Source organism: Salvia splendens, chromosome 21 (assembly GCF_004379255.2).
Source record: "Salvia splendens isolate huo1 chromosome 21, SspV2, whole genome shotgun sequence".
Taxonomy (NCBI): domain Eukaryota; kingdom Viridiplantae; phylum Streptophyta; class Magnoliopsida; order Lamiales; family Lamiaceae; genus Salvia; species Salvia splendens.
This window is the reverse complement of record NC_056052.1, coordinates 5,743,841-5,814,465: the sequence shown is the minus strand read 5'-3', so window position 1 is coordinate 5,814,465 and position 70,625 is coordinate 5,743,841. Positions and strand designations below refer to the sequence as shown.

Here is a 70,625-nt window from a genome sequence, read left to right as displayed (position 1 = left end):
TTTTCTCTTTGTTCTCCATTAGTGGCATATTTAAATTCGTGATGTTCACTAATATAACTATTTTTCAGAAGAAGTATGATGTATTGGATAAAATCTATTACTGAGCAAGTTATGTGATGGGGTGCGTACTAAACAAGCCCAACAGCAACGACGGCCCATCAGCCCAAAGCCCAAGGAAGAGTATGAGTTCGGCATTACCAAAGAGTTCGGCCTCAGCCTACAGCTCGGTAAAAGCCAACCAATCAAGCTCTGCTCTCAGGTCGGCATCAAGCTCTACTCTCAGATCGGCAACCAAAGCAGTTCGGTCTCAGTATTCGACCGAACAAGGAGTTAGTGGACCCATACAGGATTTCCACAACTTCCAACACACCCACTGCCACGTGGTGTCAACTCAGGCCACGATCGTAGGCCATGACCTACGCTACATCCACGATCTTAGGCCATGACCTACACGACATCCACGACTTAGGGTGGTGATGCAAGCCACGATCTTCGTTCAATATATAAATAGAACTTAGATCTGATAGAAAAAGGTTAAGCTCTCTAGAGATAAGAGATCATATAGCAAGTCTGTGTTGTAAGCTGTAATCCCAGATCAAGCAATACAATCTTGCCCTCCCTTCTTCCCGTGGACGTAGATTTACTTCAGTAAATCGAACCACGTAAATTCTTTGTGTCGTAGTCTTTATTCTCTACCAGCATTTACTAACATCAGAAATTCGCGGATCCATCACTGGCGCCGTCTGTGGGAATCAGAGAACAAAATTTGTGATAAAGCGAATTTTTGACCCTTTTCCACCCCAAAAATGCGTACCAGATCACGTAACACCCGTAACACCGTTCGCGATAACCAGGAGGAAGCTAGTCCAGCCCGCAGCTCTGGGAAACAGCCTCGGGAGACTACCTCCTGTTCTCACGGTGAAGGAACTAGCCGCTCCAAAAGCCGTCACACCGAGTCTTCCCAGCAGCCCGATTTGAACGAGGCTGTCAAGCTGTTTTTGGCTGAAAAGCAGGAGGAATTCTTAACCTTCCTGCAAAAAAGCCAAAAGCAGCCGGAGACGAAAACGGCGGATTCTCCCTCTCCCTCCATACGAGACAGTCACTACCGCAGTAGTGTCATGTCTTCCAGGAGAAAGAATCCTCGGTACCGGAATCACAGGAGAACTCCATCTCCTCCATACCGAAGAAATGTCGGGTTCGCCATGTACGGAGCATTGAGGACTCCGTTCTCGGACGATATTACCCGAACTCCCCTACCACAGAACTACCGAACTCCGTCGATAACCTATGACGGACTCGTGGATCCTCATGATTTCTTGGGACGCTATCAATATAACACGGCGAACCAGGGTCTCAACGAGGTCCACATGTGCAAGCTGTTTCCCGAGCTGCTCATCGGGAACGCAAGAAGGTGGTTCGATAGCCTCCCCCAAGGCAGCATTAGATCTTACCGAGATCTAATGGATGCATTCCATAGGAGGTTCTTTCAGAAAGCGGAAGTCCGAATCACTTCGGCTCAGCTGCTTTCCATTCGTCAAGGTCGCGACGAAAAAATCAGCGACTTTATGACAAGATTCCACAAGGAATGCCTGCAAGTAGACGATCTCAACGATCTGCTTGTCATCTCGGCATTCCAAAATGGAATCCTGCCCGGAGCTCTCTACAGGAAGCTCGTTGAGTGCGGTCCGCAGACAGCTCAGGAAATGTGGGACATTGCGGACCAGTACTCCCGGGCCGATGAGGCAGACCGTCGCAAACGGTCGTTAGACAGCTCATCGTCCCGAGGAGACAGAAGGAAGCCCGATCATAGCGATCAGGGGCATCCTCGCCGGACTCCATTTGAAAGAATTCAAAGGGCTCCGGTGCAAGACAGATTGGGACCCCGTCTCAATCCCGAGAAGCCGCCCGCTCAGTTCGTACCGCTGAACAAGCCGAGAGCGGAAATTTTCGAACTGCACTCTGACCTGTTCGAAAAGCCAAAGCGGATGACGAAATCAGCCGCGCGCCGACCCCAGGATAACTACTGCTCCTACCATCAAGACCACGGTCACGATACCGAGGAGTGCAGAAACTTGGCTGCAGGTATCGATGTTCTTGTGAAGGCAGGGACATTGAAAAAATACCAAAGCAAGCAGTCAAAGAAGAATAAGAAGCAGAGAGGTGCGAACTGCGCTCCTCAGGATCCGAAAAGGCAGCCGGATCCCGAAGACGATGACGAGCCGCAATATGATGGAGTAATCCAGACTATTGACGCTCTCCCTGCCGGGAAGACCAAGTCGTCCCTGAAGTCAGAGCGCAGAGGCTCCAATCGAGAGGAGCCAACGCATAAAAGGCTGAAGCAGGACGAAGTGATTACGTTCTCGGATGCTGATCCCGTCCCGGCCATCTCTCCTCACCAAGACGCCATTGTCATCCAAGCCGGAGTGGCAAACAAACTGATCCACAGGGTGTTTGTGGATACAGGAGCGTCAGTCAGCATTCTTTTTAAAGAGTGCTTCAACAAACTAGAAGTGGACCCAGCTCGGCTCAGTCCGGCTCCGCTTCCCCTGAAGAGCTTCGCCCAGGAGGACACCCGCCCTGAAGGTATTATCAGCCTTCCGATCACGGTGGGGAAAGCGCCTACTAGCTCCAGTACGATGATTGAGTTTTTCGTGGTGAAAGCTCGGTCCCCGTACAACGTCATCCTGGGAAGAGACTGGCTCAACACAGTTCGGGCCATTTGCTCCACTTATCACCTCACCATCAAGATCCCTACTAAAGGAGGGATAGCGGTCATCCGAGGTGACCAAAAGAGAGCAAAGGAATGTCTGCAAATTGCGCTTAGAAGTGCCGAGCAGTCAGATCGGCACCACCAAGCATAGCAATCACAGCAACCGGAGTCAGAGGCAATGACCGAAGTCATACCGGAGCCGAACTCGATGACAGTTCAGCTGTACGAAGACGATCCATCCAGAACGGTTAAGATCGGCTTCGCGGGAACGCCCCTACTTCGGGAAAAAACCATCCAGCTCCTCAAGGAGTACAAAGACGTCTTTGCATGGTCTCCGTTGGACATGACCGGAGTGCCCCCCGAGGTAATCACTCATCGTTTAAATATTGATCCTTCGGTCCGGCCGATAAAACAGAAGCAAAGACTCTTTGCGGCAGAACGAAGTCAAGTCATCCATGACGAAGTCCGTCAATTATTGAAGGCGGATGTGTTATTCGAAGTGAAGTATCCTTCGTGGGTGGCCAATCCTGTCATGATCAAGAAAAAGGAAGGAGGATGGCGGATGTGCATAGATTTCACCGATCTAAATAAGCACTGTCCCAAAGATTGCTATCCCCTTCCGAACATAGATAAAAAAGTAGAAGCTTTGATAGGCTTTGAAATTTTTTGTTTTCTTGATCTATACAAAGGATACCATCAAGTTTTAATGGATGAGATTGACGCTTCAAAAACGGCCTTCATTACTGATTTCGGCATTTTCGCTTATAAAAAGATGCCATTCGGTTTAAAGAATGCCGGAGCCACTTATCAAAGGATGGTAGACAAGCTTTTTCGGCACCTGATTGGAAAGGAGGTCGAAGTGTATGTTGACGATATAGTCGTCAAAAGCAAAAGCACTTCGGAGTACGAGCACAACCTCAAGTCCACTCTCAACGTGCTCAAGAAAGCCAACCTCAAACTTAATCCCCAAAAGTGTACCTTTTTGGTAGATTCGGGAAAGTTTCTGGGTTGTTGGGTTTCAAAGGACGGACTCAAGGCAAACCCCTCAAAAGTTCAAGTCGTTCAGAACATGGCAATGCCGAAGTCCATACATGACGTGCAAAGGCTAACCGGATGTCTAGCCGCACTGAATCGATTCCTTTCCCAAGCAGCCGAAAAGCAACTGCCGTTCTTCAAGGTGTTGAAAAAGGCACCAAAGTTCGAGTGGGGAGCCGAGCAGAAAAAGGCCTTTGACGAGCTCAAAAGTTATCTAGCCGAGCTTCCTATTCTCTCTGCTCCAACCGAAGCCGAAGTAATATTCTTATACTTAGCGGCATCGGATCAAACCATCAGCGCGGTGCTTGTACGAGAAGAAGGCCTAAAGCAGCTTCCCATCTATTTTACAAGCCGAGCATTAAGAGGTCCAGAAACCAGGTATCAACCTCTGGAAAAGATTGCTCTAGCATTAGTAAATGCAGCAAGGAGACTGCGGCCATACTTCTATGCTCACAAGGTATGCGTCTTAACTGATCTGCCACTTCGGCAAGTGTTGACCAAACCAGAAGCATCAGGCAGAATCGCCAAGTGGGCTATAGAGTTGGGAGAGCACACAATTGAATATCTACCTCGGAAAGCCATCAAGGGACAAGCCTTGGCAGATTTTCTTGCAGAAGCAAAGTTCGATCAAGCAATTCCTGTTATTGCCGAACAGAAGAATTCTGCCAATGCCGAACTAGCACAGCCCTTGGAATCCGAAGTAGAGCCGCCGGACTGCTGGAGCGGATTCGTAGATGGAGCTTCAAACAAGATGGGAAGTGGAGCTGGTATTTTACTTGTCGCTCCCGACGGACACGAGGTAACCTACTCACTTCGGTTCCTATTCCCCACTACTAATAATGAAGCCGAGTACGAAGCCCTCCTGGCCGGACTCCAGTTAGCGCAAAGTCTGCTCGTCAAATCTCTCAAAGTCCATTGTGATTCACAAGTCATAGTAAATCACATGTTGGGTACAAGTGAAGCTCGTGACGAGAGAATGAAGAAGTATTTGGACAAAGCGCAAAGCATCAGCCGAAGTTTCTCCTATTTTCGGATAATCCGCATTCCCAGAGCGGAAAATAGCCGAGCAGATACCTTAAGTAAGTTGGCCTCAGATCCGAGCTCGAAGGCGGAAGAATTAATGCATCGAAGCATTGATGAAGCCGAGGTACATTCAGTATCCAGCTCGCCGAACTGGATGACGCCGATCTTGCAGTATCTGGATCAAGGACAATTGCCCGAGGATAAGAGAGAAGCTCGGAAGATCACGTGCCGAGCACTTCGGTACGAACTTCATGAAGGAGTCCTCTTTAGAAAGTCTTACCTCCAGCCGTTATTGCGGTGCGTAGGACCAGAAGAGACGGACTACATCCTCAGAGAAGTTCATGAAGGATCGTGCGGTAGCCACATCGGAGCCAGAGCTTTAGCTAAAAAAGTTCTGAGATGGGGATATTATTGGCCAACCATGGTACAAGAGGCAGTGCAGCTCGTCAAGAAGTGTACTAAGTGCCAAATTCATGCAAATGTCCCAAGGATGCCGCAGACCGATCTATACACTATGCAAAGCCCTTGGCCTTTCATGCAATGGGGCATAGACATAGTGGGACCACTTCCTCAAGCTCCTCGGCAAATGAAATTCCTTATCGTTGCCGTGGACTACTTCACGAAGTGGGTGGAGGCTGAACCATTAGCTACGATAACGAGCTCAAAGGCATTGGACTTCGTCTGGAAGAACATAGTGTGCCGATTTGGCATACCCCACATCCTCATCTCGGATAATGGGACTCAGTTCACCGACAAGACGTTCAAGAATTGGTGCCAAGAGCTGAACATTCAACAGCGGTTCACTTCGGTCTCCCATCCCCAAGCAAACGGACAAACGGAAGTAACGAACCGGATTCTGGTGAAAGGGTTAAAAGCTCGGTTAGAACAAGCCAAAGGACAATGGGTAGAAAATCTCCCTCAAGTCCTATGGTCCTACCGAACTACACCCAAAACCTCCAACGGTGAAACTCCGTATAGTCTGGTGTACGGCACTGAAGCCGTAATTCCGGTGGAGATCGGCGTACCCAGTCCCCGAACTCTAAATTTCTCCTCAGAAATGAATGACGACGGACTGAGAGCAGAACTAGATCTCGCCGAAGAAAGAAGAGAATTGGCGTGCATAAAAGCAGCCAAGTATAAGGAGCAAGTAGCCCGGTATTATAACCAAAGGGTGAAAAAGCTTCAATTTCAAGTGGGAGATCTCGTCTTGAGAAACAACGAAGTAAGCCGAGCAGAAAAGCTGGGCAAACTCGAACCCACATGGGAGGGTCCATATCGGGTGTCAGAAGTCCTCGGCAAAGGGTCTTATAAATTGACTCACATGTCAGGAGAACAAGTACCCCGAACATGGCACGTCTCCAACCTCAAGAAGTTCCACTTGTAAGAGACAAAAGTCCGGTCAGTCCGTCTCGTGTCTAGTTCGGTCATAGGGGTATATGTTTTTATTTGTTTGTTTCTTACTTGTACCTTTTACTTGTCGTTTTTAAAAAAAAAAAAAGTTTAAAGTTTTTTTTTTTTTTTTTCTTTCATCTTTTTCATTTTTTCTCTATGTGTTTTGTCTCTATGTGCTTGTCGTCTCTTACAAATGGTACCAAGGTATATCGTTCTTTAAAGACTGATCCCCTTTTTAGATCGATTATTAAAGACTATTGTGAGTCCAAGCTTCTAAGGAGGATACAAGACCACAATTCAGCTTAACAAGCAGTCCGTCTGAAACGAACTGCAACAAGCCAACGACTGTGAGTCCAAGCTTCCAAGGAGGATACAAGACCACAATTCAGCTTAACAAGCACTTCGTCTGAAACGAACTGCAATAAGGGAAAGTCCGATCCACGCGATAAACCTCGCCGAATTAGGACGACCAAGTTCGGTCAAAGAAGTTTACCTCATAAGACCGAGGACGACCATGTCTAGTCAAAGAGGTTTACTGCATAAGACCACTTCGGTTAACTGGGAAAGTCCGATCCACGCGATAAAACTCGCCGAATTAGGACAAGGGAAAGTTCGATCCCGGCGACAAAAATCGCCAAATTAGAACACAAACCAAGTCCGGTCAAAGAAGTTTCCTTCATAAGATCAAAGACGAGTCCGGTCAAAGAAGCTTACTTCAAAGTCCAAATACGAGTCCGATCAAAGAAGCTCACTTCATAAGACCGATGACGAGCACGATGAAATTGTTTCGCAGAGCTGTAAGTAAGCAGTGATAAAAGCGAAAGGAAAAAATTTCATTTATTAAATCTCGTTCGGCAGACAATTCAGCTCCCCTACGAGAAGGCATTACGCCATTACAAAGGACTATTCTACTGTCCTCGGTTGCTAAAGTTAAGCCACCTATCTGCAAAATCCTCTGGAAGCCGAGTTCGGTTGTTCCGAGCAGATGAAGAATAAGCAGGTCGACGAGATGCTATCCTCGACCCAACACCTCTTCCGCGAGCCCCAGAAGCTCTAACCCCTCGGCGATGAAGAGTCTCTGCAATAAGCATCTGCTGATCTTGCTCGCTCATAGTCACAACTCCTTGGCGAATTTCAGTCCGTCCCTGTCTTGACGATTCCGGTTGCTCCTGAGCCCGTTCTCGTCTTGACGTTTCCGGCTGTTCCGGAGTTCGTTGTTGACTTGGAGTAGGATTTTGAACAAGGGAACCAGAGGCTTGATCTGGAGTGCGAGCATCTGTTGGCGGGAAATGCCTAAGGAATCTCTCGATTGAGGGACGCCGGGAAAGAATGATGTCGTACCGAGAAGCCCAGCGCCGTAATGATTTCACAACTTGTTGGCAAGCCGAGCTCTCCAGCGCATTGTTCCTCCGGAGTACATGATATTCCTCCCACAGTTCGTCAACTCGACTCTGAACATCTGATATGGTCACTCCCCCGCGCACACGGATGTAATCCTCGTACGCAGTCCTCTCAGCAATGGTCGTATTCAGCTCGGCCTCCAGATCCTTCTTATCGGACTCTAAGTCCTTATTATCGGCCTCCAGCTTCACTAAACGAGCCAAAAGCTCGTCATTCTTCGTCTGATCGGCTATAGCTCTTTTCTCAGCTTCGTCTAAAGCCGAAGAGTACAGCCGTTTCCAGTGAAGTATCTCCATCTCCTTGAGTACAAATCAGCTATATTAGTTCGGCAGCTGTACCGAGCAGATAGTAAAATACAACAGGAATAAAGGCGAGTACGAAAAGCTATACGAAGACAAGTGTAGAGAATTTTTCATTCACAAGGAAAATTTTTTACACTAGGAGGGCTTCAAGGCCATTTTACAAGGAAGAAACTAGACTAAGAGAAGGGAGACGAAATCATACTCCGCCAGCTTCGTCTCCGGCTCCTCGGCCTGGTTCAGCTTCTTTCTCCTGAGCTACCTCAGCCTCGGCCTCGCATCCTGCCGGCCTCGCCTCCGCCTCCTGATCGGCTTCCTTCTCCGGATGCCCGGCCCGCTCGACTTCGGCCTCCTGCTCCAGCGGCTCGGCCTCACCCTCTCCGTTGTAAGTCGAAGCGGGTGAAACGGGTCCCACGGAGGCAAAGATAGCCTCCAGGTTCTCGTCCCGATCAGCTCGACAACTCCAGACTCGGTCTGCAGAAAGCAGGACCGAGGATGAAGCGAGCTCCTCAAGGAGCGGCAGATTCTGAAGCCGAGCTGCTATCTCTCGGCTGTACAGAGGCAGCACGACGTCGGCCCCCTGCTCGCCCTTATCGGTAATTAGCCTTACCAGACTACCGACAAAGGCCGAGAACTGGCCGCTCAAAAAGAGTTTCTCCGTGTAAACACGGAGAGCCTCCCCCTGGGCAGCAACGGCGGCAGCCTCCTTCTGAGCCTCCCGGTGCTTCGTCTGCTCTTGCAGGATGATGAGCTGGTTTTTGGCTGACCGGGCTTCATCCTGAGCCGAGATCCTAGCAGCTCGGGCCCTCTCAAATTTGGCCTCAGCCTGTTCGGCCAGACTACGAGCAAGATGCAACTTCTTCTGCATCTCCTCGTAGTCGTGGGATGCTTTGGAGAGCTCCACGGCGACGAGCTTGGCTCTCTGAAGATGAACAAGGAAAAAACTCAACAGAATGGCCATCAAAAAAATGGGGAAAAGAAGCCAAGTCAGAAAGCTTACCTCCACAAAATTCGTCGGCCATTGAAAAGGCTCAGGGACGTGTTCCGGGATGTCTGCAACCACCTCGGAGATGACCAGGTCTTTCCCCGGCACTCTTGGGGACTCATGAAATTTCCCCTTCCCTTTAGCCGAACACGGCTCCGGCTCTTTCGGATCCGAAGAAGAGGTTTTTTGCCTCTTCGGATTCTTCTCGGCTTCAGACGCCGAGCGAGGGGCTCTCTGCCTCTCCGGCTCCACAAGCTCGGAGGACTTTCGGATAGCCTTATTCAGCAAGTTCACTGTCAAAAAACAAAAAAAAACAACAAAGTCAGATTTTCTTCGTTAAAGCAGTAGAGCATAAAGATAAAGAGAAATCCTCACCCTCGGCCTCTTCGTCCGAAGACGAGATGTCGAACACGACGTCGCCCTTGACGAGCTCAGACTCCGTGTATTGTTTCCTAACTATGGGAATCTTGTTGAGCTCGCCATCGAGCTCGTCCAACGGTTCAGGCCGAGGATGACGGATAACGGACTTCGGCCCTCTCCAGGGAAAACTAGGAGCCGCGGTCCTATCATAGTAGAAGAAGCGGTTTTGCCACTTCGGCCACTTCGTTTTACAAAAGGCCCTAAAGGGCTGTACAGGGATCAAGTAAAACCAAGACCCCTTCCTCTTAAATTGAAAGAATTTAAGGATCGCCTTCAAAGACAAATCCCTTCCTAACTTACGGAGTTCGGCAGCGAAGGCCGACAAGTGCCTCCAAGAGTTCGGAGTCACCTGGCCTAAAGGAAGCTGAAAAAAATCTAGTAAATCTATAAAGGCAGAAGGGAGGGGGAAACGAAGCCCGCATTCTAAGCAGGCCTCGTACACGGTGGCGTAACCCTCCGGCGGGGAGTCAGCCCTATGATCACCGTCAGGTACCACCGCCTTCCCCCCAGGAAAAAAGTATTTTTCGGGTAGGGATATCACAGTATCCTTACTCAAAATACTATGGAAATACTCTACGGTCTTCTCCCCGGACTCTTTCCGGCCAGAAGACCCCTTACCGCCTCTCCTACCGCTACCCGACTCCGAAGAAGAAGAAGAAGACATTTTTCTTACTTTTTGAAGGTGAAGAAAGTCTGAAGAAATTCTTGAAAGCGGAGAGAGAATTTTCGCAAAAAAGAGAGAGTGCAGAAGAAGCAGTCGCAAAAGTGCTTCAATGATGAAGAAAGAAGGTATTTATCAGATTCGGCGAAGATTTCAAAATCGTCGCACCGTTTCGAATCCCACCTTTTCAGGATTCAACGGCCGGATTTTACTGTCGCATTTAATGCAGTCACTTGCAAGGCACGTCCCCTGACATCAGCCTCCCCCTTGCCTTTATCCAGAATGCCGAAGTGACTCACTTCGCCGAAGTGATTCACTTCGCCCTTCGGGGGGGGTAGTGATGGGGTGCGTACTAAACAAGCCCAACAGCAACGACGGCCCATCAGCCCAAAGCCCAAGGAAGAGTATGAGTTCGGCATTACCAAAGAGTTCGGCCTCAGCCTACAGCTCGGTAAAAGCCAACCAATCAAGCTCTGCTCTCAGGTCGGCATCAAGCTCTACTCTCAGATCGGCAACCAAAGCAGTTCGGTCTCAGTATTCGACCGAACAAGGAGTTAGTGGACCCATACAGGATTTCCACAACTTCCAACACACCCACTGCCACGTGGTGTCAACTCAGGCCACGATCGTAGGCCATGACCTACGCTACATCCACGATCTTAGGCCATGACCTACACGACATCCACGACTTAGGGTGGTGATGCAAGCCACGATCTTCGTTCAATGTATAAATAGAACTTAGATCTGATAGAAAAAGGTTAAGCTCTCTAGAGATAAGAGATCATATAGCAAGTCTGTGTTGTAAGCTGTAATCCCAGATCAAGCAATACAATCTTGCCCTCCCTTCTTCCCGTGGACGTAGATTTACTTCAGTAAATCGAACCACGTAAATTCTTTGTGTCGTAGTCTTTATTCTCTACCAGCATTTACTAACATCAGAAATTCGCGGATCCATCATTATGTATTACTGAGCTGGTTGGTTGTAAATTGTAATTTGAGATGCGGCGGGGGAAAGAGCCGGAGCTGAGTTGATAAATATTGGAATATAGGGGACTGCATTGAGAATTATGTGAAATTGTGGGTGTTCCTTACAAATGAGAGGATAATTGGGGAGGGGTCGAGCCATCTGCTGCTATTTTATGTGAATCAAAATTTTCACCCTTCATCGCTGACGAACCGCATTCGACCGACCTACGTTTTCACCGAATCGGGACCTGAAAGGAGAGGAGGGGCTGTTCGCGGCGGCGGCGAAGGCGATAGACTATATGTTTCCAATGTTATTGCAAAATTATTCTAGAGAATTTAATCACGAATCTAGCGGACGGTTAATAGAGTTCTGGAGAGACAACGTCAATGCATACTCAGCAAATCACTAATTTCGTGCGCGAACTAGTGGACCGCCGATGTGGTTTGGAGTGCGTTTTTCTCTCCTCTATTCTTATGATATGAGCACTGTTTATTCTTAATTTGCATTGTCGTGCAACGACAGAAATGGTAGAATGAATAAATTAAGTATCAGAATATCCAACACTTAACTTGAGAGAAGTGTTAGAATAATGAAATCGGTTGAAGAGAAATCAAGGTAATGATCAAGGAGATATTGAAGAAGGATCATGTCAATAACGAAAAGTGTCGAATACTATTAAATAAGATTGATTGAGTGATTATATACCAGAAATTATATACACAGTGTAACTTCCCTCTTATCGTTGACGTGAGATGGGTTTGTACACTGCCATTAGTATAGCTTCAGTAGTAGAAATGTTATTTATAAATAAAAAAATTAATTTCTGATGACTTTCATTTTTTTTGTTTTTCACATTATTTCGATTATGATATCTAATATTCTTGACTGAATTAGTTTGATGTCAAACATTTGACATCTAGCTAATGATAAAATTGAAAAGTTTTAGGAACTCTTATTGGTAGGGGTGAGCAAAAAACCGAAAACCGAATATCCGAACCGAACCAAACCGAAATTTTGAAATTCGGTTCGGTTTTTCGGTTTTTCGGTTCGGTTTGGTTTTAAAAATAAAAAAAATTCGGTTTTTCGGTTCGGTTCGGGCAAAGAAAAAAACCGAAAAACCGAATTATTATAAGACTTGACCCCAACCCAATAATGTGGAAGTCATCAGAAATTAATTTTAAGCATTAATATATATATTCTATTAATTTAATATATTATATTATATATAATATATACCCCCTCCGTCCCGCACTACTCGCACCTTTCCTTTTGGGCACGGAGATTAAGGAATGAGTGATAGACAAAGTCAACAATTACGGCTGTAGGTATAAATTGTTACTAAAAATGGAAAGAGTGCAAATAACTTGGGACGTCCAGAAAGGAAATAAGTGCAAGTAGTGCGGGACGGAGGGAGTATATTCTTTTAATATATTCTACTATATAATATATATTATATAGTAATATTAATTTTATATTATATATAAATATTCTATTAGTATATATAAAATAAAATAAAATACACATATATAAATATATATTTATATTATATTTATTTTTTTAGGTTTTTCGGGTTTTTTTCGGGTTTTTTTGTTTAGTTCGGGTTTTTTGGTTTTTTAAGTTCGGTTTTCGGTTTTTCGGTTTCGGTTTTTCAATTTTTCGGGTTCGGTTTGGATTTTGAACTAAATTCAGTTTTTCGATTTTGGCAAAAAACCGAACCGAAACCCGAATGCACACCCCTACTTATTGGCCAAAATAGCTTTAAACAAATTTGGAAGTTTAAGGGCATCCGCAATGAGCTGGATGATAGGCCGTCCGATGCCTCGGGCGCGCCATCGTCCGCCCACTGTGGGTGCGCGGACGATGCATCCCTTTGGAAGTTTAAGAGCATCCGCAATGGGGCGGATGATAGGCCGCCCGATGCCTCGGGCGCGCCATCGTCTGCCCACTGTGGGGGCGCGGAAGATGCAACGCGTTTTTGTTTTTTTTTTAAATTTTTTCATTCCGAAAAATTTATTTATATAAATACCCCCTACCCCACCTTCATTTGTACCCTTTCCATTCACTTTTCCACACTCAAATTACACTATAAAATGGATTTCGGTGAATACCTAAGTCTGAATAGTCTGATGTTTGGGGGTGGTGCACGTTGGCCGGGTACAGACCCTGACGAATATCTATCGTTCGACTCCAACACGCAGTACGATCCCGAATTCAGTATGGATTCGTAAGATCTGTCTAACATGGAGCCGTCTCCAACTCGCCCCGCCTCGCCTTCCGCCGCCCCCGCTAGAAAGAAGCGGAACCGGCACCGGGCGTACAAGGTGCCACCTCCAGAAACGAATGAAGAGTACGCCCCCTGGAGGGCTGATAAACTCATATTTTAACTGTTTTATTGGGCATTAAACGTGATGATAATTGGTGTTTAAATGCATATTACTTGAGTTTACGTCCATATTTCACTATAAAGGTGCTTTGATGAGTTTATCCAGTGTTTGAAGTTAAAATAGGTAAAAAGAGTCAAAATAAGCCAAGCCGTGACTGGGGTCTGCTTCAAACGTTAATCTGCCTATCAATATGGGGTCCAAATCCTATTTTGAGAGTATCATTGTCTTCATCATCGAAAGAGCTTCGCGTAGGTACCTCACACGCCCCAATCGGAGTTCGGATGAGAGAGATATGGCCGATCTACGAAAGCCGCGCGGACTGCAGGGAGCTACCCTGCCGGGTGAATTTTATGTGCAATAATTCCACCCGGCCGGGTGGCCAATTTTGTTCATAAAGAGTCCAGAGACTTCTGCCCGACCGGGTGGATTTTATGTGCAATAAATCCACCCGGCCGGGTCCGCCTGACTGACGATTTTTAGCCCAGACGTGATTTTTTTGAAGGGAAATAAAAAGAGAAAAGCTAGGGCAACGAAAGGGTATTAGGAACCAGCCGCAAAACACACTCTCTCTCTTGGAAGAAGATTGAAGATTCAAGCTTCAATTCATCCTCCATTTGTAATCCGTATCATGAATTCCGTTGTTTGCCTTAGTTTTTATTTGTTTTCTACTTTGAACATGAGTAACTAAACACTTTATGTAGAATTCTTGGTGAAGATGCATTGATTCATAGTTTTAATCCAATTAATTTCGTTTTTATCTTGCTCTTGTAATTGTTTGAATTATTCTTGTGCTTTTTCCTATCAATTGCTTGATCACCAATTGGGAGTGTAGGGTTTCTTAGAGTAATCGAGAGATGAAATAATTAATCTTGAAAGAAGAATAATTCACACATTTATTTAATAAAACTCGGGAGAGTTGAGATTCTGAGTGGGATCATTAATCTAATCAAACTTTTGGAAGTTAGGTCTAAGATTTAGAAGGGGACTTCACTTATTACACCTAATCTACAGATTTCTCACCTCGGGAGGGGGTTTAATCTACGATTGTGATTGATTCAACAATTCTGGAGACTTTAAATGGTATATCGGTTTTAATTGGGTTAGGCAATGAGTTGTGCATCGGATCCTTGAATTCTGCATATTTCTCCATCATCTTACACAACTTGCTTAATTGCTTTCTTGTTTAAGTGTTCTATTTTAATCTCTACATTTACATGTTTTCAGTAGTTGTTAGTTTTAAAACCAAAATTCCTGATCGTCTGGATAGTAGTTGAAATTTGTTCGTGGTACTTAGGTTTACACTTAATTGTCTCTGTGGGATACGATATACTCTTGCTTGCTATTTGCTACGATAACTCCGTACACTTGCGGGTATTATTTGGGTAAAATAAGTTGAGTCAAGTTTTTGGCGCCGTTGCCGGGGACAATTTTGTGTTATGTAGCTTGATATCGTGATAACAATCAAGATTACTACTTCAGATTTTACTGCTTTATTTTTCGTTTAATTTCTATTTTTTTTAGTTCTCACATTTGTGTTTCTTGTTCAGGTGTATGCACACAAGTTCTAAAGGCTTGCCTCTAGAACCTTTCGACTCTGAGATCGAAGCATCGAACCGGAACAGGAACGCATATAGGAGGCTCACGCAGAAAATTCACACCTCTTCGCCTACCCGCGCAGGAGCATCTTCAGATCAGAGGGATCTTTCACCCATCCGATCACCAGTTCAGGATCATATTCAGTTTGATCCCGTTTCTCCTAGTCTGATGGAGAACGAAGAGGTTAACAACGGTCCACCACCTCCTCCTCCTAATTATGCTGAGCTTCTACGACAGCTGGAGGAGTTGCGTCAACAGGTCAACCGTGGACCACCTGTGCCTGTGCAGAATCAATATGTATACCAAGGCCAGGCAAATCCAACCGTCCATAGCAACATCGCGGCCAATACTTTTGAGCTGAAAAGATGACTGATTCAGATGGCGGAGAACATTGATTTTAGGGGCAAATCCACAGATGACCCTAACAAGCATATCACCAAGTTCATTCAGATTTGCAACACAACAAAGATGAATGGAGTGACAGATGAGCAGGTTCGACTAAGGCTGTTTCCTTTCTCTTTAGAGGATTCAGCAAAGGATTGGTTGGAGAGTTTGGAGCCAGGATCAATTAGAACATGGGATGCTATGGTGGAAAAAGTTTTGGAGAAATTCTACCCCCCTAGTGAAGCTATAAAGAGACAACACGAGATCATTGCCTTTCAGATGACTCCTACAGAGAATATCAGAGACGCATGGGGGAGGTTTAAATCTTTGATGAAACGGTATCCCAACCATGGGTTAACCCCGACAGTCCAAGTTATTACATTTTTCAAGGGATGTGTGCCTGAAGCACAAAGGGAATTGAACTTGAGCTCAGGCGGTAATTTTCTCAAGAAAGGAGTGAATGAAGCCATGGAAGTAATAGAGGAGCTTGCATCTAATGACGAAGGATGGAGCAACGAAAGGAGTAAGGTGCATAGGGTAGCGTCTACTACAGATCATGATCCTATGAGTGCCCTATCCGACAAGTTGGATGCGCTGACTATGAAATTTGACTGCATTGCAATGGGGGACGTGAACTATGTGAATCAAGGGGACAACAACCGGCACTTCAATAATCACCGCCCCAACTTTCAGGGTGGAGGATATAATCAGTTCGGGAATAAATGGCATCCCAATCTCTCTTATGGAAACCCAAATAATGCTCTGCAACCACCCCCGGGGTTCACAGTTACTGATGGAGTGGTTAATGATCCGAAGAAGATGACCACGGAAGACATACTCAAGTCTTTCATGCTACAGTCCAACAAGCTCATGGAGCAGAACAATCAAAGGATGGAGAAGGTTGAGACAAATGTGCAAAGCATGGCCACTCATCTGAAGAACATCGACACACAGATCAGCCAGATTTCCCAGCAAGTGAGTACTATTACTCAATCGGGAAAATTCCCTTCGAACACCATCATAAATCCCAAAGAATCCAAAGCTGTGCATCTAAGGAGTGGCACTGTTTATGAAGCTCCCTCACTGCCTGCGACCACATCTGATACCGTTCTTGAGCCCAAGGCTGCCGTGGCAGAGAAGGAAAAGGAGGCTGAAAAGGAGAATACTGGCACCACTTCTGGAGTAAAGGTGCCATTCCCGCAGGTACTGAATCAGAAGAAGAAGAAAGATGAGCAGTTCACTCGATTTCTGGACATCTTCAGAAAGGTGCATGTGAACATTCCTTTGATCGAGGCACTGCAGCAGATGCCTAAGTACGCTAAGTTTCTGAATGAGGTGATAGCCCAGAAGACCAGTTGGGGGCAGATTGACACTATTAATCTAACTGAAAATTGCAGTGCTCTGCTGCAAAGGAAACTGCCTGCCAAGCTGAAGGATCCTGGAAGTTTCACTGTCGACTGCCTCATTGGGGGCTATAAGGTGGAGAATGCTCTCTGCGATCTAGACGCGAGCATTAATCTAATGCCACTATTGGTGTTCAAGCAAATGAACATTGGTACTTAGAAGCCCACCTCAGCCACACTACAGATGGCAGACAGATCTGTCGTGTATCCAGAGGGCATCGTGGAAGACCTACTGATTAAGGTTAGGGAATTTATTTTTCCCATCGACTTTATGGTCTTGGACATGGAAGAAGACAGTGGAGTCCCCCTACTGCTAGGACGTCCCTTCCTTGCCACTGCTGAGGCAAATATAAACGTGAAAAAGGGAGAGTTGACAATCTTCATGGGAGAAGAAAGTCAAACGTTTTTCCACAAACCGAGAAGCATGGATGGAAGAACTGAGGAGTGCAAGGTGGTGCGTCTGAAGCACCAAGAGACTACTGAAGAAGTAGGATCGAGTGCAGTCAGAAAAGTGAAGCAGAATGACTTTTATGAGCTTCACATGGAGATGATGGCTTCCACTGACTCGGAGCCAATAGCATGTATCGATGCAGACCATAGTCGCCCTTCACCGGTGCACGCGGTGATCACTACTGAACCCCCTAGGATGGGGGGTAAAATACCAACTGATGTCAAGGGAAGAAAGATAACTGCTCCAACACTGAAGGAGCCTATCCCGAGAGAGCCTGAAAAGTGGTGGCTCACCAAGACGTGGAACGATCTATTTCCTCATGGAGGAGGAGCCAAGCGATCACCTGGAGGCAACTCTGGGATGAAAGGGGATCTCGGTTGATATTTGAAGACGTCGGGCACACGACGATAAAAAGGTGCGCTGCATGGGAGGCAACCCATGGAAGGTATCTTGTATTGTTTTATGTATTTCTTTTAGTGTGTTTGCTCAGTAGGCATCACCTCTCCACCAACGTTTCAAACTTATTTCTTTGGTGGATGGTGAACCTATGAGCATGTTTATTGTTTTCATGTTATTTTTGGGTAGTTTTAAAATTTTTGCTTAGGATTTTAGTTTAGGATTAATAAACTCCCTTGGATGAAATTGAATGGGGTCAGAGCAATTTGAATTGAATTCAAGAATGTTTGTTGGGTGAGTTGCTAATGATGCTATATGTTAAAATGTTTGTGAAAACTTGTTGATATGACCAAGCATGCTTGTATGTCGTTATTGTGATTTGCCTAAAGTGAATTGTTCGTTGTATTGTCCTTTGCCATAATCCTGTGAGACTTGAGCCTATATATTTCTAAATGTGTGATTATCGTCATTGTGTTATATGTTTCTAGAACTTGCTCGCGATCTTCCTTGAGTCTGCATAGTGAGTATAGATTTAGGAAGTGACGTTAGACCATCCCTTCTAGCCTTGTCTTTACTTTCACCCTAAAATAAAAATCATAATCCTTTGTTAGCCATATTTGAGCCTAATATCCTATTATTTGATAACTTGGGGTTGTATATATGCTTGAAAATAAGTTTGGGGGAAAAGAACACTTTTGGATGATAAGAAGAGTTTAAAGGTGAAGTATTGACTTGAATATCTTTGGGAAAGTGGATGTATGCTTTTAGTTGAGAAAAAAAGAGTTGTAAAAAAAAAGAATAATTTGGTGGTATAAGCTAGGCGAAGCCTAGAGGGGGTATAAGCTAGACGAAGTCTAGAAATGCGTAAGAAACCAAGTTTGGGGGAGAATTGGTAGATGAGAAGAGTCTATAAAGACTACTGAGGAGTTGAGTTCTTTTAAGAACGAAGTTATTATAGTTTCGAAAGGGATTATAAGTCACTTTGGCCAAATTTTCCTCACCTAACCAAAAAGTCTACATTACAACCTACAAATAAGACCTTTCAGATCTTTGATTTATAGTCACAAAATAGTAAAGGAGAGGTTAGATTTCGAGCAAGCCTATGGTAAACTTTGCATGATTGATTGATTTGAGAGCTTGTATTTTACCTATACACTTTGAGAGTGGGAGAATTACACTACATATCTATCTTGTGAGGGCAAATTGACAAGGTTGCATACGTGTTAGTAACTTGAAGCAATGATCAATTGGTTTACATGTGTGAAGTTATTGATGCATGCTATTGTTTATTAACTGAGGCAATGATGAGATCCAACTTATGTGTACGAGTTTATATTTGATTGTTGTCTGCTTCTTGTTTGAGGACAAACAAGTGATTAAGTTTGGGGGAGTTGATAAACTCGTATTTTAACTGTTTTATTGGGCGTTAAACATGATGATAATTGGTGTTTAAATGCATATTACTTGAGTTTACGTCCATATTTCACTATAAAGGTGCTTTCATGAGTTTATCCAGTGTTTGAAGTTAAAATAGGTAAAAAATGGTCAAAATGAGCCAAGTCGTGATTAGGGTCTGCTTCAAACGTTAATCTGCCTATCAATATGGGGTTCAAATCCTATTTTGAGAGGACCATTGTCTTCATCATCGAAAGAGATTCGCGTGGGTACCTCACACGCCCCAATCGGAGTTCGGATGAGAGAGATATGACCGATCTACGAAAGCCGCGCGGACTGCCGGGAGCTACCCGGCCGGGTGAATTTTATGTGCAATAATTCCACCCGGCCGGGTGGCCAATTTTGTTCATAAAGAGTCCAGAGACTTCTGCCCGACCGGGTGGATTTTATGTGCAATAAATCCACCCGGCCGGGTCCGCCTGACTGACGATTTTTAGCCCAGACGTGATTTTTCTGAAGAGAAATAAAAAGAGAAAAGCTAGGGCAACGAAAGGGTATTAAGAACCAGCCGCAAAACACACTCTCTCTCTTGGAAGAAGATTGATGATTCAAGCTTCAATTCCTCCTCCATTTGTAATCCGTATCATGAATTCCGTCGTTTGCCTTAGTTTTTATTTGTTTTCTACTTTGAACATGAGTAACTAAACACTTTATGTAGAATTCTTGGTGAAGATGCATTGATTCATAGTTTTAATCCAATTAATTTCATTTTCATCTTGCTCTTGTAATTGTTTGAATTATTCTTGTGCTTTTTCCTATCAATTGCTTGATCACCAATTGGGAATGTAGGGTTTCTTAGAGTAATCGGGAGATGAAATAATTAATCTTGAAAGAGGAATAATTAACACATTTATTTAATAAAACTCGGGAGAGTTGAGATTCTGAGTGGGATCATTAATCTAATCAAACTTTTAGAAGTTAGGTCTAAGATTTAGAAGGGGACTTCACTTATTACACCTAATCTACAGATTTCTCACCTCGGGAGGGGGTTTAATCTACAATTGTGATTGATTCAACAATTCTGGAGACTTTAAATGGTAAATCGGTTTTAATTGGGTTAGGCAATGAGTTGTGCATCGGATCCTTGAATTCTGCATATTTCTCAATCATCTTACACAACTTGCTTAATTGCTTTATTGTTTAAGTGTTCTATTTTAATCTCTACATTTACATGTTTTCAGTAGTTGTTAGTTTTAAAACCAAAATTCATGATCGTCTGGTAGTAGTTGAAATTTGTTCGTGGTACTTAGGTTTACACTTAATTGTCTCTGTGGGATACGATATACTCTTGCTTGCTATTTGCTACGATAACCCCGTACACTTGCGGGTATTATTTGGGTAAAATAAAGTTGTGTCAAGGACGAACTACCAACCGGATGAAACCATCATCTTGGCGAGGTGTTGGGTGGATATTTCGGAGGACCTGGTATTCGCGAACAACCAAAAGCAGATTGCGTACTGGGAGCGCATCGCCGAGCGCTACAATGAGGCGAAGCCGCCGAGCGCGTACAAGCGCCATAGGGAGCAGTTCCGCAAGCACTGGGATCAGGTGAAGAAGCAAGTCAACCTGTTCTCGGCGGAGTACGAGAAGTGCTCGAGGGAGCAGGGAAGCGGCGAGAGCTTGAGCGATGTGCACGATAGAGCGCCGTTGTCGTACCAGTCAATGTACGGCAGCTTCAAGCATTTCAACATCTGGGTGCTCTTGAAGGACAAGCAGAAGTTCCAGGGCGGGATTCTGCCATCGGATGCGCCAAAGAGGACGAGGACCACCGAAGCCGGTGCTTACACAAGCAGAGAAAGCGGCGCATATCGGGTGGACCTCAACCGGACGATGTACGGGGAAGAGGAGAGTTCCGGCACACCGGTGTCTTCCCGACGTCCCATTGGCGTCAAGGCTGTGAAGAACAAGGGGAAGGCGAAGGCGACATCCTCCTCGCAAGCCGCGGCCGCCCCCCATCGCAGATCCTGATCCCGACGGCACTTGCCTACGCGGAGTTGGCAGCGGCCGCCAACCGGAGGACGTTGTTGGAAATGCACAACGCCCTCATGCAATGTCAGGACCCGGCCAAAGCCGAATACCTACAGGGGATGATCGATGAGCTGCGTCGCAAGTTGGAACTTTTGTAGAGTAGTCAACTTTTTTTTCATTTCTAACTCGTGTAAAACTTTTTTTTTAATCAATGTAGGATTTGCCGTTTTTAATTAATCGTCGTATTTTTTAATTATTTTGCATTGACATATTTGAAAACATTTAAATTAATTAACAAAACAATAATGAAACCTATAGGGCGGCCTTTAGGGCGGCTTATAGGGCACCCCACTGCAGGTGGAATGGTAGAGGATAAAATGCTGACGTGGCGGTGCATAGGGCGGGCTTTAGGGCGTCCCTTAGGATGCCCCAGTGCTAATGCTCTAAGGGCACCCACAGTGGGGGGACAATAGGCCTCCCGATGACTCTGGTGCGCCATCGTCTGCCACTGTGGGTGCGCGGACGATGGACGATGCGTCGTCCTCCCCCGACAGATAGTACGCGGAGGAAGCCCGGATGATATGGCATCGTCCGCGCCATCGCCCGCCCACTGTAGGCAATACGGACGATGGCGCGGACGAAGCAACGCGTTTTTATTTTTTTTCAAATTTTGTCTATTTATTAAACCTCGTTTCTCATTCTATTTTTCATACAAACATTTCTCGCATCTCTCACATTTCTCCATCTCTCACAAACCAAAATGAACCACGACGACGACCGGAGTTCCTCGGAGGGCGGTAGTCCGACCTTGACTCAAGCCTTAATGCAGTCGTTCAAGACGCAATGGCGGAATGCTTAGCCGAAATGCAGCGCGATGAGGCGGAGGCGGCGGCGGAGCAGCTCCCCAGGCCAATTCGACGTCGGATGTTTGTCCTCCGAGAACACGTCTTAGTTCACGAACGTCTAGTTGCAGACTATTTTACCAAGCAACCACAGTGGGGCCCGACTGTTTTCCGCCGCCAGTTTAGAATGCCTCGTTACCTTTTTCTCAGCATTGTCCAGATGTTGGAGTCACGTGATGAATACTTCCAGTATCGGGAAGATGGCATCGGCTGACCCGGACTTACGCCGTTGCAGAAGTGCACGGTTGCACTCCGTCAGTTGACCTACGGCACCACGACGGACATGTTCGACGAGTACCTCCACGTCGGAGAGACAACAGGCCGCGAGTGCCTGAAGAGATTTTGTAGGGGAGTTGTGGAGGCTTACAGTGACACATATTTGCGAAAGCCGACTGCTGTAGATTGCCAGGGCCTGATGAAGATGCACGAGACGGCGCACAACTTTCCTGGGATGCTAGGGAGCATCGACGATATGCACTGGGAGTGGAAGAATTGTCCGACGGCGTGGAGAGGCCAATTTACTAGTGGATACAAGGGTAGCCACCCGACGATGATCCTCGAAGCCGTCGCTGACCATCGGTTCTGGATCTGGCATGCATACTTCGGTGTAGCCGGGTCGAACAACGACATCAACGTCCTCAACTCATCCACCCTCTTCACCTAGCAATGCAATGGCAACGGCCCGACCATTGAGTTCACTGCCAACAGGCGCCAATACCACATGGGGTACTACTTGGCCGATGACATATACCCAAGGTGGCCTGTTTTCCTGAAGACGATCAGCTGCCCAATCGGTGAGAAGAGAGTTTTATTTGCGCAAAAGCAGGAGGCGGCGCAGAAGGATGTGGAGCGGGCATTTGGTGTGCTCCGATCACGGTGGGCAATAGTGAAAGGGTCGGCGCGTCTCTGGTTCAAGGAAGTCCTCGCCGATGTCATGTATGCGTGCATTATCTTGCACAACATGATAGTCGAACATGAAGGTGAGAGTATCACCGATTGGACCGATGATGAAGGTGCATCTAGCTCCTCCAGCACGGCGACCGCGCCCCCCGCTCGAGGATTACCGACGGGCTTCAATGAGGTTCTATCTAGACATGCCTCAATGCGCAACCAACAAGACCATGCTCAGCTCATGAACGACATGATTGAAGAAGTGTGGGCCCGTAACCGTCGTCTCTGAGTTTGCGTATTATTTAAAAATTCATATTATAATGTATTAATTTTATAAATAAAATAATAATTTTTCCTAATTTTTATATTTATTTAAATATTCAAATAAAAGAAAATGCTTGAGCATCCCACGACTGTGATGACCTAGTGTTGGACTTGGACGACGCATGTCCAAATTTGATCTCTAAACTCCTGTGAGAAAGAAAGAAAAAAAACAAAGAAAATGGAATAAACACACTGACACACACCAGTGGATGGATGCGTTTATTACAAAACAAAATTTTGGGAGATCGCAATAAGGTAGCAATAATCCAAATTTATATAGTTGCGATATTTTACTAATTATCTCTGATATTTTAAGAAAAAAATGTAAAAGAGATTGGGATATGATCATGGCACTTCAATCAGGAGTGGGCCGCTAATGTCAGCCCATGTGATCGCCTTGTCGTCTACTGCCCACTAAACGACGGAAATTTTGTATTTTTCATTTATGTCAAATTCCCTATTTTCAAGACGTATTTCAGTTAAATGTACGATGTATATTTACTGTAATTGGCTACTTGCACAAATATTAGTTTCAATTTTACATTTTTATTTATTCTTCAAAATTAGTGTAAAATCTAGTTATGAACCTTTTTTTATTAATACTTATTTTCCTTTTTTTCATACTTTACTTATTTTTTCTTTTGTCGATCAATTACACATTAAAATAAATGAAAGAAAAATTATAAAGTTTCAGCTAAAACCTGAGTACTTATTATAACAATTTAATTGATATTTATATATACCTTATGAAATTAATTTAGAGTAAAATATAAAATTAATAGCGCAATATTCATGAGTTTGTTGGCAAATAGTATGTTCATAAGCTAAGAGGAGTACATATTACTATTAAAATAGAGTTCAATTAATTTATTTTAATGTTCATAAGTTTGGTAGCGCGATTTCACAAACCAACAAACAGTATTATTCAGCTAGCTAGAAGCAATTCGTTTCCAAAAACAATGCAGTAATATTAAATTGTAAACTTGTAAAATTTTTCCGACGTGAACTCCAAAAAATCATCATTTTGCCAATTAATGAGGAGTAATAATACTACCAAAATAATTTGTAGGTACAATACATCAAGAATAAAGCTACGTTGCCACATTATGGCAAGCCATAAATTAATTAAATAATAAAAAATTTTGATTTTTTTTCAAATTTTTGATTTAATACTACTTGATTTTACTTTTATATCATCTTCTTTATATGTTGCTCAACATGTTAGTGTTGCTATTTCGTAGTTTTTGCTCAACTTATTACTACTGTCATTTCTTGATTGTTGCTCAACGTATACAGAAATTCGTAATATTAATTTGTTTTACGTAATGGAATTCAAAGATAAGTATCAACTCACAAGTCCATTCACACACATATAAGTTTATATCGGTAATTCTAATTTTTTATACATGTAAATAGACTAAATTAACTCTTTATGGCCGGCCACATTATGGCCATTTAGCATCACTCATACATAAAATATTAGAGCATCCACATCGGCGAGCATGTAGTCGTCCGTCCGTCCATGCCAGCGGCACGGAGACGCTGTCTGCCGCTGCGCTGGCACGGCGCTGCTCGATCCATCGAGCACGTCCGTGCCAGCGAGCAGGCGACGTGGATCGTTCTGATTGGCCAACGGCATATCCGTTGGGAAATTATTTTTTATATATTTTTTTAAAAATCGAAAATAATACCAAAAAATAAAAAATTATATTTTCACAATCCCAAATGGCCGTTTTTTGCCCGTTTTTTTGAATTTTTTTGAATTTTTCCCCAAAATCATTTATAAATACACACATTCATCATCCATTTTTCACATCAAATCATCTCTCATTCATATTTTTCATACAACTTATCTATACCTTCATCTCTCACTCAAAATCTCAAATGAATTTCACCCATCTTATTGCGGAAGCGGAGCGCGAAGAACAAGAATACTACTAACAACATTGTGCCGCTTATGAAGCATATGTCGCAGCGAATACCCCCGCCCCTCCTCCTCAACCAACTAGATCAACTCGCCGCTACATTCATCGTGACCGGGAGGGAGCCCACGAAAGGCTCGTTGCCGACTATTTTTCCGACCAGCCGCGGTTTTCGGAAAATTACTTTAGGCGTCGTTTTCGCATGTCAAAGCGCTTGTTTATGCGTATTGTCAACACATTGTCCGCCCGTGTTGAATACTTCCAAACAGGTCCAGATGCAGCTGGTCGGCAAAGTCTCTCGGCGTTGCAGAAGTGTACGTGTGCCATCCGACAACTCACTACTGGGCAAACGGCCGACCTCTTCGACGAGTATTTGCATGTCGGTGAGTCTACTGGAATCCTTTGTCTTAAAAAATTTTGCGAGAGCGTTCGTTCAGCTTTCGGTGATGAATTCCTTCGGGCAGCCACCATCGATGATTGCCAACGGTTGCTTCGTCTTCACGAAACAGTCCATGGCTTTCCCGGTATGCTTGGCAGCATTGACTGCATGCGTTGGAGGTGGAAGAATTGTCCGACTGCTTGGAGGGGGCAACACTTAAGCGGCCACAAAGGCGGCGGCCCAACACTTATCCTTGAAGCGGTCGCCGACTACCGCCTATGGATTTGGCATGCATATTTCGGTGTTGCCGGATCCAACAACGACTTGAACGTGCTCTATTCTTCACCCCTCTTCAATGATGTGTTGAATGGTGTAGCACCGGCGATCGACTTCACCGTCAACGGAAATGTATAATACATGGGTTACTATCTCGCCGATGATATCTACCTAAGGTGGTCGACTTTCGTGAAGACGCTCAGCAACCCGCAAGACCCGAGACGGGTTCTTTTTGCGCAGCGTCAAGAGTCCGCACGGAAAGGCGTCGAAAGAGCCTTTGGGGTCCTTAAAGCCCGATTCAACATTGTGAAGGCCCCGTCTCAGCTGTGGTATGTGAAAAATATCGTCGATATCATGTACACGTGTATTTTCTTACACAATATGATTATAGCCGACGAAGGACCGATGACGGCTAACTTTTACGACGAGGATGAAGCCGGAAGCTCAAGCGCGAGGTCTCCCCCACGCCGAGGTGTGCATACGACGGTGGGTAAGAGGATCCAAACAAAGCACATAATGCGCGATACTCGAACCCACGTTGAGCTACAAGAAGACCTAATCAAACACATCTGGGCGAAATTCGGCCACGAGTAGTGGGTTTTTAAATTTTAAGAATTTAATTATGTAATTTTTAATTTTTAGGAGTTTAATTATGTAATTTTTATTTTTTAATATTTTAATTATATAATTTTTAATGTATTTTGTAATATTATTCCGGGTATTTTTAATGCATTTTAATTTTGTGGAAATGTTTTTATTTAAATTGAATAATGGAATAGTGGGACTCTTGTGCTCGTCCTTGCGGAAGAGCACGGATGTGAGTGTTATACTCTTGCCTACGAGCATGTAGAAAAAGTGAGGTCGGGTCCACATCCGTGCACGTCGGTAATAACATGGATGTGGACGCTATTAGGCATTTGTCGACTAAGAAGCATATGCTAACACGTTAGCTCCCCATTGGTTGCATGCAGATGACTAAATGCAATTCACAACAACGCAGCGCTGCCACGTATCCCCCACCACATTAACTCCTATTCCCCATTTTACCCCTCAACCCTCGTATAAAATTCTCTTCCCACACTCTCTTTTCAAACAAAAACGACAATCACCGAAGAAAGAAAAAAAAAGTACTACACAAATACACAAAGATGAGTTACTCGAACAGAATGTGGGCGGAGGCCGGAGTGGCGGCGGTGAACAGTCTCTCCGATCAAGGCCAGAAGATCAAGGCCGGCCTCAAGCCGCTGAGCTATGGCAAACACCAATTCTTCTCCGGCGGCGACGCGTCGGATCTCCGGCCACTTTCCGCCTTCGTGAGCTCCGGCATTGGAGGGTTCCTCGGCGGCGAGAGGGAGCAGAAGGAGGATTCTCTCCGGCAAGTTATGTATTTGAATTGCTGGGGGCATGGCTGAGCTGCTCGTAAATTTGAAAGCCCTGAAGGGTATGAATGTAATTTCGGTTGAGGCAGAGACAGAGAGCGCGGGCTGAGTTGACTCGGGACGGGGTTGAGTTGAGAAATATTGGAATACAGGGGACTACATTGAGAATTGTGTGAAATTTGTGGGTGTTATCTATAAATGAGAGGGAAATTGGGGAGAGTCGCACAAAGAGGGATCATGCCATCTGCTCTTGTATTGTATGTGAAGAATTTTTCATTTCGTTTGAATGTCTATGGATATAAAGAAATTCAATAGCGAATATACGGTTTTTTTTGTACTCTATATTCTAATGAACAAACAATTTAATCAAAAATAATATCAACACAACATAAATCAACATTTTTTGTCATTGAAAAGGAAAAAAGAACAATAAAATCGATTGGTATCTCACTCTAAGGCCAAGTTTGGATCACCAAAAACACGTTCAAAAATATCCATTTCAGCCTTGTTCCTCGACAGCCCAATCTCAAATGCACCCTCAAAATCCCTAGATTTGCAGAGGGAAATCGATCTCTGCCAATCAAGATGCACGAATTCCTGCTGCCTCGGCTTCGCCCACCCGAAATCAGCTTCATAAACATCATGCCATTCACTACACCGTCCCTTAAACTACTATTTGAGGCCCCACTGTACTTTATTCCTCCATTCCTTAACTAAGGGACGGAACCTACAACCCTTCGTCCCTTAATCGTCCATTATTCCCTCCCTTAAATTACTATTCATTTAATTTAATTTTTTATTTTTTTTCCAACCCAATTCAATTTAAACAAACACACTTTATTAAAAAACACACAACATAAAAAAAACACACAACATAATTTAGAATACAAATTTATAGAAAATAAAAAAACTACTCCGCCGGCTAATCATCCTCCGGAGGCAGTCGAGAGGTTGAGGGCGAGTCGGACGGCCAAGTTTTGCTGCCGTATGCACAATTCCGTTCCACCAGGCCGCGAATTGGGCGTGCGAGAAGCGGGAAGTGTCCGCCATTGTGGCGGTTATGTACGCCACCATAAGTGTGTCTGAGCCTCCCCGCGAGCCCGATCCAGAGGCCGGCTGGCTTGATTCGCCTCGGCCCTACCTCGCTCTAGCCGCTTTCGCCGCCTTCGTCCCTTGCGGCCTACGGCGCCCACGGCTGGATCCTCCAGCATCGCCGACCGTACCCGCAAACTCCTGCGATTCAGCCTCATGTGGGCTGATGCCCTCAGCGGTGTCACCACCAGACGAATATTGGCCACTCGTCGTATGCTTCGTGCACTTCAAGTTTGAGCCCGAGCTGGAGCGGAAACCGCCGGCCCACCGTTCCTCGTCTTTCACGGCCTGCCAAACATCAACAAATCTGAATTGTTGACGGGTGTCCTGGTAGTAGGTGCGCAAAGCGGACGTCAAAATGTCGGTTGCCGTGGCGCCGCTTTGGTAGCGCGCCGCTTCGGCCGAGTAGAGGCCGCAGAATTTTTTGACCTGTCGGTCGACTCGGTCAAAGTGAGAGCGGAACATTTTATATTTGCGCTTGCGGGAGCCTTTCGGCTTTATCTGGTGGTAGACCTCACAGACCTTTTCCCAGAAACACTTCTGGGGTTGTTGATTCCCGACGATGGGATCGTACGAGACGGTGATCCAGGCGTTGTACACCGCCAGCGTTTCGTGGTTGTTGTACGGATGCCGGCCTAGATCCTCTTCCTCTTCTTCTTCCTCCTCGTCCTCGCCCGACTGGGGTTGTAAACCGCCTCGTCCACCTCCACCGCCTCGCCCACCTCCACCGCCTCGACCTACTCCTGGCGTTGGATCAACGAGAAAATCCTCCCGGATCTGGGATAATCCCTGCGAATACCGCGGGGCGGAGGGACAGGCATATGCATCAACGTCAAAGTTGGGTGGTTGGTACCCCCGGCGTCGCCGAACCCTGGGTTCCCGGCGTCGACGCACTGGAACCGCCCAGTGTGTTGATCATGGTCTCCCAATCGCCGAAGGCGTTGAGATCTCATCAGCCGGAGTCGGAATCGCCGTAGTTGCCTTCGCCGGACATCTTGTGATGAGAGAAAATTTGAGAGGAAATTGAGATGATAGAAGAATAGATGTGTAGTTGTGTGTGAAATGAGGATGAGTGTAAAAGTATTTATAGAGTAAAAAAATTAATTTAAAAATTAAAAAAAAAACAAAAAAACGGTATTATTACCGTTAGAAAAAAAATTTAATTTAATTATTTATTTATTTTTTAAAAAAATTCGAATCTTTAAAAAAAATTATTTATTGCGTCAGCACGTGACGACGCCCACTCACGGGCTTGCGAGTGGGCGTCAACGACGCCGGGTCGCGCCACGTCGCATAGGCGCGTGGCGAGACGGCCCGTCGCGTGTCTCGTCGACACGGGACGCGGGACGGATGCTGCAACGCGGCGCGCTACGGACCCGTCTCTCCGGGACGGGTAGCGGGACGCCGGCGCGCCGCGTAGTGGATGCCCTCAAATCTCGGCGATCCCGCTCCGACATCACACACTCCCCACTATTTTTCCTGAAATCCAGCGGCCAATCTGCACTCTCCATCACTCCACGATCACTATGCAAAATCCTTCGAGTCGCTTCTCGTATACTCTCCACAGCAGTCAGAAACCCGCCCTCCTTCTTCAGTGATCCACGCCGCGCTCCTGCACGTACGAAAACTAGGCAATTTCCGAAGTATGATTCCGGCAGCGGCGGATTTAGCCCTCCACGGCAATCTGCGGCGAAGGAGAAGTAGACAATCTTTTCCTCGTCGTCGGAAGAAACCGCCGACCTCAACGCGCAGATCCAAGCGTAGGCAGAAATTACCGTCAAGGATGAAACGTCGCATGAATTAGGCGTGTTGGCGTAGACATGATTTTTGAGGTTTTGGACTTGATTTTTGATGAGGATGAGAGTTGAACGGACTCTGTCGATCGGAAATTCCACCAGAGATGGTGAGAAATCGAGATTTGGATTTCGGTTTCTGACGAATTTCTAAGTGATTGAATCTAATTTTCCGTGATCTTCAACCAAATTACGGTCGAAAACCGGAAAATGCCTACCAACTGCTTGATGAAATGCTTCACCGTCTCCAGATCTATTGGCACAGCCCCACGACTTAACAAAATTAACGATGCTGCTCCCATCGGCGACGGCGTGATGATTGGTGATGCCGATGCAGATTCCCTGGCCTGCAAACAGCGTGATCTGAAGAGCGATCACGGGGAAGACGACGGAGTCGACAAATCGAGTTGCAAGCGGGAGCTCGGGGACGCATTCGTAGAAGTGATCAGCGATTCGTTGATTGTGTGAAGTGAGATAGTGAAGATTTTGATCGGATTGAGCTATAATTAGAGAAACAGAGTCGCCGGAGGCGCAGCGGATGGCGGGAGTACCGGAGTTCAACGGGAGGACTACGTTTCCGGCGATTGGGAGGAAGTGTGTGAGAGTGAGGGAAAGAGAAACTTTCAAGGAGGGGAGAATGTTTTGATGGAAATGGAGGATTGAGCAGGGGAAATCGAAGAAGATGAGTCTTTGTGTGGGATCGGATTGTAGGAAAGGGGAAATAATCTTCATCTTTTAAACATCTTTTTCATTTTTCTCTCTTCATCTTTTTAAAAGGATTTCACCATTTTCATTCAATGAAAAAAATTTATATTAAGTTATTGGTGTCATCAACTATTGGTTCTAACTTCTAATCTATTTCTGACTATAAATCAGTGCAACTTCGAATATGAAATTCGAAGAGATCAAATAGGAAATAGGAAAGGATACTTTCAATCATGAACTTATAATAAAAATATAGGATTAACCAACATTTATGAAATTTTAAAATGAGTGAGAATTAAAAAGGATACATGAGAAAAAGAGAAAATATAAGGAGAAATATGGCGACCTCCAAAATTAGTGATAAATTAACAAAAATTGTGTATACAATATTGGAATATTTAGGTATTTTACATTCACAATAGTTTATACATTACATATTTACCCTTTTATAACTATTTAGGGAAGATTAAGTTTCTAAGTTTAATAACTGCACATTTAGGAAAGATAATTCATTCTAGCATAAAGCTACATAACTGCACTTTTGTTTCTTGTTTTTCAGTCAAGAAGTGTACATAAGTAAATCAACTTTATAGCTAAATCAATTTATGTACTCTTCTTGAGTGAAAAAACATGAAACAAAATTAATAGTCATTCACATACTAATTTACTATTATTGAATGATTCTAAAAAGTGACTACATGTATATATATTTAATTTAATGTTTTATTGTCACCCAACTAATCGGTAATCATTAGATCAATTTTCTCGTGACTCTACATTATTTAAAAACCATGAAACATAAATGAATTCAATATATACTACTGAAAAATACATTTTTTATTGTCACCCAACTAATCGGTAGTCATTCGCATTAAAAAATTGTAAATTATAAAATGACTAAAGTAAAAAGTGTAAACTATAAAAATGATAGTATTAGAATATGTACTCAATTCATGAGTATCGTCATTCAACAACTTAATTAACACTAAGTCAATTTCATTTTACTCTCTACATCTAGAATAAAAAATCATGAAATGTAATTAAAATTGATATAATATTAAAAAATAAGTAAAAAAAATTAATTTGCATCAAACTATTTCATGATTGAATAATTCTAAAAATTATAAATATAAATGCAACTACCTGTATATGTACATAATTTCTACTATAAACACCCTTCATGTTAATTAAAAAAGAAATAATAATTAATATTTTCTTAATATAAAAATACACATCACTAAAAGTTAATTAAAATAAAAAGTATTCATATATCTGCTTTTGGATATAATGAAAAAGGAAACAGGCTAAGGAAAAATAGTATTAAAAGAAAATAGCACAAAAATAAAAAGATAATGCAAGAACTGTTAAATCATTATGGCTATAATATTTTCTCATACATTCCACATATCAAATATAGAAATGCTTTATTATTTTAATTTATTTTTTCATATATTAAATTATTTTATTGTCACAACATTGATGATTTATTCGCATGATAATTTAAAATAAAAAAAATTAACAAAAAAAAGATCAAACAAGTTATCAAAAAATAATACAAATGACAAAAAATACTAGATACTAAAGTATAAAATGATCAAACATAATTTTCTTTTAAAAAATATGCTTATGTTACTTTATTAAATTATATAGTACTTTAATTATGTAGTGTGTTAATTAGTATTACCATAAATAATTCATAATCTAAATCAATGCGGGTTTCCTAAACTAATATTAATATTTATTATTAATTTTATTTTTAATTTTATTATCATAATAATAATAATAATAATTTATTAAATAATTAAATATAATTATAATAATATAATAATTATTAATTTATAAATTAGTAATTAACAATAAAATTGTAGTGAAATTTTAAATTATAAAATTTATTCAATTAAAAATTAAGTAAATATAATGATAATAATAATAATAATAATCTTATTTATTATTATATTATTATATATTATGATGTATAATCCATATTTAAACTATCCATCGTAAAAATAAATAAAATAATATAATTATTATCATTGGTAATTAATAATTTATTAAATAATATGTATTATTATTTTTTATAAATAAAAAATGATAAGTATACTTTTAGTTTAGTGTTTAAATCAAATATATACTTTCAAATCTTGATATTTTTCAAACACGAGAAAGTAAAGTTATTAGAATTAGAAATCATATTCCCGGGATTCATTTTCCCAAGAATCATTTTCCTTGTCAACTTTACTTTCCCGCCAACCAAACATGGCCATAGAGTAAAAATATTCAATATTAAATAAGGATAAATTAGACATAAAATTATATCCTAAAAATAGAACTAAATTAAAGGGTATATAGTATATACAGTTTTTGTTAAGTTATCTTTTCTCAAATTTTAATTACTACGAAACTCATTAGGGGTGTCGAAACGGGTAGTGGGTATTGGGTACCCGCACACCCGACCCGTTACCCGTCGGGTTTCGGGTACCCGCTACCCGACATAAGCGGGAACGGGTTCAGGTACGGGTATTGAGTTTCAGGTTTTTGCGGGTATACTCGCTTATATACCCGTTTAAATATAAATATTGTATTAAAAATTTTAATTAATATCTATTTAAGTCTTTTGTCCATTACCGTAATTTTAATTAATACTCGTTTTAGGATTAACTCTGAAGTCTTTTGTCCATTACCCTAAATTGTCTGCTCTTCACACCCGCGCCGCCACCCGCAGCCCGCCGCCCGCTACCACCCACATCAGCCGCCGACCCCTGCCGCAAAGAAGGTAAGGGCTCAAGTCAATAACTTCCAGATTGCTGCCCCAATTCCTAAGAAACTGTGTTGGAAATTATTAAAACTGAAACAAGATTTTGTTCTGTGTTTACAAAATATTGCATACTCTTTCATGCAACCTCTTTATGTATTGAAATATAGATTTAGGTGGCAAGTATTTGGGGATGAGTTTTAGAATTATAACACGTAAGGCTATTATTCAGATTGTGTGACAATATTCAGATATAATGCCAACGTGATGAATATATTTTAAACGGGTCGAGTACGGGTACCCGCCTGTCGGGTACGAGATACCCGTACCCGACAAGGCGAGTACCCGTTGTTAGGGTTTAGTATCCTGAAAAGCATGTTTCGAGCAAATTCGCACGAATAGGAATCTTGCTTGTATACGGAAAAACTCTACAATCCACTTTTAACCCGATTCAGTATTATTCGAGCAGTTTGCACGAATAGAATCAGTATATTATTACATTGTGTTTACTTTTGCGTTTATAAGATGTTTTATAAACATTTAAATGCATAAGAAGTAAACAAAGCCTAAGTCTTTTGCTTAGTAGACTGGTTGTGGGCGTCGTCCACTTTAAGGTAACTACAGTCGGTTCTATGCAATGCTTTGCAAAAGAAAAAGAAGAATTTCACAACCTAGATAGGCTTCGGCTAGCTATCGTGAAAGGTTGCAATGTCAGTCCGATTATTTCCAAGCCTTATTGAAATAAGATGACGTTGGTGTGGAATAGCACTGAATGGATCTAACAGCAACACGTGTCTTTATGCTATCTACTGAAAGACAGGGTCTTGATAAATATTTAGTTCTTAATCAATGTACGTTAGCATTGAGCATACGATATTGAGTATCTACTACTTTGACTTACCAAAGGTGCGGGTTTTTCGTCACCCAACGATCCAGGTATATTGGGTAGTTGTGATCATTATCTAGCGGTGCTAGGATTGCTATTATGTTGAATCGCGCACGAGGTGAGTCTCGTTTGATAATATCCTCAAGAGGAGCTTGAACAAGGTTTTATTATTCGGAAACTGGCCCGTTGGAGTTTTATTACTCTATGAATAATAAATAAGTGTTTCTTGCTAAGTCTACTCTTGGAGTTAATAAGATGTTAATTAATTAAGTCCATAACAGACTTTAATTAATTAATGGGCATTTGTATCTTAAGCGCGGGAAATGAATGATAAACAAAATGGAAACCGGAATACTTATAATTTCGGATTTGGATGGGGAGTTCAATATTACGTCTGTAGTGGCTGCTCGTAATATTCCAATATAAGCTTGTATTAAATTGTGGGTTCAATTTAATTAGTAAAAAGCTAATTGGGGGAGCCCATATCCAAAACCTTTCATAGATCCCTGACTGGACCCAATATGAACTATTATAAATAGGAGAATAAAAGAGACAGAAAAACAATTTTAGTGTGAGAATTTTCTTCCCTCTCTCTAATTAGAAGAGGAACGATTTTTTCTACTTCTTTTCTCCTCCGTGAGTTCTTCAGCTCCTCCTCCGTGAGAAAGTTCTGTCTTCTTTATTCGAGTCCTAGTGTTTCGATAAGATCAGCCCACCCTGATGTCGGAATACAGTTCGGGACACCAGTCAGAAGATCTGTGGTCTAGTATTGAAGATCATCGTGGAGAAGGCGCGAGCAATCGACGATTCTTAGGAGAATCAACGAGGTAAATTGGCTAACTCCGTAGCAAGCATGTTTTAGGGATTTTTTGTGCTAAATCATGTTTGAAATTCAAGTTATGAGCATGATACATGTGATAATTACGCGAATAGATTTTGTCTGAATAATCTGCTAAATAGATCCGTATTATGTGATCCGTTAGAACGCATGCTTCCGCTACCAACCCCTACACCCGTCACTGTGCGGGTCAGGTAACGGGACAAAGATTTTGGCTACAAACGGGAACGGGTACCCGGTTCTCCGGGTACGGGTACCCGCGGGTACCCGTTTCGACACCCCTAAAACTCATTATGGCGTTTTAATTACATTCACATTTGGAAGTTTAATTGAAGTTTCAAGTTTCAACACAAAATTAACCATTAACCATTAAATAAATCGGAGCGTTTCCCATCCAACGGCCACGATGGAGCTGGCTATTCAATAACGTTTATTTGAAACTCAAAACGGTCTAAAATCCCAACATAAACATCACAAAAATTTCTTTTCAAACTCAATCCATTTCCTCCGATTTCTTATTCAAGATTTCGGTCACATTTTGTTCTTCAATCGATCAATTCGAAGCCTATTTTAGTGAAAAAAAAATGAGCGTGCCGCAGTTCTTAGACGCTGCGGATTCTTCTGCCGATCTGCAGATATGGAACAACGCCGCCTTCGACAACGGCGAGATTTCTGAAGATTTGGCGGCAAGCAAGCAGCCCTGGGTATCTCTGAAGCCGACTTTCGGAAACCCTAATTCCTCTTTCGATTCCGTTTCTGATAAAGAAAATCAAGTTTTCGCATCGGTGAATCAAAATCAATTCCCCTCTGTTTCCCCTTTCCCCAAATCGACCTCTACGACACCGTTTAAGCAGCTCACCGAGGTCGAATCAGTTCAGAGATCGAAAATGAGAGCAATCGAGGACAAGGGTTTCGAGAAAAATCGAGTCTTGAAAATCGACGAGGAGATTGAAGAAATCGTGTTGCAAATGGCGCGATTGAACTCGAGATAGGAGGCTTTAAAAGCGGAGAAGGAAAGCGCGGGATCTGTGGAGAAGAGAGGGAGAGTCGTTGCGGCGAAGTTCATGGAGCAGAAACAGGGCAGCAAGAATGATGAGATTTCGAATTTGGGCGCTAGAACAAAGGCTAACAGAAGAGGGATTAGTTTAGGGCCAGCAGAAATCCTTTCTGCAGGGCGTAGAGGGATGAGTTTGGGGCCTTCGGAGATTTTCGGGGCGGCGAAATCGAGGCAGATGGTGATCAACACCACCTCTCTGCAGAGTAGGAGGCAATCTTGCTTGTTTAAGTTGCAGGGGATTGATGAGGAGAGGGTGGAGAGCTGCAGTTTGAGCCCGAAATCGAGGAAATTTGCTGAGAAATTGAGGCAAGCCGTGACCACCATTGGTTCAAGAAAGGCTGTGAAGAAGGAAGAATCTGTTTTAAGCTCAGTCCAGCCAAAGAAGCTGTTTAGGGATGGCGAGAAATCAGTTCCAAACAAGAAGGCGTCTAGGCCGGGGAGGGTGGTGGCGAGTAGGTATAATCAGGGCGCGTCTCAGGCTTCGGCGATGAGGAAGATATCGTTGCCGGAGAGTGATGGTGATGCAGGGAAAAGGGTTGAGAAGACGCGGTCTTTTTCCGTGGGGAAGACGAGGGCTAATGAAGGCGAGGGCCGGGTGAAGAAAAGGTGGGAGATTCCTAGTGAGATTATAGTTCATAGCAGTGTGGGGGGAGAGGGAGAGGGAGAGGGGGAGAAGTCTCCTGGATGTGTTGTGGCAGCGCCTGGCCTTCTTCCGAGGCTGAGGATCGCTCGCTGCAACAGGAGTCCACGTGACTCGGGGCCTGCCAAGAAGGTTGCACAACTAGTTGGGAGGAAGTCATACTTTTCTATTGATGAGGGAGTGGACGTGGAGAATTCTGTGTCAAGCTCTGAGCTATGATGAAGATGATGAAGGAGAAGAGCGTTGAAATGTGGGAGTTTTGGTTGGGATTGTGTTTTTTGCATTGTTGTGGTAAATATAATAAATGGGGTTTTAAGGAGTAAGATGTTAATGTTTCTTGTTCAAGCATACTTGTGCTTTGCTATAATAGTGTATGTCTTGGAATGAAAGCATATATACATGTCTTAGATAAGTATGGAAATACTGAAATGGACTATGTAGTAAAACATACGACTACTAAACAACAAATATGGTTTTGAATGAATATTTGATTTAGATGCTGACTTGTTCACCAAATATAACTTGTTTGCTGCTAGAAAAACTCACACAATCACAAAAAAGGAGCAAAATGCTTATGAATTCTAAAAAAAACTACTACTATTCTAGTATTCGTGTGCTCCCCATGAAAGTAACGGGATCACGATGGGGGAGGATCCCCTGCTGTGGTGGGAACACAACAGGGGCTGCTGTGCCAATTAAACGGCAGCGTTTGGAGTCAATTACTATACCCTTTTCATTGTCAAATTTTTGTAATGTGCTTACTTTTTCAATTACTAACTTTTGCAACTTTATATTTCAGTTGGTTTACGTTGGACAATAGCTTACGCATGCTTACTTTTTAAATTAACTTCACTTGCTGCATGATTTATATGATCAATGGTTTAAGTTAATATTGTTATATTGCCCACACAGGTGGTTAAATTATACTCCCTCCGTCCCCGATTAGGAGTCGTTCTTTGACTCGGCACGAGTTTTAATGAAGTGTTTGAATGTGTGGTGTAGTAAATGAAGTTAGGTAGTGGAATGTGGGACCTGTTTGACTTTTGGTGTAATAAATTTAATTGAATGAATTCAATGTCCAATTAAACTTCGGAGGATTAGATAATGGTGTAGTGATTAACTAAATTCCATCGATTACACTTGTTTAATTAATCTTGTGTTAGCAAAATTGAATGGAAAAAAATTGCACTATTATTGCAATGAAGAGCCAATTTCACTGTCAACGTGATTAGCCAATTGAATGAAAAAAAAATTGAATAGCCAATTTCAACATCAACTTGCACTGTCATTGCAAAATTGAATGGAAAAACAAAAGTGCACAGTCAAATTCATACTCGCCAAAAAATAGAGAGGGAAAACCAAAATTCAGATCCGTCGAAGCCCCCCGCCGGAGCTTCGGTTTCATATCCATTGGTTAATGGGGACGGAGGTAGACTGTCAGAAACGTAGAAGCCCACGGAGGGAGGTTGAGTGTCAAATCCATCGAAACCCTTAGCCGGAGCTTCGGTGTCAGATCTGTCGAGTAATGGGGACGGAGGTAGAGTTTCAGAACCGTAGAAGCCCTCGGACGGATCTGCAGTTTCAGATCCGTCGAAACCCATAGCCGGAGCTTCGGTTTCAGATCCGTCGAGAGCATCGGACCGAGCTTCAGTTTCAGATCCGTAAAAAACCAAATCGGGAGGTGTCGGCCCTTCAGCCCCGTCGTCGCCTATGAACGGTGGAACACCGTGAACCACGGACCGACGACCAATTGCGTCGTAATGAGAGAGAGACTGAGTGAGGCAGAGGGGGAGAGGGTGAGAGGATTAATGAGAGAGAGAGAGAGACTGAATGAGGCAGAGGGGGATAGGGTGGGAGGATTAATGAGAGAGAGAGTCGACAGTGAGAGTGAGAGAGAGAGAGAGTTGAATCGAGAGTGAGGGAGTTGATGTCCAAAAAATGGAAGTTGAGAGGGTAAGTAATGACATTTCTTGTAAATTTTGCTAAACATGAAGGGTAATTTTGATGTCCAAAAATGGTAAGTGGAAGAGTGACTCTTAATGGGGGACGTCCCGAAATGGAAATTAGTGACTCTTAATCGGGGACGGAGGGAGTAATTATTTTATAATATATCGAATATTGATTTTACTTATATAGGAGTAATCATACTTTGTTGAATATTAGCTTTTAGTAAATTAATTTTATCACTTAAAATTATTTTTACTTATATCGAGATATGAATGTAATATCTATATATTGAATACTGCTTTTACAATTCTAATTTATTTTTTACTAAAAAGTTATCAAATTAGAAAACTCATTTTATTTTTTAATTTAGGGATAAATATTATTAAATCATAATTCTTCATTGAATTTTTGGCCATTTCCATAATTTTGAAACTCGAATAATCGAATATAACATTTCAATTTTCTCAATTGTTCCATAATAGTGAAATTGGAACTAATATAACAAAATAAATAAATAAAAATATGATATGAAAAAAAATGATGGTGTCATTTTTTATACATCATGTTTTAATTAACACTCCAAATATAATAACATCACTCTATCAAGAGACAAAAGTTATATTGTTGTTTTATCATATTTGATTTTTTTCATATTAATTTCTATTTTTAGCAATGTGATACAACTAAGAAAAATTAAAATATTACTGTAATTTTATATTTTTAGATTAATAAAATTTAATATAAATGACTTTTCGAATTCGGTAACCTCCAATTGCTATCACAACTCTAAGAAGTATTAAATAATAATTTATTAATGTTACATTAATTTATCATAATATTAATAGTTAATACATAAAGTTTAAATGATCATGCAACTGAATATAAAATTAAATAATTCATAAATTGTAATGAATAGTTCTAATTAATCGGTATTTGAATAAAATTATTATCCAACGTAAACCACCTAAAATATGTTGAAGCTACTGGGAAGAATAAAGTTGCAAGTTAAGTAATTGAAAAAGTAGCACATTACAAAAATTTGACAATGAAAAGGGGTGTAGTAATTGACTCCAAACGCTGCCGTTTAATTGGCACAGCAGCCCCTGCTGTGCTCCGACCACAGCAGGGGATCCTCCCCCGGATCACGATATTGTCAATGGTTAAGGTGCCGGAGCATCTTTGTCTGCAGCTTTGAAGATCTCAGCAAATATTTAGACATTTTTGGATAATGAACTAGTTTTCTTGATGATCTCAGCAAAAAGGACAAATGGCTCCTAATTTTAACGGTAGCGTTTCACTAAAAACCTTCATCCAGTTCACTGCTTATAGTAAATAGTTTTTCGCAATCTAGATAGAAAATTTATTGATTAATAGGTGCCATTGGGTATGTATGAAAGGCTTTCGCTACCCTAAATCTCTGGTAATTCATGCCTAGAGGTGCTAGGCATGAATTATTTAAGGTCAATTTAAAGAATATAAGAGTGGAGAAGCGCAAGTCGGTATTTAGATATCAATCAAATCAGAGGTTAATTCCTTTAAACCAACCGTTAGCTGAAGCACATAGTAATTGATAGTAGGGTTTATTTGATGACCGATTTGAAGATGTAGTTGGAAAGTGATGGCAATAACTTAATAATCCAAACACAACCAAAACCGATTTATATGAGTACACATAAAAATTAAAAATGGAATTATACGACTAAAACATTGTTTCAGACCTTCAACCTACAAGATTTAAACAAACCAAGGTAGAGATAGAGTAAAACTCAATATCTACACATACAAAGGAACCTTTCATCACATAAAAATTAAATCCAAACACAACAGAAACAAAATTAAACCAATACACTATCATAAATGAAAATAGCAACTTTACAGAATAATCTAGTGCTGTTATTTAACTCCAGTCTCGTTGCAAAATCGAAATAAGAAGCTGATGACAACACCTTTGATATACGAGTTTTTCAGACCCTCAATCAATAAGATGTTAAAAACCAAGAAAGAGGGTATAGTAAAACTCTCTGTCTAAACAAATTAAAAGCAATCCTTATAAAATTCAAATGCTATACAGAATATTACATTAAGAAAACATATTTGCCTCAGCATGTTAATTATAATCAATAGGAATGTAGATCCACAGAGAGGTTCATCTGCATAAGCAGAACTCGGATTCACTGCACCTCATATACTATCCAACAACCATCACGGGCAGTAAAAAGATTAAATTCTCAACAAGATAAATTGGGGAAATTGAGTTAAAAAACTCAGACATATCCGAATTTTCATGGAAAGGTAGAGCAACATCAAGGGGTTCTCCCTGTAAACAGGGTCTCAATATCACTATACCTCAAAATTGGAAATCTCATCAGTGTCAAAATATAATTAAAACCTATTAAAAATAAATTTAATAAGGTTCAGATAATTATACAGCTCTATCGATCAAGAATTTTCTGAAGCAGAACTGGCGTTAAGCTGATTATTAATCATCACAACCACAGCATATAAATAAATTAAAATTAATAAATTGGCTCATATTAAGAAATTCAACCATTATTATCAATCTACTTCATCGATTGGAAATCTCAGAAGCGCGGATAATCTTTTAATCATAGCAAAAACCTAATTTCGAAAAATCTGGAATTGTGCATCAAATATAGCGGACATTTTTAGAGGTAAAACAATGGGAAATTGTAAACCCCCACGTGAAAGCCGCTAAATCTTTGTCTCTATGACTAGCTCAATTTTTCATTGAAATTTTTCAGAAAACAAGCTAAAGGTGTGGTGAGGCAATCCAATTATTAAAAAAAAGAAACAAAAACAAAGAGAGAAATTACGAGTGCAGATGAATGATTGTTGCCGTTGTTTTGACACAAATAGGCCGTGAGAAGGTACAGCGGCAAATCTACAACACTAAACGGCGTCGTTATCGCACGAGCTTTGGGACTTCATTCTTCATATGAATTTTCAGAGGAGCCCGGGTTGCTACATGCATAAATTGAGGGCTGCGGAAATAGAAATAACAATCAGAAAATGAAAACTACAACGACAGAAATTTGGGTGATTTCTCAAATTGAGATCTAGAGCGAAGGAGTTCAATACTGTGTTGTAGATTGGAAGAGTGAGGAAGGGATGCATATACTTGGATTTTATAGAGAAGCCCTAATCAGGATTGGGCCGGAAAATGTGGATCTGGATAGTCCGAATCCGAAATCTAATAACTAAAGCCGGGGCCGTTTACCCGGTAATAAAGAATTAGGGTGTGTTTAGTGAAGAAGTTCTTTTTAATTACTCCACCGCCTACAAAGAATCTTTCTCTTCCTACTAGTACTAGTATAAAATTAGTTTTATAGTAGTAACAAATCTGTATAGTACTATAAATTTTAATTTGCAATCGGTAAAATAATAGGAAAATAGACATAAGTAAGAGGAAAAAAAACTTTAAAAAATAATGTTTGCATAGTTTGGTAGGTTTATAAAATTATCCTAAGTTAAATTATCATCCATATAAACTGTGTTAATTAATGTGATTAATAGTTTATTCCACACGTTTGGTAGACTGTAGGAAATATTCATTTTATTTTTTTATGTTTTTTTGATAGGTATAGAGGCAAACAATATCTCACGTTGAAGAATAAACAAGAGTTGCAAGTTGTGTTACTTCAACTTCATTATTATGAGGTCTTTTAGGGAGAACCCCAAGAGCAAAATCGTGAGGGTTTTGCCTAAAATGAACAATATCATACTAATGTGGAGTTTGGGTTTGCATCAATGTTCCCCAACAATAGGGTTTCTAAAATAATAATTAAAATAAATAATGATAATATTATCCATTTTAATTAACTTTCATAATAAATAGAGTACACTTTTAAAATTAGAGAAATAAAAACAAAGGATGTTTGTGTAAAAAAAATATGTTAATATGAGGGTATTTGTGTAAGAACATAGATTTGTCAGATATCAAAATTGATGGAGATAAATAATCTCAAAATTGATGCAGATAAATAATAACCTATTTTTTAAAATACTATTCTGACCCGGTAAAAAAGGGCGGGTTTCACACTCCCATATACCACTATCTTTGATGTGCAGGGTAACTCAATCAAGGGGGAAGGCAGGTATAAAGGCCACTCGTTTCTCCATTATGCTGGAAACAAAATATTCTCCCATTTTTGCCCTCCTCTCCCTCCGATTTGAAGCAGTTGTTGCCCACGTCTCCCTACATTTTTGTCTGTCGCTTATTCAATTGACGATGACTCCGGCCGATTTTTGAATGTTGATTGTGGTGTCCACAAGTGTTTGTACCTAAGACTCTGAGGGAAATGCAACATCTCCGGCAGATCCACCGCCGGAGTGGACGGACAGCTGGGGATCTCTACCGAATCCGAATCTGAATCAGAGTGCAGAGGGCGGATGCGTCGGTGGTGTTGCAGAAGTAAACCAGGATGCTCAAACTCTCGCAATTATCAAACAGGTAATTGCAGAAGGAATCGAGAACTGCATCTCTAACGTTTGATTTTAGCGAGATTTGAGCTAGGGCTTGTAAAAAATTAGGGTTGTTGAGGCAAGGGGTTTTGAAGAAGAGCTCGATGGGGTAAATTGGCGTAAGGCATGAGATTGTTGAGGGGAGGCGGAGGAAGGTGACGGAAGAATCAGCGGCGGCGGAGGCGGTGGAGAGGACGACGACGGAGATGGAAGGGTGGTGTTTGGCGGTGAAAAGTGCAAGGCATGTGAGAGAATTGAGATGCTCTGGTGTGGAGTAAAGCACAATCGTTCTTCCATCTCCATTTATGTTATTTTTGTTAGAGTTTTGTATGCTATGAATCACATTTCGATACATTGAATACAATAATAACTCTTATTTTATTTTCCAAGGAATAAAACGGATTGTTTTTGTCATAATTTTGTTATGTTTTACATTTAATGGTTGTTTTATTATGTATAAGAAACTTAACAAAGTCTAAGTCTTTGTTTTAGTAAACCGGTTGTGGGCGTCGTCCACTTTAAGGTAACACGGTCAGTTCTGAACAAAGAAAAAGAAGAATTTCACAACCTAGATAGGCTTTGACTACCTATCGAGAAATGTTGCAATGTCAGTCCGATTGTTTCTAAGCCTTAATGAAATAAGATGACATTGGTGTGGTATAACACTGAACCGATTCACCAGCAAGATGTGTCTTTATGTTATCTATTGAAAGACGAGGTCTTGATAAATAAGTATTTCTTAATCTATATACGTTAGCATTGAGCATACGATATTGATTATGCACTACTTTGACTTATCAAATGGTGCAGGCTTTTCGTAACCCAATAAACCTGATATATTGGGTGGTGGTGATTAATATCTAGCGGTGCTAGGATTGCTATTATGTAGAAACGCACACGAGGGGCGCCTCGTTTGATAATGTCCTCAAGAGGAGCGTGAAACGAGATTTTATTATTCGGAACCTAGCTAGTTAGAGTTTGATTACTCTATGAATAATAAATAAGTGTTTCGCGCTAAGTCCACTCTTAGAATTAATAAGAAATTAATTAATTTTCGTCCATAGCAGACAATAATTAATTAATGGACATTTCTATCTTAGGTGCGGGAAATAAACATTTTATTTAAAATGGAAACCCGAATTACTCGTAATTTCAGATTTGGATGGGCAGTGTAATTTTATTTCTGTAGTGTCTGCAAATAATATTCCAATATAAGCTTGTATTAAATTGTGGGTTCAATTTAATTAGTCCTAAGCTAATTGGGGTAAGTCATATCCAAAACCTTCCATAGATCCTTGTTTGGGTCCAATATGAACTAAATATAAATAGGAGAATAAAGGAGAGACAGACACACATAATATTTTATTGAAAATTTTCGTCTCCCCTTGCATTAAGAAATGGACGGTTTTTTCAGCTCTCCTCCATGAGAATTTAGACCATCCGCAATGGGCGGACGATGGCACGCCCGATGGCGCGCATCGTCCGCGCCATTCATCATCCGCCCCCACTGTGGGTGTGTGGCATAGGCCGCGGACGATAGTTGCGGCCTATGCTTCGGGCGCGACTTAAACCGCGGACGATGGTCGCAGACGATGGCCATCGTTCGCGACATCGTCCGCCCCATTGTGAAGGCCGCAGACGATGGCACGCGGTTTCATTTTTTTATAAATAGCGTTCATTTGTAATATTTCATTTCACACGATTTCATCTTCGAAACTTACATTTACATAATTACTACGAAATAGATTCAAGCCCCAATAGCCCTACGTTTAGCGGAGAGGCGCATTGGCCGGGTACAGAACCCGGCGATTATCGTTCGTTCGGCGACAACACCCATTACGATCCCGATTTCACTACGGAATCGTATGGGTTGTCTGATATGGAGCCGTCGCCGCACCGCCCAACCGCATCGGCCGATCCCGCACCCGCAGCGACCGGTGCCGCCAAGGGGAAGGCGAAGCGGAACCGGCAGCGGACGCAGAAGTTGCCGCCTCCCGGTGACTGCGATGAGTACGCCCCCGGCCGTACGAACTACACCGGCGACGAAACTCTCACTTTGGCCCGGTGTTGGGTAGATATATCGGAAGATCCGATATTCGCCAACAACCAGAGACAGACCGCGTACTAGGAGAGCATCGCGGACCTCTACAATTCGGTCAAGCCGCCGACCGCGTACAAGCGCAAGCGTGAGCAACTCCGCAAGCACTGGGATCAAATCAAGAAGCAAGTGAACTTGTACTCGGCGGAGTTTGAGAAGTGCGCGCGGTCACAGGGGAGCGGCGAGAGCGTGCACGACGTGCGCTCTAAAGCGATGTTGTCGTACCGGCCGATGTTCGGCGAGTTCAAGCACGAGGCCATCTGGGCGCTCTTGAGGGAGAAGCAGAAGTTCCAAGGTGGAATTCTGCACACTGGTGCGACGAAGAGGACGAAGGTCACCGAAGCTGGTGACTACACGAGCAGCGGCAGCGGCACTAACCCGGTTGACCTCAACCGGACGTACGTGGATGAAGGGTGTTCCGGCACACCGGTGTCCTCCCGGCATCCTCCCGGCATCAAGGCTGCGAAGGCCAAGGGGAAGGCGACCGCGACGTCATCGTCGACCGCTGCAACCCCTGATCCGGACCCGGATGAGCTCCCGACGCAGACGTCCACCGCGTTTGCGTCGTTAGCTACAGCGTCGATGGCAAGGACGATGTTGCAGACGTACAAGGCCCTCAAGAAGTGCACCGACCCCGAACAAGCCGGGTATCTCCGTGCATTACTCGATGAGTTGCGTAGGAAGTTGGGAATTGGCCCGACTTAGTTTTTTTCTTTTTTTAGTTGAATGGTGTAATTTTTTTTTATTAAAACTTCGCAGCTTGTTATTTAGTCATTTTTTTTACTAGTTACGTGTTATTTGAAAACAGTTAAATTAATTAAACAAAACAACAAAATGATGATGTGGCGCGTCATAGGGCGCGCCTTAGGGCGCCCCACTGCAGGTGGAGAAGGAGGATGATAAAAATGCTGACGTGGCGCGCCTTAGGGCGCCCCACTGCTGATGGTCTTATGCCTTCTTTATTCGAGTCCTAGTGTTCTGGTGAGATCAGCCCACAATGATATCGGAATACGGTTCGGGAACCAGTCAGAAGATATGTGGTCAAGTATTGAAGATCGACACGTGGAGAAGTAGCAAACCATCCGCGATTCTTTGGAGAATCAAGAAGGTACAACTTCTGTTTCGTAGAAAAGCATGTTTTAGGTTTCAATTAATCAAAAGCATGTTTTAATTCAAGTTATGAGCATGATACTTGTGATAATTGCGCAAATAGAGTTTGTCTAAATAATATGCTAAATAAATCTAGTTCATCCACAATGGTCATATGATAGTGTCCGCCCTAGTGATCGCCACATCAGCATTTCTTAGTCCGACCTTTCCTTCTACAGTGGTTCCGCCCTATCAATTAAAACTCATTTTGCATTTAATTTTTAATGTTATTGTTTTTTATTTTTGTTTTCAATTACTAAAACACAAAAATTTTAAAAAACACCTGCATTACTTAATTAAAAAAAAACTACACTATACTTAATTTCTAAAAAATACATTACTAATTTAAAAAAACTTAGCCTAGTCATCTAAATCTAACTTCTTGCTCATATTCTTGATTATCTTCTCAATCCTCTGGCGGTGATCCGGATAGGTGATACTTGGAAGGCTAGTGGTTAAGTCAAGTACCAATCTATAGTCGTAACTCTCGCGAAAACCACCGAACTCCTGGAGCACTGAGGCCACGAGCTGAGTAGATGGCGTAGGCGAAGCAGGCAGAGGAGCCGATCTAGACGCGGCTGCCTTCCCTTTGGCCTGGGTTCTGGCAGTCTTGTTCCAATGGGATGCCTAAAAGTAGACATAGGCGTGCCGAAACTTCCTTACGGCTCAGCGTTGAGATCCATAGGCGACGGGCCGCCGCTGCTCGTGTAATCGCCACTGGTGGTGTTCTTCATCCGCTTCGGCGCTGAGGACGCGACCAATATCCCTCCGTCGAACTTCGGCTTGTCCTTCAAGATCAGCTAAATGTCATAGAACTTGAACTGCCCGTACTTCGACTGGTACTCGGTCATTGCCTTCTGGAGCTTGATCTGATCCCAACACTTGTGGAGCTGCTCCTTTTTTCCGCTTGTACGCTCAACTCAGCTTCACCGAGTTGTATCTGACCTCAATGCGATCCCACTTCCTAGCCAAAGTCTGGTGGTTGGCGTATATCGAATCTTCCGATATATCGACCCAACACTCAATCACCTTCATGTACTCGTCCATGGTGTAGTCTGTACGCCCCACGGCGTACTCATTGTTGGGATCGTTGGATGGGAGTGGGACGGCTGGCGCATTTTCCTTCCGCGTCATCCTCTTCTTCCTCCTTGTTGCCTCAGGAACGGAAGGTTGCCCACAGCTCGACTCCATCTCCTAGACTCGGTAGGCGTCGGTGTTGAAGAACGGATCGAACTCAGACTCGTAAAATAAAGTGGACCCACAGATCCAGAAGTCTCGACCAGGTAGTCTTTGTGGCCGGGCCAATGGGCGCCCCCACCGCCGAACATCAGCATATCGTCGTCGGCACTATTCGGGTTTGGAAAATTATTGAGATCCATACTTGATAGAGAAAAGAGAATAGAAGAGAGTAGATAAGTGAATTGTGTGTGAAAAAGTGAATGGGGTAGGGAGTATATATAGAAGTTTGGAAATAAATAAAAAAAAATCACAAAAACGCATCAATGGGTGGACGAGGGGTCGGGCGAGCATTGACCGTGACCAAAAGATCGGTCACCCGACTCGTCTGCCCAATCGTCCTTTCCTCTACAATGGGCGGACGATCATGGACGAGTAAAACAGATCGTCCGCCCGATTTTTGCACCATTGTGAATGCTCTTATGAATGTATTTTTTTTAATCAAGCACTAAAAAAGCCTATCCACGTGAATGACAAAAGCCAACTATCTCCTAAACCATGAAAATTACTCCCTCCGTCCGCTATTAAATGTCTCCTATTTGATCGGCATGAGTTTTAAGAAATTGTTTGACTTTATGAAATAAAGTGGGTAGAAAAGTTAGTGGAATGTGAGGCCTATTTTTATATATTAATTTATAATAAAATGTGAGTAAAATGAATTAGTGAAAAATATGACCCACTTATCAAATATCGTAAAAATGAAATAAGATATTTAGAGCATCCGCAGCGGTGGCGAAAGACGCCACCGCCGTCCGCGCCGTTGGCAAGGCGCAGGACCGCCGCCGCTGCAGCCGCGCCGCTGGCACGGCGCTGCTCGATGTATCGAGCACGTCCGTGCCAGCGGACGCACACGTGGCGCGCTCCCATTCGTCAACGGCATAGCCGTTGTGTTTAAACTTTTTTTTATTTTATTTTTTAAAAAATCGGTATTTAATTATAAATAATGCTAAAAAATAAAAAAAAAATATTTTCCAAATCCCAAAAATATGGCCGTTTTTTTCCCGTTTTTTCTGAATTTTTTTGATTTTTTTTGATTTTTTTTCCCCAAAATCATCTATAAATACACACATTCATCATCCATTTATCACATCAAATCATCTCTCATTCATCTCTCATTCATAATTCTCATACAAACTATCAACACATTCATCCCCCACTCAAAATCTCAAATGGATTTCACCCATATTATGGCGGAAGCGGAACGCGAAGAACAAGAATACTACGAACAACATCGTGCCGCTTACGAAGCATCGTGTCATTTTTAATTTTTAGGATTTTAATTATGTAATTTTTAATTTTTAGGATTTTAATTATGTAATTTTTAATTTTTAGGATTTTAATTATGCAATGTTTAATTTTATTTGTCATTTGTAATATTTATTGTGGGTTTTAAATGAATTTTAATATTATGGAAATGTTTTTGTGTAATTGAATTTTATATTAATTGTGCTCGTCCTTGCGGAAGAGCACAGTTGTGGGTGTTGTGCTCTTGCCAGAGAGCAGGCATGAATAGTACCGCCCGGGCCCACAACCGTGCCGCTGGCAAGAGCACGGTTGTGGATGCTCTTATTGGCGAACTGGTAAAAAAGAAAAAAAAATTAATGGTAAATGGAGGGAGTAATTTCTAGAGTACCACCCGCCCCCGTATAATAAACAACCCAATCAAAAAATATACAAAGACGATAATCAAAGTCAAACAATTCTATAATATATAAACACAGATTCATAATTCAATTTCTAAATTGCGTCAAGACTCACGATGAAAAATAACCCAACATTTTAATAATTACCCCAAAAATAACAATAGACACTAATACGAATAAGTATTTTAAAAAATAAAATAAAATAAAATAGTCATAATTTTGTCGTCGTATGAAATCGTCCCATCCTCCAGTCTTCAATTCAAACCCCTTCTTTCCTACCGCGATACGAAACCGAATCTACATGAGCTTCCAATTCCACGGATCGAAATCAATCAAATTCCCAATCGGAGTCAGCTGAATTCGAATTGATGCTGCTGAGAATCGTCAATTCAGGTTATTATCATCTCCTAATTTGGCTCGCCGCCGAATATTCAACGCCTATATGGGCAGTTTTGATCGCCGGTACCTTCGTCGTCGTCACTCTCACCCTCTCCATATACCTCATGTTCGAGCATTTGTCCGCCTACAAGAATCCCGAGGTTCCACTTCACCCGTTTCTACGACCTTTCAAATTGCTGCGCATTTTGTTTATTTTAACGGCGATTTGGTGATTGCAGGAGCAAAAGTTTCTCATAGGAGTGGTACTCATGGTTCCATGCTATGCTGTTGAATCAGTAAGCTTTTCCACGTCTTTTTGTCCTTTTCTGTCTGGTTTAGCTGAATAGTTATGATTGATCATGAGATGTTTTGTTGATTTTGTTGGTGGATGTGTTATAGAAGTGGAAATTTTGGTGTATTGGAAGATGTTTCTGTTTAATTGAGTTTGTGTTTAGCAGTATTTTGTTGTGATTAAGAGATAATAAGACTGCTTATATGGTGAAAGAGGTATAGCAGTGTTATTTATGAATTCATTGTGCCTATCAGGTGAAAATTTAGACATTTTCTGAGTTTGCAAAGATTTTGTATCAATATTATGGTCACTGTACGGTGAATCGCCTAAGATTAGTAGATGATTCACATGCGGAAGGCTTGAAGCACTATGTTGCTACAAGCTTCAGTGTATCGGTAATTCTGCCAATAGTAGCATTAGGGTCCTTTATTGCTCTGCAGCACTAGAGTTACTTTGTTAACGTCTTCAAATCCATATTTAAATTTACAAACTGTGTTATTTATTGGCTTATGCAAGCCTACAGCATGTTTTTTTAGTATGATTTCAATAATTTTTTTAGTTCTCTGTAGTGGGATCACTTTTCTCTTCAGTTAATTTACTTTTCGTAAGACAATATTTCCGAATGGATCCCTTCTCACACAGTCAGGTAGGCGGATTAGTCACTGTTGGTACTAATTAGTTTTGTACTTCTATTATGAAGTACACTTTCCTGATTGATATCTTGAATTGCTTCAAATTAGATGTATTCTTGGTTTCACTCTTTATGTGAGTTTTTCTGGTGAGAGTTGCTTGTGAAAAATCTAGTTAAGATATTACTTCCTTCTCAAGCAAGGTCTTCTGTTTGCAGTTTGTTTCTATGGTACACCCAGCAATTAGTGTTGATGTTGGGATTGCTCGTGATTGCTACGAGTCCTTTGCCATGTATTGCTTTGGGAGGTATCTAATTGCTTGTTTAGGTATACGATCAAGCTTCCTTCTTAATGTTGAAGTTCTTCAATTAGTATCTGTAATTGCACATATTGTTAATTTCTTATACTCCATAAGTTAGCAGATAAATAAATGCTTCAAAAAAACTTGTATAACATTATGCTAGTTCACATGGCCCCTGGTCATCAAACTTCTTGCTAAAGTAGAGTAACTAACTATTTGCCGGAACAAGATCATCCAATTTTCACATGGTGAATTAGGCGGAGAAGAGAGGGCAATTGAGTTTATGAGGAGGGAAGGGCGTGCAGGTATGAAAGCACCCCTACTAGATGATCATGGTCATGAAAGGGGAATTGTGAGGCATCCTTTTCCGATGAATTATATCTTGAAGCCTTGGAAACTTGGTCAGTGGGTTTTTCAGGTTATCAAGTTTGGAATTGTTCAGTATGTAAGTTCCATCTTCATTTGTAATCTTTCAGTGTGTTCTGCCGTTCACTATTTCTACTCTTTTATCTTGCCAATCACCATGCTTTGACAAGTTTGGAAACTTCGATGGCAGATGATAATAAAAGCACTGACCGCTATTTCAGCAGTAATTCTCGAAGCTTTTGATGTGTATTGTGAAGGCGACTTCAAATGGAATTGTGGGTACGTTACATCCTTTGAATATTTGTATTGACTAGATATTGGAACTTGTTTTTGATTACCTGCAACCCTTCAAGATTGTGACACACATGTAGCAGGCAGAAAGGTGGGACCATGAGAAGCCTGAAATATTAGGGAAAAAGTAGGCAACCATGTTTTTTCTTGGATTGGCTAGAGTGAAAAGCCTATGCTACTTTTTTGATGCACCACTCATTGAAGTGAAACTATACTTATAAGCTAGTGTGATGTACATTGTTTTAAAGAATTTGGTACTCCAATTTTTGTTTTATCTAATGAAAAAAGTAATCATATCGATTTATAACCTTCATACGCAGTAGCTGCTTCTGTTTAATCTCGATTCCTATGGATTTTATTCCTTTAAGATTTACTCAAAGTGAGTAGCTCAAATGAATGGATAAGAAGCTTGGTTACTCTTAACAATTTTTTCCTTCTTTGTTTTATAGGTACCCGTATATGGCTGTGGTTTTAAATTTCAGTCAGTCATGGGCTTTGTATTGTTTAGTTCATTTTTATGCCATCACAAAAAATGAATTGGCGCACATCAAACCACTGTACAAGTTTCTGACATTCAAGTCAATTGTGTTCTTAACTTGGTGGCAAGGGGTTGCAATAGCTCTTTTCTATGCCGTTGGCTTATTTAAAAGTCCAATAGCTGAGTCCTTGCAATTTAAATCCAGTGTTCAGGACTTCATCATCTGCATAGAGGTAATTATGTTAAGCTGCATTTTCTTGGCTGCTGCTCTTGACCGATTTTCGTTAATTATGTTTAGGCTTCCGTTGTTAATATCAATATCTTGATTTTGATAGATACACAATGGGCTCAGTACTCAATTTCTTCTTGTATTATAGTTTGATATTATATTTTATGTTATGAATGTTTGTGCATTCGTCCAGGACAGATGGGTCTTGCTTCTGTGGTTCACCTTTATGTTTTCCCGGCAACGCCTTATGAGTTAATGGGAGATCGCTTTTCTGGAAGTGTTGCAGTCCTCGGAGATTATGCATCCGTGGATTGTCCTCTGGACCCAGATGAGGTTAGGGATAGTGAACGGCCCACAAAGCTGCGCCTTCCTCAACCCGATTATGAAGCCAGAAGTGGAATGACAATTAGAGAGAGCGTTAAGGATGTTTTTCTCGGGGGTGGTGAATATGTAAGTTCTTCTCATTTCTTCTTATACTCAACTCTTCTGCAATATTGAAATTATTCGTTAGCATATTTGTGTAGTTGAAGTATCCTATACTTTCACCCAGGTATTGTTTCAATGGTAAGTGCTTCATTCTTCGTCATTTAACAAAAACCCGATTTTTCTGTGCCACTGTCATTACTTTTGCCTGATGTCGAATTCCTGCTGATGGTATTAAAATCTGTTTTTCTGCACTTTTCTATGCAGATTGTGAATGATGTGAAGTTCACAGTCACTCAAGCAGTAGAGCCAGTAGAGAAAGGAATCACTAAGTTTAACCAAAAGCTGCATAAGATCTCCGAGAACATAAAGAAGGAAAAGAGAACCAAGGACGACAGTTGCATTTCCTCGGCGAAGGCAGTGATCCGAGGAATCGACGATCCCCTCCTTATTGGGAGCTTCAGCGACAGCAGTAGTAGCTCGAAGAGGAAGAAGCACCGACGCAAATCCGGGTACACCAGTGCAGAGAGCGGCAATGAAAGCACCATTGACACTGCATTTGGTGGTTACAAGATTCATGGCCGTCGATGGCTCGTCAAAGATTAGTAATATCAGTCCAATTTCCGGCGAACCGATGTACTGCCACCGCAATGGTGGTTCCGATAGCTGAGGCGATGCTGTTATGTATCTGATGCTTGATGATCAGAGGAATGAATTCCACGAGCTATTGCAAAAGGCTGTTGATTTTTTCCTCTATTTGAAATTATTGTATAGAGAAGAACGAATGAAAAAACTCTTCTATTTGTCACACTCTACTCTACATAGAGAAGAAACTGATGTTTGGTGAAGAAGATTTTGGTTTCTTTGTACAAGAAGTAGAATAAATAAATTATGGGTGACGTAATTAATAGGATTATATTTTTCTCGAGGAAATTCCGTTTTCTACCAGTAAATTTGATCGTATCACGCCATATAAAATGTGTATTCTAATCAACTCAATGGGATTTACTAAGTTTTCTACTTTTCTCACATTCCAAAGTTACTCAATACACAACAGTGACTATACATTGCTTCGTATGCTTACATATAAAGATTTATATACATTAATTGTACATCATGTACATAAAATCATTAAATTTTAAATTCAATTAAATTAATGTATAAATTTGTGTTATTATCAATTATATTAATATAACAATAACAAGAAATACTATGGAAAATTTTACTCCCTTCGTCCCATAAGAGTATGTATTTTTGGTTGGACACAAGTTTTAATACACATTTGTCAAAATAAGAGAGAGTTATAAAGAAAAAGTAATTAAATTATTATTAGTGGAGAATGAGTCTCACCTTTTTATAGAAAAAGGAGTTTCGAAAATTAGAAAGTGCACACTCTTGTGTGACAGATTAAAAAGGAAAGCGTGCATACTATTGTGTGACGGAGTAGTATAACATAATTTCAAACTTGAATCCAAATAATTATACAATCACCACGGAAAAAATGGCTAAGGATAATTTTTAATGTAATTAAGAAAAATAATTTGCATTTTTTAATAGGGATTTTGGTCCTTAAAATCATTATCTTTTTTTAAAAAAAATGCTATTTCACATAAATTCTAAAAGTGGTATGAAAAATCACAAACTTTGGTAGAGAGTGTTTTTTCCCAGCCCGATCCGAATTTAAAATTTTTCGGCAAAATACGATCTACTTGAACAATCTTAAAGTCTTCGTCCTCACACCAGAAATTTAAAACCTTACAACGTTTTCTCATTTCTTAGTCTTTTTGATAATTTGGCTGACAAATCGTAGTTTGAAGCTTTCTAGGTTAGAATACTTTGAATCATGAAAATGAAAATGAAAATGATTCGCATGTTTGGGAAAAGGTTCTGCATATTTGAGGAAATGACTGATATACTATTCGTGTTTCTTAAATATTTTAATTCTAACCTTATGATTTTACACATCATACACCATGTGAAGAAACATAGTGACAACTAGGATTAAAAAATATAACATAGTCCAACCAGATCCGTCTTCTTGCCCTTCAGGCAGGGGCGGACGCAGAAATAAATACGATTGGGGCTAAATTTTCAAAATTTTATTTAAAAATAAATTTTCAAGTAATTTAGATTATCAATAGGGGCTTTTATACTATAATATGTGTTAAATATGGATACATTTTGAAACTTTATAATAGAAAATTTAAAAAAAATTAGATTCATTAGGGGCTAAAGCCCTACCCCATTTATATGTAGGTCCGCCCCTGCCTTCAGGGAGAAGAACAACCGACACTAAAGTTTGTCCTATTTTGTATCACTTTTATACTTTATAGGAGTAACATATTTTGAGAAAGTTAATGGTTTTAGGGACTAAAGTCCCTTCTTAATATAGCATCATTATAAAAATATATAAATTATATTTTTGTGCAATTTTTTTCCATCTAGTTGCAATTTAGTTTGATATATGGTAGGTGAACAATAATTTAAGTCAATGAAGTTATACTATAAGATTTAAGTTTTTAGATATATTTGAAACTTCTTTAAGGATTGTCAATTATCCGATTCTCTAATTTAGTGTTAATCTATGCAGTTATCGTTTTATTTTAATAGCTATAATATTTTGATTTAATAATATAATCTAAGCAGTTTTCATTTTATTTTAATAACTATAATATTTTGATATAATAATAGTATTGATTAGACCATCCACTACGCATCCCGCGCCGGGCTCGCGTTTTGTCCCGGAGGGACGTGTCCTCCGCGGGACCCGTTGCAACGATTATCCCGTCCCGAGCCCGCGCCCGTCTCGTCCCGTAGCCCGTAGACGCGAGACACGGGATGCACCGTCCCGCCACGCGCCCGGGAGACGTGTCGCGCGCCCGATGCTTGCATGACGCCCACTCGTTGGCCAGCGAGTGGGCGTCGTCACGGATGACGCAATAATTCGTTTTTTTAAAAAAAATTCGAATTAAAAAAAAATTAATTTTCAAACGGTAATATTACCGTTAATTTTTTATTTTCCTTTTTTTAAATTTTTTTTACTCTATAAATAATCATATTTCATACTCATTTCAAACACAAACACACATCTATTCATCTCAAATCCTCTCTATCACTCCAATTTCCATCTTAAATCAACTCAAACAAATGGATCATTTTGAGCAAATGCGTCAATTAATGAAACAATTACTTGAAGAAGATCGACGACGAGAGGCGGAGGAAGCCGCGCCACCCCCACGACGCTCCCGGAAGTACATCAATCGGAACCGGGAGGAAGCCGCCGCACGGTTAGTACGCGACTACTTCTGCGATAACCCGATTTGGGGAGATACCTACTTCTGTCGCCGTTTCCGCATGAGTAAACCGCTATTTCTCCACATAGCGAATACTTTGGCGGCCCGGGAAGAGTTCTTCCGAGAAGGGTTCGACGCGGTCGGCCGTCCCAGCCACACGACACTGCAGAAATGTACTGCAGCCATCCGTCAACTTGCGACTGGACAAACGGCCGACATATTCGACGAATACCTCCACATCGGAGACACCACTGGGCGCATGTGCTTGCTCAACTTCTGCAGAGGCGTCCGGGCAGCCTTCAGTGACGAATTTCTCCGGAGGCTAAGCACGGACGATTGTCAGTTCCTCCTCAACCTGCACAAACAAATGCACGGATTCCCCGGGATGCTTGGCAGTGTCGATTGCATGCACTGGCAATGGAAGAATTGCCCGGTGGCTTGGAGGGGGTCCTACACGAGCGGCCACAAAGGCACCCACCCAACCGTTGTACTCGAGGCCGTTGCCGACTACCGGCTTTGGATCTGGCACGCGTACTTCGGGGTCCCTGGCTCGAACAACGACGTAAACGTGCTCCAACAGTCCGACCTCTTTACCGAAGTTTTGGATGGTAAAGCGTCGACCATCAACTTCGTCGCCAACAACCGGCTGTATAAAATGGGGTACTATCTCGCCCACGGCATCTACCCGAAGTGGCCGACCTTCGTGAAGACGTGCAGCATGCCTGCGAACCCAAAGCAGACTCTTTTTGTGCAGAAGCAGGAGGCTGCGCGCAAGGATGTGGAGAGGGCGTTCGGGGTTCTCCAAGCGCGCTTCAACATCATCAAAGCCCCGGCTCGTTCGTGGTTCATGGAGAGTATGGTCGACATCATGTATACGTTCATAATCTTGCACAACATGATTGTCCGAGACGAAGGACCCGATGAGGGAAATTAGTTCGACCCCGAATCCCCCGGAAGCTCAACCGCAAGTAGTCCGTCGCGAAGTGGAGCGCATCTGTCTATACAAGAACAGTTGGCTATTCGGGCAAGGACACGCGACTCTAGCGCCCACACCCAACTTCAAGAGGATCTAATTGAGCACATTTGGGAAAACTTTGGCGGAGAAGATTAAATTATGTCATTTTTATTTTTTTAGAATTTTAATTATGTCTTTTTTTCTTTTTCTTTTTTTAAAGTTTAAGTTGTAATGCTGTTTTAATTTTAATGAATTGTGTTTGTTTAAATTGAATTGGGTTGGAAAAAAAATAAAAAATGAAATTGAATGAATAGTAATTAAGGGACGAAATAAGGGACAGTTAAGGGACGGAGCGTTGCAGGTTCCGTCCCTTAGTTAAAGGATGGAAGAAAAAAGGACAGTGGGACCCTCAAATAGTGGTCAAATAGTAGTTAAGGGACGGTATAGAGACAGCGTAGTGGATGGCCTTAGATCCATTCTCAACTCGTGTAATTTGCATAACTTGACTGTATTTGGATCTGAGCATAAGACATACAAGTTGGTCCTCACTCAAGTGAAAATGATAGTTACTGAAAATTTATCACCACACGAAACTCCTCTTTTATGCTTTTACTAATAAGAGCACCCACAACCGTGCTCTTGCCAACGAGTACGATTGTGGGCCCGACGCCACTTTTTCTGCATGCTCTTAGGCAAGAGCACTACACCCACAGCTGTGCTATTCCGCAAGGATGAGCACACCACCATTCCATTATTCAATTTAAATAAAAACATTCCCACAAAATTAAAATACATTATACATACCCGGAATAATATTACAAAATACATTAAAAATTAAAAATTAAATAATTAAAATCCTAAAATTTAAAATTTTCATAATTAAACTCCTAAAAATTAAAAATTACATAATTAAATTCGTAAAATTTAAAAAACCCACTACTCGTTGCCGAATTCCGCCCACATGTGTTTGATTAGGTCTTCTTGTAGCTCAACGTGGGTTCGGGTATCGCGCATTGTGTGCCTTATTTCGATCCCCTCACCCACCGTCGTATGCACATGTCGGCGTGGGGAGACATTGCGCTTGAGCTTCCGACTTCATCCTCGTCGTAGAAGCTAGCCGCCCTCGGTCCTTCGTCGGCTATAATCATGTTGTGTAAGATAATACACGTGTACATGATGTCGGCGATATTATTCACGTACCACAGCCGAGCCGGGGCCTTCACAATGTTGAATCGGGCTTGAAGGACCCCAAAGGCTCTTTCGACGTCTTTCCGCGCAGACTCTTGACGCTGCGCAAAAAGAACCCGTCTCGGGTCTTGCGGGTTGCTGAGCGTCTTCACGAAAGTCGACCACCTTGGGTAGATACCATCGGCGAGATAGTAACCCATGTGGTATGTATTTCCGTTGACGGTGAAGTCGATCGCCGGTGCTACATCATTCAACACATCATTGAAGATGGGTGAAGAATAGAGCACGTTCAAGTCGTTGTTGCAACGTCGAAATATGCATGTCAAATCCATAGACGGTAGTCGGCGACCGCTTCAAGGATAAGTGTTGGGCCGCCACCTTTGTGGCCGCTTAAGTGTTGCCCCCTCCAAGCAGTCGGGCAATTCTTCGACCTCCAATGCATGCAGTCAATGTTGCCAAGCATTCCGAGAAAGTCGTGGACTGATTCGTGAAGACGAAGCAACCGTTGGCAATCATCGGTGGTGGGTGCCCGAAGGAATTCATCACCGAAAGCTGTACGAACGTCCTCGCAAAAATTTTCCAGACAAAGGATTCCAGTGGGCTCACTTACATGCAAATACTCATCGAAGAGGTCGGTCGTTTGCCCAGTAGCGAGTTGCCGGATGGCACACGTACACTTCTACAACGCCGAGATACTTTACCGACCGACTGCATCTAGACCTGTTTGGAAGAATTCAACACGGGCGGACAATGTGTTGACAATACGCATAAACAAGCGCTTTGACATGCGAAAACGACGCCTAAAGTAATCTGCCGGAAACCGCGGCGGGTCAGCAAAATAGTCGGCAACGAGCCTTTCGTGGGCTCCCTCCCGGTCATGATGGATGTAGCGGCGAGTTGATCTAGTTGGTTGAGGAGGAGGGGCGGGGGTATTCGCTGCGACATATGCTTCATAAGCGGCACGGTGTTGTTCGTAGTATTCTTGTTCTTCGCGCTCCGCTTCCGCAATGAGATGGGTGAAATCCATTTGAGGTTTTGAGTGAGAGACGAAGGTATAGATAAGTTGTATGAAAAATATGAATGAGAGATGATTTGATGTGAAAAATGGATGATGAATGTGTGTATTTATAGATGTTTTGGGGGGAAAAATATAAAAAAAATAAAAATAACCAGGCAAAAAGGGCATTTTTTTGGGATTGGGAAAATATATTTTTTTAATTTTTGGTATTATTTTCGATTAAAAAAAAGTTTTTTCAACGAAAATGCCGTTGGCCAATCACACGCTGTCACGTCACCTGCTAGCTGGCACGGACGTGCTCGATGCATCGAGCAGCGCCGTGCCAGCGGCGGACTACGTCTTCCGTGCCGCTGGCACGGACGGACGGACGCCGTCCGTCCGCCGTTGTAGATGCTCTAATACTAATTGCTTTCGAAAAAATGGTTACTTGGATTTAAAAAATTGATTTGGTTTTTGAACATAAAGTTTAAATTTTGTTCCCAAATATTCATACACCGAATATCAATCTTACTCCCCCAAGATGTTTATTTTATTCTTTAATTTTTAAATTATATACGTAATGTGAAATTTAATGAGGGGATGAAATGGAAAGACTAGTTAAACTGCAATCTCAGAATATTGAAGGGTTTATTTCATTTCTCATGGAGATTTACGCGGTTTCGAATTTCTGAAATAGAAATACTTTTACAATAATCTCACAATCGCAAATTAATTTTACAACAGAAACATAACATACAAGATGAATATAAGATTCAAACTGGACTTCAAGGGCAATTACCTATTACACAATATTATTATAATTTTATTAGTATGCTCTATACTAAACACATTCTAAATACTTATCTCCTCCAAATTGGCAGTTGCCATAAAATTGGTAGCTTTAAACTTAAATATTACTACACCACAAATGAAAATGTTGGTAGAGTAAAAGCCAAAACTTTTAATATAACTATTTCCCTAAAATCAAGATTGACTCGTGGTAAATCCCCATTAAAATTTAAACCCATGATTAAATCACACTTAAACAATTTACCTATCCTCTCAAACTAAAAAAAAATAGAAATTTCCCCACTTAAATATGCCGGCTAAGCTAAACAAATAAATCCCCACACAACACTCTTCTACCCCACATATACACACAAACTCAAAATACATATACAAACATCAAATTTTAATATACTCCATATACATCACAAATATTTTATAACTTCTAAATTGTCTCTTAAAACAAGTCAAGAAACAAATTAACGCATCATATTCATATTAGATTATTATCATATATACCAAATCCAATTTCCTTTGCCTTAAAAATAATTGATAATATTTCAAAATTTTAAATCCCATTCTTCGTTCCTAATATCGCCAAATGATTAAAAGTTTCAAAATTCAAAAAAAAGAAAACAAATATAGTTACCATATGATTTAAGAGTTTCAAAATTCAAAACAAAAAACAAATATAGTTACCATATTCCATGCAAGGGCATTCCCGTCCATTTACACGCCTCAGCTATATAAAACTGGCGGGCTTTTCCCCTTTCTCTCAACAGCAAAAAATCAAATGATAACAAAAATGAAAAACAGACGCACTCTCACCATCTCTGCGTGTTCCGAAATGCAGAAATCGAGAGAATTGAGCCCGAGAAACCTCTCTCCGGCGTCGAGCACGGCTTCTACTTCATCAACAACCGATTATTCCGGCAGCGGCCTTGAATCCCCAAATAGTATTCTCGCTCCAATGAAGCAGAGAGCCAATCAATTGAGAAAGCCTAAAACCCTTAAAAATTCGGGATTTCTCCGGGGTCTTTGGCCGTCGACAGCTTCTTCAAAGGCGAAGAAGACGGCCGATTCCATCGGCGGCGAGCGGCGCGAGGAGTCGGAGCAGGGAAGGAGTAACGGAAAAATTGATCGAAATCCGCAGCCGCTTCTCGGCCGGCAGCGGAGCTGCACCGAATTCATACGGATCCGGAGCCAGCTAGAGGATTTTAAGGAGAATCGCAATCCAATTTTGGGAGGATCGACGCGATACACGAGGAAATCAAATTCTCTGGATAAATCGCAATCGTCGGAAGAAGATAACGGAAATATCATGCCGGGGAGATTCTCTATTGATGAGGTGGCAGTGAGAAACAACTCGTTTTCGAAATACGATTCGGGCCTGAATTTCGATTTCTCGCTGGCGTCGTATATGGCTCCAACCGTCAGCTCGAGAAAGCACCGGATCGACGACTTGCCGTCACGGTCACGGCGGTGGAGCGGTGAACATCTGGAAATTGATAATAATAAGAAGAATTCTCCGAAAATTTTCAACTCGGGGAAGAAGGGTGGTGGAGATTGGGCCGGGCCGTTGGCCCGAACGGGCTCTCAGAGGGCTCTGAGCTCTCCCAAAGGGAAGGGAATGAGGAATATATTGAATTTGGGGATTAATTTGGTGAAGGGGAGGAAATCGTCGTCGGCTTCATCTTCGGCCGGGCCGGGCTCGGCGGAGAATGTGCATCAGTTGAAGTTGCTGCATAATGGGTTGGCCCGATGGAGATTTAGCAATGCAAAAAGTGAGGTTACTAATGAGAATTATGCCAAACATTGCGAGGTTTACTCCTATTTTATTTTTAGGGATATTGATATCTAATATCATGAAACTTTCAAAAAGTTGAATTTTTCCCACGAATTTTAAATTGGCAAACAATATCACGAACTTTACCCTGGATTTATTTTTTCCCACGAATGAAAAAATTCATGTTATTTTAATCGATTGAAGAACAATTTTGGAGGGTGTGCTTCAAGAAAAATTATCTTCAAAGATTGAAAAACTTGAAGCTCTCAAAAATATTGTCGAGAAATTACGAAAACAAATTCGTATCATAATATTATTTGTGGGAATTTTCTCATTCGTGAGAAAAAACAAACTGGGGTAAAGTTCGTGATATTATTTGTCAATTTTAAAGTTCATGGGAAAAATCCAACTTTTTGAATGTTTCGTGATATTAGATGTCAATATCCCTTATTTTTATATTTTATATACTATGATTATTGATTAATTGTGTGTTAATATTTTTTGGGGTATTTTTTTTGTAGGAAAAATTCCAACATGTTCAAGTTGCACTTTTCAAGCTTCAACAGTCTATCCTACAAAGGAAATTACAGCTGCAGAAGGAGAAATTGGAGATGAAATTAAATTACATAATTCAGTCTCAGGTAAATAAAATTATACTATAAAAGTGATGATAGTATTAATTTATAGATTAATATGTACTCTAATGTTACTTATAAACATAAAATCATTTTCATGATATCATAGATGAAAGCATTGGAAGTTTGGGCAAACATGGAAAAACAATATTCATCAGCAATTTCAAATACAACAGATTGCTTGCATTCTGTTGTTTGCAAAATACCCCTCGTTGATGGAGCAAAGGTATATATATATTTGTTTAGTAAAATTAACTTAATTTTTGGAGTCGAAAAATGAAAATTGATTCGAATAATAATTTGTTGCAGGTTGAACCACAAATGGCTTCAGCAATGTGTGATGCATCAAATTTTGCAACTAAAATCAATATTATGGTTGTTGCCTTTCAACCTACGGTAATTAATTAGTTTGCTGTTAATTGTGTGTTTGTATCTCTGAAAATTATGTGTATTAACTTAATTTAATTGTTTTAGGTTGAAAAAAATGTTATCGTTGTGGCTAAACTGGCAACTGTAGTTATACAAGAGAAGCAACTATTGGAGGAATGTTTGGACCTTTTCAAATTCATCTCTACATTGGAGGTGATTGAGAAAATCTATAGTTTAATTTTTTGCTGCACAATTAATTTAGTTGAAAACTAGTAGTAATTTCATTTTGAATTTAATTGCAGTTGGAAGAGAGGAGTTTGAGGAGTAGCATTATGCAATTAAGGTTGATGCTGCAGCAGCAGCAACAACAAGGGATGTTGGCGTAATTTCTTGTTACTCTCTCACACTCTGTAAAAGATTTAGATAAATTTGTAAAAAATTAGAGAAATTTCTACTTCATTTGATATGAATTTGTATCCATTCGTCGTACAATACGTAAATTCTATCAATGAGCTAAATTATACATCAATATAGTTTAATTAAATTTTTTTTATAAAATAGTCCCTATAAGTAATGATTTATGCGTCAGCCCACACAAATATAACCTTGCTTGTTTTTACCAATAAACACAGACAAAACACACAGTACACACTTCGATCATCTCGTCGGGAAAAACCGTCTTCATCATCTCCGGCTGCTTTCACTCTCTCCCATTCCCCCAATTTCACACGCACACACACAGCCCTCTCATATTCCAATTTCCCCCAATTTCCAAGCACATATCAAACCTAAAAATGGTGTATGTCCAATCCCCCTTCAGCAAAACCCTAACCGTCAATCTCAATCCTTCAACCACCACTCTGCGGGACCTTAACCTCCATCTCCATCGCCACCACCTCATCCCAATTTCCCACCAGCGGCTCTATCTCTCGCCACGCCTCCTCTCCACCGAAGGAAACGACGCCGTTTTCCTGTCCGATTTGGGGGTTTCCCTAAATTCAACCCTAACCCTACACGTCCCTCTCCTCGGCGGTATGCAAGCGCCCGTGGCTCCAAAAGCCAGAACTGACTTCCTCAACACGAAGCCACCTCCGAATTACGTCGCCGGGCTGGGCCGTGGCGCAACCGGTTTCACCACCCGATCTGATATCGGTCCTGCCCGAGCTGCCCCTGACTTGCCTGACAGATCCGCCGCGGCGATCGGCGCACCTGGGACGCCTGGCGTGGGCCGCGGCCGGGGGAAGGGAGCTGGCGAGGAGGAAGAGGAGGAGGAGGCTGAGGAAAAGGGATATGACGAGAATCAGAAATTCGATGAATTCGAAGGGAATGACGCTGGATTGTTTGCTTCTGCGGAGTACGACGATGAGGATAAAGAAGCTGATGCTGTTTGGGAGGCGATTGATAATAGGATGGATTCGCGGAGGAAAGATAGAAGGGAGGCGAGGTTGAAGGAGGAGATTGAGAAGTATCGAGCCTCGAATCCGAAGATCACAGAGCAGTTTGCTGATTTAAAGAGGAAATTGTACACATTATCGACCGATGAGTGGGATAGCATACCAGAGATCGGGGATTATTCTCAGAGGAACAAGAAGAAGAGATTCGAAAGTTTCGTTCCGGTACCAGACACGCTGTTAGAGAAGGCAAGGCAGGAAAAGGAGCATGTGAGTGCTTTGGATCCGAAGAGCAGGGCGGCTGGTGGGACTGAAACGCCATGGGCACAGACTCCGGTTACAGATTTAACTGCTGTCGGTGAAGGGAGAGGAACTGTGTTGTCATTGAAGCTCGATAGGCTGTCTGATTCAGTCTCTGGATTGACTGTGGTGGATCCTAAAGGTTACTTGACAGATTTGAAGAGTATGAAGATCACTAGTGATGCTGAGGTGTCTGATATAAACAAGGCTCGATTGCTCCTGAAATCAGTAACGCAGACGAATCCGAAACACCCTCATGGCTGGATTGCCGCGGCTAGGTTAGAAGAGGTGGCCGGGAAGCTTCAGGCTGCACAGAATTTGATTAGGAAAGGGTGCGAAGAATGCCCTAAAAGCGAGGATGTGTGGTTGGAGGCGTGCCGTTTGGCGTCTCATGTTGATGCGAAGGCTGTGATTGCAAGAGGTGTGAAGGCGATTCCTAACTCAGTGAAGTTATGGATTCAAGCAGCGAAGCTTGAGTTGGAGGATGTGAATAAGAGTAGAGTGCTGAGGAAAGGGCTTGAGCATATACCAGACTCTGTGAGGCTTTGGAAGGCGGTTGTTGAGCTTGCTAATGAGGAAGATGCGAGGCTTTTGTTGCAGAGGGCTGTGGAATGCTGCCCGTTGCATGTTGAGCTATGGTTGGCACTTGCTAGGCTAGAAACTTACGATAATGCAAAGAAAGTGCTGAATAAAGCGAGGGAGAAGCTTTCGAAGGAGCCGGCTATATGGATCACTGCTGCCAAGTTGGAAGAAGCTAATGGGAATACGAGCATGGTTGGGAAGATTATTGAGAGGGGTATTCGAGCTTTGCAGAGGGAAGGTGTTGAGATCGACAGAGAAATGTGGATGAAAGAGGCCGAGGCAGCTGAAAGAGCTGGTTCTGTTGCTACCTGTCAAGCTATAATCCACAACACGGTCGAGGTTGGGGTGGAAGAAGAAGATAGGAAGAGAACTTGGGTTGCTGATGCAGAGGAGTGCAAGAAGAGAGGCTCGATAGAGACGGCGAGGGCCATCTATGCCCATGCTTTAACTGTGTTTTTAACAAAGAAGAGCATATGGCTGAAGGCTGCTCAGCTTGAGAAGAGCCATGGCACTCGGGAATCTCTCGATGCTCTACTCCGGAAGGCTGTTACTTACATACCACATGCTGAAGTTTTATGGCTCATGGGTGCCAAGGAGAAATGGCTTGCTGGGGATGTGCCTGCAGCTCGGGCGATTCTTCAAGAAGCATATGCTGCAATTCCCAACTCCGAAGAGATTTGGCTTGCTGCATTCAAGCTTGAGTTTGAGAATCATGAGCCAGAGAGGGCAAGGATGCTTCTTGCAAAAGCACGAGAGAGGGGAGGAACGGAGAGAGTATGGATGAAGTCTGCCATTGTTGAGAGAGAACTGGGGAACATTGCAGAGGAGAGGAGGTTGCTTGATGAAGGGCTTAAGCAATTTCCTTCGTTTTTCAAGCTCTGGTTGATGCTGGGGCAGTTGGAGGAGCGTCTTGCGAACTTGGAACGAGCCAAGGATGCGTACGAGCTTGGGTTGAAGCACTGCCCAAAGTGTATTCCTCTATGGCTCTCACTTGCTCACTTGGAGGAGAAGGTGAATGCATTAAGCAAAGCCCGCGCTGTTCTGACAATGGCTAGGAAGAAAAACCTTCAAACGCCCGAGCTTTGGCTTGCTGCAGTGAGAGCTGAGTCTCGACATGGTCACAAGAAGGAAGCCGAAATATTGATGGCAAAGGCGTTGCAAGAATGCCCGACTAGTGGTATCCTCTGGGCTGCTTCAATAGAGATGGCTCCTCGGCCTCAACAGAAGACAAAGAGCAGGGATGCGTACAAGAAATGCGGCGACGACCCTCATGTCCTCGCTGCTGTGGGGAAGATATTTTGGCATGATAGGAAGGTTGACAAGGCTAGGACATGGTTTAATAGGGCTGTGACACTTGCTCCGGATATTGGGGATATCTGGGCGCTGTACTACAAATTCGAGCTCCAGCATGGTGGGGAGGATAACCAGAGGGATGTGCTGAACAGGTGCGTCACTGCAGACCCAAAGCATGGGGAGAAGTGGCAGGGGATATCGAAGGCAGTGGAGAATTCCCATCAGTCTACGGAGTTTATCTTGAAAAAGGTGGTGGTTGCTATAGGGAAAGAAGATCATGCTGCTGAAAATGGCAAAAACTAGGTCATTTACCTCAGTGATGAGTTTAGTGTCGCTTTTGATTTTGCTAAAGCATTAGATATATGAATTTGATTGTGAATTCTGACTAGTTCTTCAGCCTATGGATTTGCTTGCTTATCTTTGCTGCTTTGTAGAATTTGCTTATTGACTGGTTTTATTCATGTCCTGCTACTGCTGCTGCTATACAGGCTCTAGGTTGTAAGTATGTTTTTTGTATTGATCTTGGATTTCTTTGTAGTGTGATAATATTAGTATTATATCTAATTCTATGATCTATCCCACACCTATGACCTCAAGCTGAGTAAGGTGGAAGTAAATTTACCATTAATGGAAAGCTTTGTTGTTGGTTTCTTACAATATGCTAAACATGAGATATGAAAATGATTAAAATTGGTCAAGAGAGTGTAAAGATTTAAAATATGCCAAGAAATCCTTGGAGATGACATTGTTGAAATTGTTTTATTTTGCTTAAGCTTTGTTTGGATACATGATCAGGGATGGAACTATGTTAGCTTGTGCATCAAAAGTGAAAGTTGATGGTTTACTATGTTAACCGAGAATTTTTATTTTGGGTGAGAAGTTTTGGAATTTGATGGGTTATATTATATAAATTATATAATGCATTATCTAATGAATTGAATTGGGTTTCTATTTCACGTTAGGTTGTGATTCCAAACTCAAATTTGTTTTTGTTTTTCTTTTCCGATTGATATTATACATGCATATGCAATTTACAAGCTAGGATCCTAGAATACTAAATTTAATTAAATTCAAGCCTTCTCAATAACCCTACAGAAAAAAAAAAAAAAAATTGAGATCCAGCAAAAGAATGTAGATTCATTCATTCTCAGCGACAGTTACAAAATCCAAATCCAACATTAATTAATTGCTAAACAACAAAATTTTCATATTTCGGAAAGCTGCCAAAATGCACCGTAAAAATGCGATCATTTTGAGCTACACATGCCATCCGAAAAAGGAAAGTAAAAACCATAACCTATATGAATATATCTTAGACGATTAATTGAATTACACACAATTTCTAAATCAATTTCGCCATCACAAGATTTGACCATAGTGGGAATGTTACAAAAATTATGAGGATTATGACGAGCAAAACGGCGTAGTAATACCACTTTCGTGACTCCTTTTGGTACTCACGCGCGTCCTGTAGCTGCTCCGTCCCCCGCCGCACGAACGAGCTCGCGTGCGCCACGTGGCTCTCGATGTCGTTGAGTTGTTGCCCCTGCGCCTCCACGAGTGCCGCCATGTCAAGGAAGATCTGGTGGAGTTCGATTAGATTTTTCTCAATCTCCTTCACAGCGTCGTGTCGTTCCTGGATCTCAGAGATGGCGTCCATTATCTGGCCCCGCCCTTGCTCTTGGATTGCTTTTTGCATGAACGACTCGCTCTCGCCGCTCGAGATTAGGTTCTCGATAAGCTCCTCGTCGGCCTTCTGGCCTGTCACGGTGAAGTACCGCCGCCCGACGGTCTCCTTATACTCCTCGTTCATGCGTGCCCGCAGGCCCTGGAACTCATCCATCATGGTCTTCAGCTTTTTTCCCAGGCCGCTAACCACTGAGGTCCGCGTCCTGTCGGCTGAAGACCCTGGGCCACAGCCTGGGACCCGCCTGTTGGTTGCATTGGACTTTTCCAATGCCTCCAACTTGCCTTTAATGAGTTTTACCCGCTTTAAAACCTGTGACACGTCAGCATCCATGCGGGCCCGCAGGTCCTTAACAGTCTTGGCATTATGGGCCGTTTTGCTCTCCTCGTTGGATTCTTGCAGCCGCTTGTAGAGCTTCTCGACGTCGGCCATGTCCTTCTTGACATTCTCGACGTCGTCGAAGAATTTATCGAGGTTGACGCCCTCAGTGCGGCCATCGCCTCCGCCAGCCTCGAGGTCGTTGCCCTGTGCATTTTTGAAAGAATTTGAGAAGAGGTCATTCATCTTGGCCGCCTGTCGGGAAAGCCGTGCTCACGAGGTGGTTCGTGAGTGTTTGTCGCGGTGGCGTTGGCGGCGACAGACGGCGGCAAAGTGAAAGATGTGTGTGTTTAGATTAGGGGTGGCTAATCAACAACTTTTCTTGCCCTCTCCGAGCTGGAGTTGCATGGTAGGGTTGGAGGGAGAAGAAAAGATGAGACAAGTCAAGAATCCATGTGGAAACTATAAAAGTGGATTTAGATTTTTTTTTTAGTAGTAATAAATTTGGGGAGGCTAATATTGGAGGGGTTGAGATAGTAATGGACATCCTAAATTTTAGATCTATATTTTAGGAGGTGAAATGTGATTGTCTTTCCTATTTTGTCTTCTGTTTTATTGCATTTCAATTGGGTATAAATATAAGATTAGACGTGGGGTTATTTCATGTATATATGAATAGTATGACTATGCCAATATATATACGAGTACATAGTTCAAGGGTGATTCAAATGGCCCATCGCAAGACTTAATTATTTTTAAAATTTTATTATGATTTTTTTCGGTTAACAAGCTAAACAATTGGCTTAAATTTATCGATTAGTAATGCCAACTGAGTAATAAGTAATCGATCCACCATTTAACCATCCATGTCATAGTCAATTCATAGTGTTTTGCACTAACCTAGACCTAGTAACCCTATATATACGATAAATTCAGTTTTTAGAATAATGCTATCAAATAGTCCTTAAAAAATTGCCAAGAATATAATAAAAAAATTAGTTTCTTTCCACTTATATATGCTTTCACGTAATGTTTACTCTTACAATATTAATTCATTTATTATTTTTACCACAGGAGCCATGATCAGTGATCACTACTTTCTCTACTCAGAGCCAGAGGCGGATCCAGGTGGGGTCGCGCGGGGCTGGCCGACCCCACCGACCGTCCACCGAACACTGCCGGAAAACATCATCTTCGACCTTTGACCTGGTGCAGTTCCGTCTCCGACCCCACGGCAGCTTCAACTCTACCCGAAGCCTTCCGCCTTTTCCAAAAACTAAGAGGAAAAAGGAACAATACTAATAAGAATAGAGTAGAGATAGATAAGGGGAGGGATTGCAGAAATTTCAGGGATCTGATGATGATGGAAGGATGAAAAAGACATGGTTGCTTTAATAAGGTTAAATGATTGAAATATTTGGGCCTACTTTATTATTATTTGTTGGGCCACCAAAAATGTTTGTAGCTAGTATAACTAAATAGGTTGGCTCATTTTGTGGATTAACTAAGCATAATTACTTTTATAATTTTTGTTTCATCAACTACAATTTTATTATATTTTTTGTTTACTCATTTCTTGAAACTATTATTAAAATATTTGGTTCTAAGAATTTTAATGGCCATTGTGTATACAAATATTCGGTGACTATTTAAAATATAATGATTTTAAATAATTATTTATATATTATACTTCCTCCATCCATCATAAGCTAGCCATTTTTTTGCCTATGATTTGAATTAATTTTCAAAGAATTAAAGTGGAGAGAGTAAAGTATGAGTAGAGAAAAGTAGAGGAGTGAAAAAAATAAAGTATTTGAGAAAATAAAGTAAGAGGAAAAATTTTTTACTTTAAAGGGAATGACTCATTTGTGGTGGGACATCCAAAAAATGAAAGTAATTCATTTATAACGGAGGGAGTATTTATTATTATTATTATTATTATTATTATTATTATTATTATTATTATTATTATTATTATTATTATTATTATTATTATTATTATTATTATTATTATTCGACCTCACGGATTTCATGTTCTGAATCTGCCATTGCTCAGAGCATTCAAATCAATTTATTAATCACTACTTACATTCTTTATGAATATCACTCACAATAATTCAACCACTTTTTTTTATATCAATAATCCCTAATATTATTCTTATCTTAAGAATAATATTAGTGACTCCTATGACTATTGTTGAATTATAAAGTAAAAACACCAAAAAAAATGTTTTTAAATTGGGCTTGCATAAAGCCCATTACAACATTTCTAGTACCCAACACAATGGGCGAGGCTGGATTGGGCTTGACCGAAACAACAAGATCCAGCTCGAGTT

The 70,625-nt window shown here is 41.7% G+C and overlaps 7 protein-coding genes and 5 non-coding genes across 12 annotated transcripts; 5 read left to right on the top strand and 7 right to left on the bottom strand.

The window, feature by feature from the left end:
- The first annotated feature begins 15,251 nt into the window (after positions 1-15,251).
- LOC121784109 lies at positions 15,252-16,820 on the top strand. Its single transcript, XM_042182289.1, has one exon. The coding sequence runs from the start codon at positions 15,252-15,254 to the stop codon at positions 16,818-16,820; it is 1,569 nt and encodes a 522-aa protein (XP_042038223.1).
- A 13,219-nt stretch (positions 16,821-30,039) lies between these two features.
- On the bottom strand, positions 30,040-30,621 carry LOC121784108 (malonyl-coenzyme:anthocyanin 5-O-glucoside-6'''-O-malonyltransferase-like). The gene has a single exon (XM_042182287.1). The coding sequence runs from the start codon at positions 30,619-30,621 to the stop codon at positions 30,040-30,042; it is 582 nt and encodes a 193-aa protein (XP_042038221.1).
- Positions 30,622-36,134: 5,513 nt separating this feature from the next.
- Positions 36,135-36,986, top strand: LOC121784107. The gene has a single exon (XM_042182286.1). It carries the CDS (start codon positions 36,135-36,137, stop codon positions 36,984-36,986), a length of 852 nt encoding a protein of 283 aa, XP_042038220.1.
- A 3,608-nt stretch (positions 36,987-40,594) lies between these two features.
- LOC121785647 lies at positions 40,595-40,703 on the bottom strand. Its single transcript, XR_006047031.1, has one exon. It is a non-coding gene; the product is annotated as a small nucleolar RNA snoR97 (small nucleolar RNA).
- Positions 40,704-40,975: 272 nt separating this feature from the next.
- LOC121785644 lies at positions 40,976-41,087 on the bottom strand. The gene has a single exon (XR_006047028.1). It is a non-coding gene; the product is annotated as a small nucleolar RNA Z278 (small nucleolar RNA).
- Positions 41,088-41,121: 34 nt separating this feature from the next.
- On the bottom strand, positions 41,122-41,212 carry LOC121785639. Its single transcript, XR_006047023.1, has one exon. It is a non-coding gene; the product is annotated as a small nucleolar RNA Z223 (small nucleolar RNA).
- Positions 41,213-41,239: 27 nt separating this feature from the next.
- Positions 41,240-41,329, bottom strand: LOC121785593. The gene has a single exon (XR_006046982.1). It is a non-coding gene; the product is annotated as a small nucleolar RNA U36a (small nucleolar RNA).
- A 233-nt stretch (positions 41,330-41,562) lies between these two features.
- On the bottom strand, positions 41,563-41,706 carry LOC121785596. The gene has a single exon (XR_006046984.1). It is a non-coding gene; the product is annotated as a small nucleolar RNA snoR134 (small nucleolar RNA).
- A 7,851-nt stretch (positions 41,707-49,557) lies between these two features.
- LOC121785059 (protein LAZ1-like) lies at positions 49,558-53,642 on the top strand. Its single transcript, XM_042183400.1, has 8 exons — positions 49,558-49,861; positions 49,940-49,996; positions 50,840-50,948; positions 51,180-51,367; positions 51,479-51,567; positions 52,029-52,290; positions 52,485-52,736; positions 52,977-53,642. The coding sequence occupies exons 1-8, from the start codon at positions 49,691-49,693 to the stop codon at positions 53,313-53,315; spliced, it is 1,467 nt and encodes a 488-aa protein (XP_042039334.1). The 5' UTR covers positions 49,558-49,690; the 3' UTR covers positions 53,316-53,642.
- A 7,133-nt stretch (positions 53,643-60,775) lies between these two features.
- LOC121784106 (QWRF motif-containing protein 3-like) lies at positions 60,776-63,104 on the top strand. Its single transcript, XM_042182285.1, has 6 exons — positions 60,776-61,750; positions 62,236-62,355; positions 62,459-62,575; positions 62,659-62,745; positions 62,824-62,931; positions 63,021-63,104. Exons 1-6 carry the CDS (start codon positions 60,776-60,778, stop codon positions 63,102-63,104), a joined length of 1,491 nt encoding a protein of 496 aa, XP_042038219.1.
- Positions 63,105-63,318: 214 nt separating this feature from the next.
- On the top strand, positions 63,319-66,867 carry LOC121784922 (protein STABILIZED1-like). Its single transcript, XM_042183196.1, has one exon. It carries the CDS (start codon positions 63,513-63,515, stop codon positions 66,585-66,587), a length of 3,075 nt encoding a protein of 1,024 aa, XP_042039130.1. The 5' UTR covers positions 63,319-63,512; the 3' UTR covers positions 66,588-66,867.
- A 666-nt stretch (positions 66,868-67,533) lies between these two features.
- Positions 67,534-68,736, bottom strand: LOC121783984 (syntaxin-125-like). The gene has a single exon (XM_042182165.1). The coding sequence runs from the start codon at positions 68,533-68,535 to the stop codon at positions 67,627-67,629; it is 909 nt and encodes a 302-aa protein (XP_042038099.1). The 5' UTR covers positions 68,536-68,736; the 3' UTR covers positions 67,534-67,626.
- Positions 68,737-70,625: the final 1,889 nt, after the last annotated feature.

Bases quoted from the DNA above. Each gene is read 5' to 3' on its own strand.
- LOC121785059 (XM_042183400.1), top strand. From the start codon at position 49,691: ATGCTGCTGAGAATCGTCAATTCAGGTTATTATCATCTCCTAATTTGG. The intron at 49,997-50,839 runs GTAAGCTTTTCC...TTCTGTTTGCAG, and splicing joins CATGCTATGCTGTTGAATCA to TTTGTTTCTATGGTACACCC. The intron at 51,368-51,478 runs GTAAGTTCCATC...CTTCGATGGCAG, and splicing joins AGTTTGGAATTGTTCAGTAT to ATGATAATAAAAGCACTGAC.
- LOC121784107 (XM_042182286.1), top strand. From the start codon at position 36,135: ATGGAGCAGAAACAGGGCAGCAAGAATGATGAGATTTCGAATTTGGGC.
- LOC121783984 (XM_042182165.1), bottom strand. From the start codon at position 68,535: ATGAATGACCTCTTCTCAAATTCTTTCAAAAATGCACAGGGCAACGAC.
- LOC121784106 (XM_042182285.1), top strand. From the start codon at position 60,776: ATGCAGAAATCGAGAGAATTGAGCCCGAGAAACCTCTCTCCGGCGTCG. The intron at 62,356-62,458 runs GTAAATAAAATT...ATGATATCATAG, and splicing joins ATTACATAATTCAGTCTCAG to ATGAAAGCATTGGAAGTTTG. The intron at 62,746-62,823 runs GTAATTAATTAG...TAATTGTTTTAG, and splicing joins TTGTTGCCTTTCAACCTACG to GTTGAAAAAAATGTTATCGT.
- LOC121784108 (XM_042182287.1), bottom strand. From the start codon at position 30,621: ATGAAGATTATTTCCCCTTTCCTACAATCCGATCCCACACAAAGACTC.
- LOC121784109 (XM_042182289.1), top strand. From the start codon at position 15,252: ATGGCGGAGAACATTGATTTTAGGGGCAAATCCACAGATGACCCTAAC.
- LOC121784922 (XM_042183196.1), top strand. From the start codon at position 63,513: ATGGTGTATGTCCAATCCCCCTTCAGCAAAACCCTAACCGTCAATCTC.